The following is a 72089-nucleotide window of genomic DNA, read 5'->3' as shown; positions in this document are numbered from 1 at the left end:
CATGAGACGAGTTACAAAGTAGAGTCAGGGTATGTGAGATCAGATTTTTCAGAAGTAAGGATAACGAGGATGATAGGTGCCATTTTTATAGTTCTATAAGGTTTTCCAATGTTTTCCATACATTTTAGTATTTGATCATCCCAAAAGTTCACTTCACAAAAATTTATTTATAAAGTCTGCTTTAAAGACACGGTTTTTTTTTCCTGTTTGTTTCTTAATCTTTGCTGATACCTCCAGTTATAGTAGATTTAAAGTTAGTTTTAGGAAAAGCCACATGATATGTTGGACACCTGAAAGTGAGTGACAGCTAAAGAGAATAAGTAATAAATATAATAATCAACATCAAAATTTACAATGAGGCAGTTTGGTCAGGGGAAAGAGTGCTCTAATTGGAATCAGAGGACCTGAGGAAAAATGATGCCTCTCACTTTATGGATCACCCTGGAGAACTGTTAACCTTTTCTGGAACTCAGTTACTTAATCTAGAAAATAAAGTGTTTGGAGTAGATGATCTAAAGCTCTGAATCTATACTTCTCTATTACTGTGACTCTGAGTACATGTATACTAGGTTTAGGCTGAATAATTAGCTATACCCTACAGACTTTATCAAAAGAATAACAACAATTTTGCTGATAATCTGATTATTAAAGTCTAAGGTATGCAGAGACCCGGTACGTATAATTTTATCTTGGTTGATGTAGAAATATTTTGTTTTATCTTTTACTTTGTACATAGTCATTACGAACTAATTTATCAATATGGACAACAGAAGGCACTTAATCAGCCCCTTTCACTCCAAATCAGCAGTTTGGAAAGGGCTGCTGATTCCAGATTTACCGTGACTGGACCTGCCAACGATCAGGAAGGTAAGAGTGACAAATTAAAAAAAATAGCTAATTTTAAAAAATAATGAAAGAGCAATCTTTAATTTCATATATATTAAATATTTATGTATATAAATATATGTATATATGTTCTATTTCCATTTTATACTTTTAAAGGGTAGGAATTGGTCTATTTTTGGTTATTTACTTAATTATCCTTGTAGGTTGATTATCCTGAACAAAACAGCCTCAAGGTATTTTGTGTTATTAATGTCTGCTTTCTCCAAAAATTTCTTTAAGCAAGTTACAATAACAATTATCAGATTTCTCCATTGTTCTAAATGTAATTAATGAAATCATGTGAAAAATTTTGAACATATTTCACATGTATTATATGTAGTGATATTAGTTATTTTTGATGCTAAAACATGGGAAAAATAAGTACGTAAACGTCTCCTGTAACTGTAGCATGTTCACACACAGAGGCACACCAACACAGATGGGCTCATCTAATATTTGGACATATAAAGGCAGAACGGTAAAACAGCTGGAGAGCAAAGCCTTCTTCCTTTTTGGAAGTCTATGAAAATCACTTATCCAAGCTTTGGAAATGGATACATTTTAAACGTTTCCAACATTTCTAAATGTTCATAAAGCTTTCAGTTCAGAGATACCAAAGAGGATGCAAAAGACACAGAAGTTAGGGGGAACAGGGGACAAAGGTTTGAAAGGTAATACATATATGTTCCTAGATTTTTGGTAGATATTTGCACATGTGCCCACTTCCAACATCATCCTAGGAACACTTCCAATCTCCTGATTCAGGCCGTTAAACTTTCAAAGAGAAGAGATTTTTCTGAGTGGTTGCCTAATATTGAATCCTGCCAGCTGGGCCATTGGGAATCTCAATGACCTGGGCTTGCAATAATAACTTCATCCCGTATTTATGAGTTTTCTGTTTCAAATCAATTTACCCTTTACCTTGTGAGAAAAGCAGTGTGGGTATTCTGTTTACTTCCATTTGAATGGTGATGAAACTAAGGAGCAGTTAGCTTAGATGCCTTGCTCATGCCAACAGAGCTCAAAAGAAAGTGTGATCATGCGCATATTACACTACAGATCTGAAAGAGATGAGCTATGTAAATCGTTCCTTAAAAGAAATAAGAAATCACAATGGCACAAGAAACAGTATTTAATTTTAAGTATATCTAGTACAGTCTAAAATCACATCCTTTTCAGAAAACATTCCTTGCTTATAGCTTGTCAGGTGATGAATGAACTTCATTTTTCTTCGTTTTCTTCGTTTGTAAAATAGTATATCTCTAGCTACATACATGCAAATAGAATGAACTTTTAAGATTAAAAATGTCAAGTTGTATTCCTCAATTTCTATTATGTTATCTAGAGAAAGAAATTTAATCAAATTTTTTGAAATTCCAAATCAAATTGTAATAAAAATAATTGTACTTAGGAAACTCAATGAAGGTGGAATGTCTATGAATTTCATCAAACAAGAAAATTTATAGTCTACAAGACGGAAATAAATATAGGGAAAACTGAAAGGATTGTTACTGATAGAACTATTCATAAGTAGGTTTGTGACAGATATCTGAATGCAGACACTGACTTTATGAAATATATAATAACCAGAATCATTTTCTATAGAAACCCAAATCAGAGTGTAAGCGCAACCATAGTAAGGTTAGAATTTTAAAAGCTTCAAACAACTAGGGATAGGAATAGGAAGAAAAAAATTTCTTTTTTTAAATATATTTTTATTAAATATGTATGCTTTCCTTGAAATTCTGTACCATAAGACATTTATTTGTTCTATCTCATTTATGTTCATCCAAGAATTAGTAAAATTTGTTATCTGATACACGAGTGTGGCAGTACAGCATAGCTTCATGCAGCATTAGACAAAATTGGTGATGACTTTTTTGAACTTGAGGAGTCACTGAGCTGTGACCATGAACCTCAAATCTTCATTGTTTTGAGGGGAAGATGAGAGTAGTAATAAAGTGAGGACATATTTTCTTGAGTTTTATTAGTAGTGAACCCTTTGCGTACACATTTTCTTATAAATCATATTGGCAAAGGAAACCAGGCTCTTATCATGAAGTATGAGTGTGATAGAGTTCCGATCCTGGGGCCTGGTAGTCATTTTTCGTTCCCTGAAGCAACATCTTCCTTCCTTGTAATTATTTCTTGTTTTCTTTTGTTCACATTAATTGAGAATAAGCCCAAATTATTTGTCAGAGAAATTCGAAATTTTCTGGTTTTCTGGCATTTTGACAAATTATTGTATTCTGGGGTGGAGCATTCCCTAATCAGTAATTCTCATTTCTTTGATATTTTAATTCAGGGTTATGGTAGCAAAGTCACAAATTATCCCAAAACATTGCAATCCAAAAGTCTTTTTTCTCTCTCTCCCTGATGATTGATATTCAGTTTTGTTTTCATGAAGCCATTACTTTAATTGAGTAATGTCATCTTGTTGCACAACTCTTCATGGGTAATACAAATTGGAAATGCTGACAAGTAAAAGTTGTCCTTCCCAAGTCAGACAGTGCTGTAGTGTAGCTAGATAAGACAGGCAGGATTTAGGACTAAGTGATCTAGTCCTGGCTCTGCCAGGTATTGTGTTGAATTAAGAAATCCAGTGCTCTTGTTAATTACTTTTCTCTTCTTGTCCTTAGCTTTAGGAAACAATGAGATGAATTTCAGTTTAATGAGTGGGTTATATAAATGTCTGCCTCAGGATACAAGCCCATATCACACAATTCTTTTTGGTGATAAAGACAAGACTTGTATTTCCGTTGGCATGAATTATCTCCTTCTGCAAGTGCAGGTTAGCACCTTCTGTGAAACTTCGGGTGGCAGAGAATTGACTTGAGCACTGAAAGGTGAAGGGATATATTAATTTTCACGTAGGCAATATCACAATCAAAGGTGCAACAATAATCCTATATACAAAAACTTGCACAGTAGTACCTGTTTCTTGATGCATTTACCTTTGTGCTCCCCTCCAGAAGGGCTCTAGAGCACGGCCCCATATTTCAGCGTACCAGAGGACCTGACTTTGACTATACATACATACATATTTATGTATGTGTGTGTATCTATGTATACGTGTACATATACATATATATCAATAATTGAAAATTCCCAAAGTTAATAAAAAGTTTTGCATATGTTCATTGATGCAACCAATTCCTCTTGTCAAACTAATTGTAAATACTTAATAAACAAGAAACCCCTGCTAAAAAAAAGCTTTGAATTTAGTAATATATTGTGGACTGATGAATAGTAAAGGTAATTATATAGTTTTGTATATTAAACAACATCTTAAGACGTTTTTGGACTGATATATAGTAAAGTCATTTAATATTTCAAAATAGACAATGGCTGATGTAGGAATTTAAAGATGTAAAATTTCTTCCTCTAAGGACATGAACGAATTGGGCATGCAGGTGAAAAAGCCAGAACAAGAAAAAATTGAAAATCCCCAAGTAAATCCCCAATCAGAAAGACTGAAAACCAGAAGAGAGATTAATAAAATGGAAATTAAGAAAACTATTGAAGTCATAAATGAAACTCAAAGTTGGTTTTATGAAAAACCACAAAATTGAGAAACCTTTGAGCCATTTGATAAAAAAAAAAACAAAACCAAAGAAGAAAAGCAAATTACACTATCAAAGATGAAAAGGGTTGAAGTCACCTACAATGAGCCGGAAATTAAAACATTAACTAGAAATTACTTTGCCCAACTGTATGCCCATAAATTCGACAATCTAAAGGAGATGGATGACTATTTTAAAAAATGTGAATTGCCCAGATTAACAAAAGAGGAAGTTGAGTAGTTACATAACCCTGTCTCGGAAAAAAGAAATTGAACAAGCCATCCATGAACTCCCTAGGAAAAAATCTCCAAGGTTGGATGGATTAACAAGTGAATTCTATCACACATTTAAGGAACAGTTACTTCCAATATTATATCGAGTATTTGGGAAAATTGGCAAAGGAGTCCTCTCAAAGTCGTTTTATGATGCAAATATCGTTGTGATACCTAAACCAGGAAGGGCCAAAACAGAAAAAGGAAATCCTGGACCAATTTCTCTAATGAATATTGGTGCAAAAATTTTTAAAAAGATTTTAGCAAAAAAAAAAATACAGCAACTTACCTTGAAAAGAATGGTTCATTATTAGGAAAACTATTAACATTATTGATCATGTCAAAAACTAATGATTATCTCAAAAGATGCAGAAAATCCTTGGACAATATACAACACCCATTCCTATTGAAAAGACTGGAGAGCATAGGAGTAGATGGAACTTCCCATAAAATAATAAAACAATAAGTAGTATCTACCGAAAACCTTCAGCAAGCATCATATGCAAGGGAGATAAGCTAGATGTACTTGCAAGAAGACCAGGGGTGAAACAAGGATGTCCATTATCACCCATGTTATACAATATGGTACTAGAAATATTAGTGGTAGCAATAGGAGAAGAAAAAGAAAAGGATGGAATTAGAATAGGCAAAGAAGAAACTAAGCTATCTCACTTTGCAAATGATATGATGATATACTTAGAGAATGCCAGAGGCTCTAGTAAAAAACTACTTGAAATGATAAATCATAAACAACTTGGCAAAGTTTCAGGTTGCAAAATGAACAGATCTTCTGCATTTCTATATATTATTAACAAAGCTCAAGAGCAAGAGATAGAAAGAACAATTCCTTGTAAAGCTAGGTTAGACACTATAAAATATTTAGGAGTCTACCTGCCAAGAGAAATCCAGGGATTATCTGAATACAATTACAAAACCGTTTTTGCACAAATAAAGACAGGTCTAAGTAAGCGGAAAAACACTAGTTGCTCATGGCTAGGCCAAGCCAATGTTAAAAAAACATGACAATTCTACCTAAGTTAATTTACTTATTCAGTGCCATAACAATCAGATTATCAGATAATTATTTTCTATAGCTAGACAAAATAAGATCAAAATTCGTCGGGAAGAGAAAAAGGCCCAGAATATCAAGCGAACTAATGAAGAGAAATACCAGGGAAGGTGACCTTGATCTACCAGATCCCAAATTTCATTATAAAGCAACAATCATTAAAACCTCTTGATACGGGCCAAGAAACAGAAGGGCAGACCGGTCGTATAGCTTACGTCCTTCCGACGCAGTGGTCAAAGAATATAGCAATCTACACTTCGAGAAAGCCAAGGAACCCAGTTTCCTGGGATAAGGACTCACTACTGGACAATAATTGCTGTGACAACTGGATAACATTGTGGTGGAAACTAGGGTTAGAGCATTGCCCAAAACCGTACACAGGAATAAATTCCAAATGGATACATGCTATAGGAATAAAGATTGATACTATAAATAAATTAATGGAGCAAGGAATAGTCTATTTTTCAGATTTATGAAGAAGGGAAGAATTTTTGACTAAACAGGAGGTGGAAAGCATTATGAAATTCAAAATGGAAAATGTTGATTCCGTTAAACTGAAAAGCTTTCTACAACCAAACCCAATGCAACGAAGATTAGGAGGAAAGCAGAAACCTGGGAAACAATTTTTGCAATTAGCGTCTGTGATAAAGGCCTCATTTCTAAAATAGATGGAGAAGTGAGTCAAATGTACAAGAATAGAAGTCAATCCCCAGCCCATTACCGGTCAAAGGTTATGAATAGGCAGTTTTCAGAGGAAGAAATAAAAGCTGTCTAGAGTGATATAAAAAAAGCTCTCAAGAACTTTTGATTAGAGAGATGCAATTCAAACCAACTCTGAGATACCACATCACAGCCATCAGGTTGGGTAACATGACAAAATAGGAAGATGATGCATGTTGGAGAAGATGTGGGAGAGTTGGAACACTAATCTCTTGTGGGTGGAGCTGGGACCTGATCCAACCATTCTGGAGAACATTTTGGAACTATGTCCAGAGAGCTAAAAAATGTGCACAGCCCTTGACCTAGAACTACCGCTTCTAACACTGTATCCCCAAGAGATCACAAAAATGAGAAAGAGTCCCAAATGTACAAAAATATTTATAGCAGCTCTCCTTTGGGTGGCCAAAACCTGAAACTCTACGGGATGCATATCATTTAAGGAATAGCTGAATAAAGTGTGGCACAGGAATGTAATGGAATACTGTTTTGCTATAAGAAATGATGAACAGGAAGATTAATGAGAGGCCTGGAAATAGTAATGTGAAAAGATTGTGAGTGAAAGGAACAGAACCAGGAGACCTTTGTACACAGCAACAACCGCTATATGGGAGGAATTTTTCTGCTAGGCGTAGCACTTCATTGCAATGCAGGGATTTACATAATTTCCAGTGGTCTCTTAAGGCAAAATGCCTTCCACATGCAGGGAAAGAACTACGAAATTTCATCACGTAATGAAGCAGATAATTTTCTTTTATATTCTGTTTTGATTTGTTTTAGGATTTCTCTCATTCGTTTTAACTCTTCTATGTAACATGACCAAGGTGAAAATATATTGAATTGGAATGTAAGTGTAGAATCTATAACAAACGGTATGCTGTCTCAGCATGGACATGGGGAGATACGGGGTTACAGGGAGGGGGGAATCTAAGATATATGGAAATGACTGTTGAATACTGAAAACAAATGATATTTTAAAAGTATACAATAGTTTCAAAGCTTCAAATTTTGATTTCTGAGATATATCTCCAACATGTACATAGCTTTCTTTTTCATTAATGGTAAAATACATATGTGGAAAGGGTGTTTATATATTAATAACTTTGAATTACTAAAGGAGATGACTAAAACAATTTTTCTTTCTTGAAATAACTCTCCAAATGGCAAAAGTTTTTCCATCATGTCTTAAAAATATTTTATATACGTTCTTTCCTATATGGATAAACTAAACTTAAAAAGTAGCTTTTATATTTTTATAGTTTTGTCCATACACTTCCATTAATTTTACATTTTCTCCCCCTCCTTCCCTTTCCCCCTCCTCAAGACATTCTGCAATCAGATATAGGCTGTACATGTATTTTCCTATCAAACGTTTTTTCACATAAGTCATGTTATATGGAAGAACTGGAGTGAATGGGAAGAGCCATGACAAAGAAAATAAAACGAAAGGAAAATTGTCTGCTTGACTCTGAATTCACACTCCTTAGTACTTTCTCTGGCTGTGGACGGCACTTTCCGTCATGAGTAAAGAAAAACCTTTTAAGACTGATAAATTAATGGATACCAGAGGTGTAAAGATGCCAGTAGGCAGCACTGATAAGGAAAGAAATGAAACTGTATTATTAACTGTTATTCTACAAGTGTGCATCGAAGTGGATGTATTCAAAACATAATTCTAGCTCTTTATTTCTGAGATAAGAATATCATTTATACATTGTTTGAAAGTACCTTATTGTGACTGCTTACATATTACGCGAATTTCCAAATTATACAACTAATTAAGGAATCATCCACACTGGGGTCCCTTGTGATATAATTGCATCAATCACTGCCATTGTTTGGAAGATATGATGCTGTGTTGCAGCATCAACTTCATAAGAGCCCCCTGGGAATCTTGAGTATCCATCCCTTCAAAAGAATCACCTTTACATGTGTCACTGTGGAGCATGTTATGTACTGCTCCATATACAAATATGTAAAACCCTTGAAGTAGGGTCTATTTGAAATGTGCGTTGCATGTTGTGTTAACACTATATTCTTGTTTTATTTCAAGAACTGATAATTGATTCTAATTGCTGTGATGCAAACGCCATAACCGGAAGTACACCAAATTATGGCTTTCATTCTTTAATTCACATACTGGGATCCAACAAGCCTATTCGTTTTGTGGGAAGTTGTGATGGTATTATATTGCTGAAATACACTTGTTGATAAACCTTTCATTCTTTTTCTTTCAGATTCTCTTGAGAGACATCAAAATGTGAAGGTAATAAAAACGATACTGTTAATTTACATCTGATATTTATTCAAAGCTTTCAATATAACTATCTTCTTCTTATTGGTTTCATAGTCCATTCAACCCACTACAGAAACGCATGTTTATTACACGAATGATAACCTGGGAAATGGAGTTCAGGAAAAACGAAAGTCATGTAAGTGTCCTAATTCTATAATTTAGGAAGAAAGAAAGTATATTTTTAAAAACGTAAATATTCATATCCTTTTTTCCTTCCCTTTCTCCCTACTTATCTTACAGATTTAGTGGAAGAAAGGAACTTAGATGACTCAGATGATATTGACGGTATTGTCTCATTTTCCCCTTTTTTACAAGTAGGAGATTAAATGATTTTTATTTTCAAAAAATCACACCTAATAGGAGATGTGCCCTGCAGTTTTCAGGTTTTTGCTATTGTGTTATGAGTACCGTATTTCAAGTGGCATTTTTGTACTTGCTGCCTCCTTTCTACATTTCCCAAAGCCACATAAATTCAGTTATGTATGTATTATCGCAATTCAAGTTAGTATTTATTAAGGAACGATTATTTATCATGTGAATATCACATTCTTGCTGCTTTATTGGACGATGGAAAGATAAAAACAAACAGTTTTTTTGCCTCAAGAAATTTACTTTCTCTGAAGGGGTACAACGTACAAACTGTGTTAAAATGTCAGCAGTATGGAAGGTAAGGGAGAAGAATTACACTGCTCCAGGAAAATTGAGGGGTGAGAGATCAGGAGAAAGGGTATTGGTTGTGGAAGAAAGGTTTCATAGCCCCGAGAACTGCAGCAATAAGGTACCACAGAAGGATAGAGAGCAAGAGAATGGCCAGTTCAGGGTCTTAAAGAGATTACTTGATGACTTTGTGTAGAAGGAAGCAGAGAAGGTAGAATTCAGAAATATGAAGACTGCTTAGTAAGCTATGGCAAAAATCCAGGTAAAAGTTGAGGAGTTCGTGAAATGGGGGTTCTTTGATACTGATGAAAAGGGAGAGGATGACAGATGTGATGGAGGTAGAACCAACAGGGACTTAGCAGCTTTTGCATGTGTATGTTTCTTCATACACACACATACATATATGGATGAGAGGAGTATCAAAGATACGGGCCCATATTCCTGAGAAGATGGCATGCGTTTACCAAAGATAAAAAGTATTAAAGACTGTAGATTTAAGAGCTGGAATGGAGAGAAAAGAAAATGATGAGTTCAGACTTGTTCATGTTGAATTTGAAGCTCCAGGAGGACATACAGGCTGAGAGATCCAGGAGCCAGTCCCAAAAGATGGTGCCCAAAACACAGAACAGTATTTAGGTGTGGTCTGACGAAGGCAGGGGTCAGCTGGATTTATATCTCCCTTCCTCTGAACGTGATTTCTATTTTGATGAAATCTAAAATTGCTTTGTCTCTCACGGCTATTATATTGATTCAGAGAAAGCACATCATCCAAAAAACTCCCAAGAAATTCTGACAACCATTTCTATGTAATTCTCTATCCTGTTCTTGTACTTGCGTTTGTTATTCTGTCCAGAAAGATGACTTGTAGGAATTTGTCAAATGCTTTTCTGAAAGGGAGGCAAAGTATAATGACAATAATACCCTGTTCCGTCAGTCTAGTAAGATTGTCAAAATGTGAATATAGTCTGCTATGACGTGTTCTGACCCTATCTCAAGAAATCATGAGAGTTGCTAACAAATAGCATCAGAAGAGGTTATCCATGAAGCATAAAACTTGAACAGTATGTGATCAAGACCATGTAAGGTCAAGAAAGAGTAAGAACGAGGATAAAGGCTATCAGATTTAGCCTTTAGAGACCATTGCTAATCTTGGAATCAGCAGTTTCTGTAGAAGGTTAGATCCAGGGCAGACAAAAAGGTTTGACAAATGAATATAAATAACTCTACTACTTGGACAGTGAAAAGGAGGGCAGATATCAGATAATATATTCCCAACATTCCGTGAAGGCTAGCAAGCCTCTCTCCTGCTCTTTCATCATTGAGAAAAACAAGTAACCCAATGGATTGATTACTCCTGGCCTAACTACCAAAATGATCACACATGACCATTGTTCATTAGTTTACCTTTAATTTTCAAATTTTACAATTTCATCTGGAATGAATACATAAATCAATCCTCACAGCTTCCTGTGATTTGGTATAAAATGAACATCTCACAAGCTACTTAAAATGCAGCAGTTGATTGAGATTACAGAATAATTTGATGAATGCATGATTAGTGAAATCGAATTTTCTTATATTCATTCCTTTCTTGAAAAGAGAATACAATGGATAACTTATAGCTGTCCTGATTGCCACTGCTGATAAGAGGGGGAGGTTTCATTTCTATGAGAAAAATGCTTCTGAATAAAATCACCTGTTACTTAAACATTAATGCCCATTTAACCCAATAATTGGAATTTAAAGGATCATCAGAGGAAAGTCAAGAAAGTTTTGATAAAAGTGACCTGGAACAGGTATGTAATAATAATATTCCAATTTCTGATATTTTGTATTATGCAAAGTGCCTTTCATGCTAGTTTGCTTGCAAGACTTTCATAACTTGGTTTACTTTTCAATGCTTTTTGCAATAACTTTAGAAAATAATGCATGTTTCAGTGACAACGAATAGGAATAGTTAATCTGAAAATGAATAATTTTAGAAATTGTCTCCTAGTCAAATATGTCCATTGTGAATGCTAGAAATTTGATGATAAAGCTGGAATTTACTTCATTTCTCCCTATGTATTAAAGAAGAATGTTTATAATCAGGAAGACGTGATTATATATATTATACATATGATATAATAATATATGATTATATATCGTTATTTTATATACGTTATATGATATCATACATGATATCATATATATATATGATAATTTTCACAAGATTCCTAAATAATGTAGCTTCTAATTGGGTTAGGTGGCATACTAGGTAGGGTCAATAAGACCTAATTGTGAATCCATCCTTGGATTCCTAGCTAAGTCTATGATACTGGACAAGCCACCTTACATTTGTAAAATGATTATGAATATTGCTTGTCTCACAAAATGGTTGTGAGAATGCCACGAAGTTTTGTGAAAATCTGAAAGTGCGACAGAAATGTTAGCCATTGTTGTTCTTTAAATATTTGTTTTTTTAATTTTCCCCTGCTGTCATGTATTTTACAGGACACAGTACAGATGGATGCAAACAATTGTGATGACCTCACTCAGTCTTCTGACACAGCTACAGAGGGTGATGATTTACCTGCCTTAAACTATAAGAATGTTTTGTTAGTGATGGAACAACTTAGTGTTGGTTGTGATGGTACGAACGTTTTACAATTTCCTAAGAAAATAACAATGTTCAACAGAAACCAAAGATGTGTGTGTATGCAAGAAGATACCACTGAAGTCCTAACCCATTTTCTCATAGCAAAGTAGAGGTCAGCTTAATCTCTGGCAGGCCTTCACCAAAGAATCACTAAGTACCTATTGTGTGCTAAATATTCAAAGTTTAGATAAGTTTCCTCATTCAATGTGCAATCTAGTACGGAATATAGCCTACATAGATAACTCAAAAATTAATATGTATATTCATATATATATGTATATGTACATATACGTATATATGTACTATATATGTGTGCATATATATGCATATATATATACATGTATGTTTGAGAAGCACAGTCATATTGCTGTTTGAGGTTCAGTGGGGGAAAGACTATCAACATTACAAAATAAATAACCTGTGTGTGAAGGTAGCATTTGAGTTGACTTTTAAAGAATGAGTATGAATTCAGTAGGTAGAGATCATGGGAAAATAATGAGATGAAATGAACATTTTCAACCATGGAAACTCTGAGTAGAAAGGTAAAAAAGTGACACTGAAAAATCCAGTTTTTCTGGACAATATATACCTGTAAGAATTAAATATGGAAAGTTAGGATATTACACATTTGCACAGGGCCTTGATTTTGTCTGTAGTGCACACACTTAAACGTGGAACTTCAGTTTCATAACGTATAAAATGTCATACTTCACAGGATTGTTGTTGGAGGAGGTGTATTTTGTAAGCCTCTAAGTGCTATATTATATAATCTGTGTTAGTAATATTGGTTGGTAATAGGAGAACCATTGAAGAGACTGAACTGACTACGAGTATAAAGATCTCAAGGAGTGAACTCTTTCATGAAAAGAATAGTCAAAATATGATAATCTTTCATAAAATGGCCCCAAATATCAAACATCTTGTAAATATTCTGCCTAGTTTTTATAATTCTTCTCTCAGCATGGCATATAGGATAGTGCACTGGACACGATGCCGTGAATAGCTAGGTTCAGATTCTGCCTTTAACACGTTCCAGTTGTGCGAATCTTAACAAGTCTTTTAACTTCTCGGTGCCTCAGTACCTTCTTTTCTTTGAATCGGTGAGCTAACCAGTTCCCTCAGTGTCAGCTTCGCTTCTACTCCAGTATGTCTACATCCAGCAATTGGGTTCTCTCTTGTTGCCTCACTTCAGTTCAACAGTGAATGAATATATGAAGAATTGGAAGTTCCCAAGGAAAACCCAATAATCAAGTTCGTTGAAACTGTAACGACATAACGAACATTTCTAACTCTGGATTAGGTCTCAATTTGACTCCATATGTCTCTCAAGAATAAAGGGGCAGCTATTTTCTTTAGTGCTCAGAACCATTTTTGACCTTCCTCTGGTGTTTCAAGTTACCAGAGGTTTCGCCAATGAATAAATGAGGATGGATATTTCAATGTGTGAATATTACATACTTGTTGATATTATAAATCTCTAAAGAGGAAACAGTGTTTCCATACAATTATGTAAAGCAAAACATGTTTATATTTCTAAAATAATTCACTATATTTTCATTATGTAGATATTAAGTATATAATCCCTTGGATGAATCTTATTTGTCCCACCCAGAATACACCTCAAAATACTTCCTTTTCACAAATATTTTTCTTTCATTGTGAAGAATTCTGAGCTTTCAGATTTTTTTATATCAATTAATTTGTCACTTAGAGATTGTGTTTCATTGCCTACAGTGCACACATAGAAATAGGTTATTGTCATCTTCAATGTAAATTTTTGACAACGCATTATTTTGCAATATGTGAGGATTTATACGTGGATATGATTTTGTCATTGCCAGAGTATTTGAATTCTAAGTATACTGCTACGGTTCAGCGGATTTTAAAATACTCATGTTTTTATTGACTTGCGTTTTTCTCTGTACAGATTTTATTAAACTTGTGAAAAATGAAGATGCAATACTTAGATATGATCGATCAGTGGTACGTAAAAAAGGACATTGTCCATTACTCACCAGGAAAGTGAAGAGTTTAGAAAACAAGATTTGTGGACTGCGGGAAGAATTATCAAAAACAAGGCAAATGGTGTCTGACTTAGAGCAACAAAAAGCAGAATGGAAAAGAGAACTCCTTAGCACCAGGTATGGAACTCATGATTTTAAACAAATCCTTGGAAGCTTTTCTCTTACCGTTGAAGAAATGTGATAGAGGATTTGAGGTTAGGAAGGCCAAAATACCACCTCATTCAAACAGTATTATGAATGAGCCCTACTTACTCATTTTTACTCTGTGGATATCAGGTAGAGATGCATTTGTAGTGAATTTTGAAAACTGTAACACAAGTAGCTGTGTTTCATTTTTTTCAACATGAAGTAAAAAATCACTTCACTAATCAATAGTAATGGAAAAATGGATGTAATTTCATATGCATCCCCCTCTACACTTTTCACCGGCGAATTTGAAATGTATCAGAACTCGGGAATTTGGAAATAATCTTTTGTTCCAGCTCCATACAATTTATGGAATTTCTCTTCATTGAATACAAGAAACAAAAGCATCCAAGTGAATATATGATACAGTTTTGATAGAATTAAAATGCCCTGGAGCAGCCTGGATAAAAAAAATGGGTTCCCCTCTGATTTTGATGACAACTGGCAGAGGGGCAATAAGTGCCACGCAAAGACCAGAGTACCACGGGCAGGTCACCTGGAATGAATTCACAAACTCAAACATTTTTGACATCAAGGTAAAGCTTTCTGACACTTTTCAGCAGCAAGGGTTCTTAGGGAAACTGCAACCCTAGCTGGGTACAGGTAAAGTTTATATACGATAGTCTATAGGAAAACATGTGCCAAATATGCTAAGCAGATGACTCAAGGTGAGACTAGGCAATGGTTAAGCAGAGGTTATTTGTTAAAGGAACATGTAATTTTGGTATCTACCTGGCAGGTATTATACGCAGAGTTCACAGGGAAATAGCATAAGGAGGAGTGGCAACTGCATAGAGATGCGGTTTTAGGACTGAAACATCCCTAAGTCCACTAGTGGTCAGGACAGACTAACGGATGCCAGATTGGTCTCACGAATATCTTGTTGGACAAGAAAAATGTAAGGGAGTGTTCCTATATCTAAATCGAGGAAACATATGATGGGTCAATGAGTAGTCAATGTCGTTCTGGCCATGTTCACAGACTGTTCAGCCAGCACACAGCTGTTCAAACTTCTGAATTCTATGGTTGTAACTGGCTATTGTATCAGGTAAGGAGATAATAGTTGTTGCTGTGACAGGCTGTTTTCTTGCACTGGGGAGAAACTGCCTGAGATAATGTTTTGAGGCTAGGGAGAAATGCGATTTTGAAAGAGAAACGTGATTTTAGAATTGTGTCCAAGCACAGGCACCCAAGAACTCCATCAGTTTCTGACACATCCTGCTTTGTGAGCCTGTGCAAGTTACGTTTATTCTCAGTGTTATAGGGAACAGAAACAGGTCAACTCAAAAGTGTAGAGCACGGACCACTCTGCATGAACAGAGGGAGTTCCTTGACAGGGAGTTCTCTACATAGATCGAGTTCCCAATAAATTAATCTTCTTTTCCTTTAGAAATCCAGATGTGTATATTCAATGGTATTTCATCCTTATTTCTACTGCATTGTCATTGAAAAAGGACAATTTTCATCTAGGGTTCCCGGGAAGCAAGAAGAAATTGAGCAAGACGCTGAAGAAAAGCTAGTTCTAAAAATGAGTCACCAGTTCAGAAAAAAAGAACGACGTGGTGAAAACGTGGAGCTAAGACAGGAATTTCAATACCCTCTCAGAACTCTGGACCTGGAATTGAGAACAGAAACAAATCATTCGAAACAGGTAAATTGGAATTTTAAAGTCACTATTTCCATCTGTTCTTGTTAAGAAAACTTGTGGGTTCCCTGGGAGTGGGGAAGTGAACATCATACTCTTTTTAATCTTGAGAAAGGACTAGGATTTTTATGTCTAGTGTAAGTAAGTTGGGTCTAATCATTTGTAGATATGTACTCATGAATATAAAAAAATATATATCCCATGCAGTAGCATTAGAATGTAAAATTGCAGTCTAAAGAGCCATGAAAGAGTAAAGTGAAATTAGTACTTTTTAAAGTATGTCTCACAGTAGAGGATCACTATGGCGGAGTGAATAGAACTAACCTGATATCCAGAGAAACCTGGGTTCAAATGTTGCCACGGAGTTCATCTCACCTAACCCTGAGCCAAAGGTTTCAAAGTCCCCCAGATCTGTCCATAGAACTCAGTACTGGAGGATCTGTTTGACACCACTGCTCTATCCTCAACTTTGATAGCAACATAAGTTCCAGAGGATTCCTCTCCATTTTTAGAGAGAGTCTCCTTATCTGAAAATACTTTGGGCAATGCAAGTGCAAGTTCCTTCTCTTTTTCTCTTCCTTTCACTACACTTTAGCACACATCCTTCAGGCTTTCAGAAGAGTTTATTGGTCTCTAGGGTCTTTATGTTTTACTTATTTACGTGTTGATTTACTTAAAATTATTGCAGACTTTCTACATGGAGGAAATGCAAACTCTCAAGAAGTCAGAGTACTGGACTGAGCCTATTCATAACATGATATTTAGTGAGGATTACTGTCAAATTATACAATTAGTTACAAAATTAGGTTCATACATATGAGTTGGGGGAAATAGGTTTAGATAGCATTTTGCCTGAAAAGATATAAGAATCGTGGCCAGTTCTAAACTAAAGTTGATTTATTGATGTTATTTGAGAACCCAAAAGCTAGCGTAATTTTGCATCTTATTCAGAAAAGTATAGCTACCAAAATAGAGAAGGTGAAAAGCACTCTCTACTCCGAAGTGAATAAGTAGATAGGCTTATGTTGTTTAACTCATTTGTGGCTTCCTCAGAATTATGCTCGCTAATAAGCAGAATGGCAAACAGGATGAGGAATGCCCTTGGGGACCATGACTTGTGAGGATCTGTTCAAGAAAATAGAGCTATTGATCCTTTTATGTTCAAGTTTTTGAAGGAGAGTCATGTGGAAGAAGGACGAAGCTTGCTCTGCTTCAGTGTAAGGATAAGAGCTAAGAGCCATGGATAAGAGTTGCACAAATGTACATTTTTAAGATTAATGAGAAAAAACTTGCCAACAAAGAGAACCATCCACAAATCGAATGAGTTCACTTGAGATATGGTATCTATCCTCACCTGTGAAGACTTCAAGCTGAGGCTTGTAAGAGTTAAGGACTTAACCCTGGGTGTGGATCGCCCTGAGGAGTGATTGAGGTTCCTTTCCAACTTTGAAATGCTTTCCTTCTTGTTGCTTTTCCTTTTCAGTAGCCTGTTTTTCTTTGAGTTTTTAAAGTTAGTTTCCGTGCTTTGTCCGATTCTGTATTCCAGTTAAAGGTAAAATGTTGTTGCTGACTGTTGAAGGAAAATGGTGATAAAAATTTTATGAACTTCTTGTCCGCAGGACGAAGAAGAGCTAAAGGAAACTCAAGGACCACTTTTTCCGGGGCTAAATGTTATAGCTTTGCAAAGTGGGATTCTGAACAATCCTCTTTCGAAGCAGAAAGAAAACAAAACAACTGCTTCCAAAATCACTCAGACTTCTGAGATATTTACTTTGGTCATTTTCAAATCTAACTACATATTTTGAAAGTTCAGATTTCGGTTCTTCATTTTGGGACATCTTTGTTATCCTCAGTCCCGTCCATCTGTCTGCAACAGATAGTTCAGGACACAGGTAGTGACCAAAATCAGCACAATACTGTTTGTCTTGCTTGACCGTTTCTTTTTCTTTTAATTGAATGATCTCTCCCGAGACCCAACTTTACGTCTACTGAAAAAAGTTCCTGGTGCACAACAGTACCTCTTCCTTTCTGGACATAGGAAAGGGGCAGCACATCAGTGTCACTAACTCCTAGCTTAGAGAGAGAAAGGAATGCAACTAGGTAGAAGGTGACACCTCAAACACAAACCATTTTTCTTCCTTGATTAAGGGATATCATCTGCTTGTACTTTTGAGGGAAGAGAGTGAGGGTTCTGAAATATATGTTAATACATTGCTCTATTTCACCTTCTTGTCTCCCTCATCTTTCATTAAAGAAAAGGAATAAAAGTATTTGCCACAGAAATAAATTTCACTTAGGTTTCTGACATAAGGCTCTATCCGGGCCATGAATTCCTCCATTCGCTCACATTCATCATTGCTCAGCATGATAGAAACATAAGTTTCTCAAATGCCAAAATTAGAAATTTTCATTTTCTTCTGTTTTTCAACAGTTGTTTGAAGTAAATCATTTGGGTTGTTGGCCCTTAGTAGTCCTTTGGTGCTTGCACACTGGAGTGCTTCATTGAACTCACCTGTGACCAATTCATGCTCTCCTTCTGGCTTTTTAGAAAAGATATCATAGAATGCAGCTTCTAAGCTATTGGATAAAACGCTGTTCTCTGGTCCTGAACGGGATCCAACGCTTCTGGAGGAGTTTGGTTGTGATGGTAGTGCAATACTCATATTTTATTATTTGGCCCCAATAATTCTTTCATCATTTCTTTAACATGTCATGGTTAAGACTAGGTTACCATCAGTAGGGGACCACATTCTAGGCCTGACTTTTCCCTTCCCTAAAATGAGAGATTTCAACTTGATAACTTCTAAAAGTTTTAAATCAATGATGCTATGAAAATGCGACAGATCCATGAGAAAATCGATTATTCGTAAGACTTCTACTAAGAAACATAAGACTTATGAGTTCATTGTTCTGGAGTGAAGTTCATTGTACCAGGGCAAGGAGTCTCCATTTAGGACAAATTCTTAATATCAACTGCTGAAAGGAAATAAGCTATTGAAAAAAGTGTGCTAGATTTGGAGTATGAAGAGACCTGGATTGAGATATTGCTGCTGACACTTACTGAGTGTGATAATGGACAGGTTGTTCAATAATGTATCCTAACCTAAGTTCTAATCTGTAAAACGGGGAGAAGAATATCAATATTTCCCGCATCAGGGTGTGGCAAGGCTTAGGTGAGACAATGTATGGGAAGTACTTTGCTGAATACCACCAAAGGCAATGTGTCACGAAGACTTTAGAGAGGCCTGGAAGGACTTATGTGAACTGATGATGAGTGACAGGAGCAGCACCAGGAAAATATTGTATGCAGGAACAACCAGAGTGTGTGAGGAAATATTCTTGTAGATGTAGTACCTCGTTGCATTGCAAGGACTTAAAAAATTCCCTTTGGCTTCTTGAAGCAAAATGCCTTCCACATGCTGAGAAACAACTATGAAATTTGATCGCAGAATGTAGCAAAGCATTGTCTTTTCTGTTACATTTTGTTTTATGGTTTCCCCCGTTCATTTTAATTCTTCTAGGGAGTATAACTAAGGTAAAAATGCACTTAATAGGAATGTATGTATAGATACAAGATACTAGATAAGATATAAGACAAGATATTGATGCTCTATAAGATCGTACACCGTGTAAGGCAGTAAGTGGAGAGAGAAGAGGAAAGGAGGTGGGGGAAAGGGAAAAGAATCTAAGATATACAGAAGAGATTGCACAACACTGAAAATGAGTAAAATAACACAACATAGAAGAGGCAGTTTGAAAATATTAAGTATTTTAATTCTATTAACAATATGACTTATCAGCGTGGAATAGAATGGACAGAGCAAAGGAAATAAAATATAAGCTTTCTAGGCCTAAAAGTACACTCCATGTCTTTTGATTAATGAAGCACTTTTAAAATGTGTTCTTTGTGAAAACTGACTCCGAGAGAAATGTGAAATAGGGCAAACTCCCTCATTTTAATTGTGTTTTACTAAAGTATGCTTCTTGGTACCTTGGCGTTTATTTGGAATTGCTAGGGAATAATCAGCATCCATAACTTTATTTTGAGTAGCACTTTTTTTCTGTTTATTATGTTTAGATTCCTGACAGCCATGAGAAAGAAAAATATCTGTTCGACAAAAATCAAATCTTAGAGGATGAAAATGCCATGCTCAAACTCGAAGTAGATACACTAAAAATTAAGAATCGAGACAAAGAAAAGCATATAGAAATTTTAAAGGAAAAGAATGATTATCTTCAACAGAAATTACAGTTGAATGCAGAAATACTAACAGCAATCAGAGTACAGTACAGTGAAGAAGTAAATGTTGTGACAGCTGAGAATGCAGTGCTGAATTCTAAATTGGACACTGCAAAACAAAACACAGAGAGACTAGAGGGCGAAATTGAATCATACAGGTCTCGTCTGATGTCTGTTATTGACGATTATGAGCAAAGTGAGGCGTCCAAGCTAGCCCTTGAACATTCCTTTCAGGAAGCAAGAGATGAGTGGCTTCATGTACAGGACAAGTTATACAGTGACTTGTCTAGTTTAAGAGAGAACCATGCTTTCCTTTCTGAAGAACTCTCTCAGGCTGAAAGTGGAGCCAAGAGTTTAGAAAATGAGCTAGGCCATGTCCATGAATCCCTCAGAGAAAAGACATATATTGTAGAAAACACACAGAGAGAACTGAACCATGCTGAAAAGAAGGCAAAGGAACTTGAAGAAACAAATCGAGTGTTAAAGGAAAAACTCAACAGATGTAGTTTGGAAAATGAATCTCTGCAAGAAAGATTAGGGCAAATCCAGAGTGAAAATATGGTTCTTCAGCAAGCGCTTGAAGACACACAGAAGAAAGTCACGATGAAAGAAAAGCAACTGCGTGATGCCCAGGTACAGTTTATTGATCTCTTCAAAAAACTTTATGCTGATAGTGAAAAACAAGTTCTTCTAGTAGAGGAGAGCAAGAAAGTGTTAGTCAGTGAATGTAACCACTTTGGAGAAGAAATGTGTAAATATGAAATTGAGAAGGCTGAAAGAGGATTGGGTCATTAAATGTCATACTTGGACAAAGATAAAGCTTTTTGAAATGAAAGTCAAAGTAATTGTAATCAAAATAATTTAGGAATTTGAATTTTCAACAGGCTGGTGAGGTTATCAACTTTCATTGTGGAAATGCTGATATGTAAGAATTGAGAATGAGAATCCATAATATGATAAATAGAACAAGTAATATCATGATTTTGAAGATAATATGATTGCAATAATAAGTAAATATCCTGTAATAAAATATAAGTAATTAACTTAAATGAAAATAATGTGACATATAAAATAATAATTTAAAAACAAAATAAAACTAAAATTAGAAAATGCTTTTTTAGATAAGATGACTCATTTTGATTGAAGAAATTCTAGAGGCCATGACATTTTGGTTTCATAAATATTTGTAAGGGAAATCGCTAGTGTATAAACACAAATAATTTTTTATATTATTAATTTTCCTAATATCCTATTTGAATATTGAAATGGAATAAATTAATTCCAACGCTGAAGTTTAAGAGAAGTCTTACCAAAAAATGCTAGGAATAATGTAACAGTTGAAAGATAACATTTCTTTTGAGATACTCTGGAATATTCCCATTAGACATCTCATTAACATTTAAACATGCTCAACATTCTGACGAGTTTCAATTCAGATTCCTCTGAACTACTCTTTGCAACGCTAACGACAGGATGATAGTTGTAGTGAAAATCCAGAGTCTAGACACTCCTTTTCTTTTCAATTTAGGACGGTAATTCTATTCACAAAGAGGTTAATTTTGGGGTTACTAATATTATTTTTTATTGTGCTTCACTACCAATTTTTTTTAATCTCAGTACTTTTTATTGTTTTACTAATAATTCTTGCTCGGTGTGCAAAATTGCGAGTTCTGGTATCACTGCCTTTTAGTTGTTGAATAAGAACAGCTTTACACAGTCTAATAGCAGCTCTCATTTTCTGTGATTTGTCATATATACAATGAGCGTCCATTGTACCATATATTGTACTGGGTAATAATTTCATCTAAAAAATATGAAAATTTTTTCTTGTCATTCAATGGTAGAATTTAGTTAACACGTAAGAATTCAGTGAATTGCGCCCATTTTACTTTCTCAACTTTACATTGTCTTCTTTTAGCCTTACGTTTTCTTCAAAACAACTTACCAGACTTTAGTTAAATTTAGTTTCACAAAGTATTTCAACTTGTCTAATAGGAGAAAACATTTTGATTTCTTTTGATTTGGGGCTTCATTTGGTATTCATAATTTATGCAATAACTTGCCTGGCACTATGATGAAAGCAGAGATGAATTTCTGCAGTATAACAGTCCATAAACACACGACTTTGTATCTCTGTGTGTATATTTGCTTATACACATATGTGAATGAAGGAATACGTCTGCAGGTACAAAACTCTGATTTTGTAATGTGCTATATATGCATAAGCGGGAGAGCTAGCATGTTTTCCGCAGTTTCCTTTTTTTTTGCCGATGGACTGAAACCAGGCGTGTAATTCCTATCAGAACAGGAAAAGGAATTCTTTGAAGGCTTAGCAAAGACTCTTGAAGATGGGAACAGCAGCTAGTGACCATATGTGTTCTTCTCATTTTGGCTTTGAGCAAAGCACATCATTCATGTGAAGCGCTTTTACCTAGCCTGACATGCGTACCAGTACCTACGTTCCTTCCCCCGAGTTAAACAATGAGAGGAAGGAAAATTCAAACGTTTCTTGTAGATGTCCTCTTCTTTCTAAAGGTTGGTGCATAGAAATGAGGCAGTTAACTTTTCTGAAAAACGGAATGGGAAACCATTAATGTGGCTATCAAGTACAAAAAAGTATACATTCCTCCCCCCTCATTCCATTCCCTTCCATGTGAGTCTCACCTATAATATTTTAGTCCCTAGATAACTTTTGAGGTGATACAATTATGCTCAAAAAACAGGCAATGGGAAATCAGGCTGAATGTTTGAGCAAGTAGAAAGATCTCATTTGACCCATGCTAAATGAAGGTTGAGTAGAATAATCAAAAGAGCTTTCTCGTGTCAGGAGCCAAGTGTCAATCTTTGTCCCTAGAAACGACTAACGTTAGGAGCTTGGGTAACTCAACTAACCTCTTTGGAGTTTCGTTTTTCTCATGTGCGACATGCGGGAATTTTGTTAAATAACATCTAAGATATTAATAACGCAAATCTATGAAAATTATGAATATGTTGATGAAATTAAATTGCATGCAGAACTATAATGACTTTTGATGTGAATTTTGACATGATATTTATTTCACATGAGCTAATACTGCTTTCTGAAATCAGCAATAGAAATAATTTGGACATATATCTCTCAGGCCAGAGAAAGAAATCTTCAGCGAGAAGTTCCTGTTTCTGGCAACTACCAATCCATGAGAATAGTTTCGCAACAAGTTACATCATTTTATCGAAGGAATTATGAAGAGAAGGAAAAACTACCGAAGCAAGTAGATGAAACCAAAAGTAAAGTATGTATGCAAAAAGATCAATAATTTGTTCCTGATGAATGGAAATTGTGTGCAGTGTGACATTTCCCTTTTTCTCGTCAACAGTATAAATTTTCTGAACGCTCTGTCTGTCAATTAAGTCGAATTAAATTAGACCTACAAACTCCACAATGTGTGCACACGAATTTCAATACAAATATTCACTCATGATGTGCTTGACAATTTGGTTTATCTGTCTTTACAGAAAGAGTGAGGTGTTTTCCCAAGGACCCATAATGCCTAAATCATTTCTATGATTCCTTATGTTTAGAAAGACCTTTACCATTATTTTCTCTTTTAATCCCGAAGCAATACTGTGAAGTAGAAATTACTTGTTTACTTACGTTGAAACTTCTCCTTGAACAACAGGAAAAGGTTGTTTCTTCACAATTTGTAAATATGTAAATTGTACCTGCAAAATGCAATTGAGAATTCAAGTAATGAGATGGATGATTTCATTAATATCCTCTAACTTCATCGATCTGATCTCACCATGTAGATTTCTGGCTCCATACCTTCTTCACACTCTTCTTCTGGCTTACACACAGTTACACGTCCTCATCTGCACTACCCGTCAAAAACCTATCGACTCTTTACCTCCAGCATGCTTGTGCCTTCCAAAAGCATGATTCGTTTGCCATAAGGCCATTGGGACTTTTCACCCATATGGATTTCTGAATCTCCTGAAATCCACTTTTCATTTGATATGACCTCATTGGGTATTTATTGCTTTATGCTGTTCACATCTGTTAACAAACTATTACTTCCGTGTTCTACCTCTTGTTTGCCCAACTATCATAGATATCCTTGAGGACAGTGATCATTTAGACTTCGTTATTTTTGATAGAACGTTGTTTTCAAAGCATGCTGTCAAGAGAAGTAATTGTTATTATTTTTTCAGTACAAGTAGTACTAGTAGTAGTTCTAGTACTAGTAGTTCTAGTGATAGTAGTACTTGTAGTGGTAGCACTAGCAGTAGAAAAACAGGAACAAGGAAACTCAATGTTTTCTGTTGATTTTGCCAGGAGTTGCAAGTTTACCTAAAATTAAATTTGTTCTAAGGTAATGGTTGGGCTAGAGTACTTTGAGTTTCTCTAGTCTGATTTTATATAAAGTTTCAATTTCCCAGACGCCAAAAGTAGAAATTCAATACAAAAGTATTGTAGTTTCTGTGATCATTCTTCGAAATTATTAAAATGAAAGTGCAGTTAAGCGTACAATAGCATGACAGTTAAATTCTTCTAGCCCCTTCCCTTTAATACTATCAAATAGCTTTCTCCATTGTCAGTTGCTTTCCCACATTTCCATGTATTTCTGCATGCTATTCATCATGGTGGAAGGCACAACGTATAGTAAGGGAGATTTCTGAGATTCTTCCAACCGCAATTTCACCCTGGTAGTCACCATAACTTGAAAAGTAAGTAAGTAACTCTGCCAAAGCAGGTTAAAAAAGAACTTTGGATGATGAGATATTTCTCCACTTAGACGTATGTTGGCGGAATTAGCGATAGAAATTTGGGTCTGGGGTTAGAAAAATCTGACTTCAAATGTGTCCGGAGATTCTGTCTGTGTGATCCTAGGCAAGTCACTTAGTTTTTCTCAGTTTCCTCAGCCACAAAATGGGGATAATACTAGTACATACTTCTCAGGGTTGTTGTGAGAATCAAATGAGATCATTATTGTAAATCTCTTATGTTTATGGCCTTTATTGTTGGCACATATTGGACACTTAGGAAATGCTAGTTTCCCTGCTCCAAAAGCATAAAGACCAATGTCCACTATATATAAATAATACTGCCTCCCACATTTGGATAATCATCTCCTAATATTGCAAAAGAGTTTTCTTAACCTGGCCAATTTCAGTGTACTCAGCTTAGTTAAGAAACTATTATGAATTCCAATCTCATTCTTCTGAAAATGACTTTTCCTTTCAATGTCCATGCTTGAGAAATTTTTCAAGGTGTCAGAAATGAGCACTGGAATGAAAAAGTTCTGTTTCCCAATTAACGCCCCTATCACTTCTTGTCTTCATTTCTCTCAACTTCTTTCTGAAAGACTTGGATTAAAATATGAACCTTCATAAGCTTTTGGCTTCAGGTTGCAGTCAAGAAACGAGGTGTGAACTGACTCCTGGAAGGTATACCAAGCAAGCAGTAACTTAGAGTCCATCGTTGGCAGCAAGAAGTAGGTCATTTTATGGGCATTCTGGCCAAACTGGCACCATTTCTTGTGTAATTTCCCTGATCGTGTAAGTTTTCAGTATGTAAGAATTTAGTGAAATTACAGTTTCTTCCTTGTTCAAACGTTATTTCATCAACTAGTGAATACTGTCTATGTGAACAACACTGTGATAGATCCTGAGCAGGATAAAAGACTGTGTGTCAGACGTGCACTGTCTCCTTGAAGAATTTTCACTCTCTGTGGAAGTTAACACAAAATAGAGAAACTTCATTTATAACAAACGGTAGAATTTAAACAACTACGAAGTGAGCGATTTTCCAGTAAGCATTTACAAAAGGGAGATATCACTAAAGTTGCACGTTAGAGCAGATGGTAGTAATCCATTCATGTTTTTCCTAATGCAAACATTACTTGATGCAATTTGGTTGAGTTAGCAGCCCTACTGGAAGAACAATTGCTGAATACCTACCTATTGTATATCTATATCTATCTATCTATCTGTCTATTTGTCTGTCTGTCTATCTATCTATCTATCTATCTATCTATCATCTATCTATCTATCTATCATCTATCTATCTATCTATCTATCTATCATCTATCTATCTATCTATCTATCTTTATATCTATCTATCTATATTAACATGTACATTTATATTTATATATTTATTTATATTGATATATTTGTTCCTGTGTGCATGTGTATATGCACACACAAAAATATACATGTACACATACGTTGATACATGCACATATATGTGTGTGTTTTTACAAATATGTGTCTGAAGTTTGTTAAAACTCTGCATCTAAGGGTGACTTTTCCAAGATTTTGTGTTCTGCTTCAGTCATTGCCATCCAGTTGGCTTTCGACAAATGATTTTCTGTCTTTAGGCTTCTGGTTCTTGATTTGTAAAATGATGTACTAACTCATCAGTAGTGTCCATTATTGCTCGAACAATCTATAGTTTTACGTGCGTGAAGTGCACTTCTGTTACCCAATTAGCAATATGAAGGAATATAAATATTTCCCTCACAAGGGTGGTGCAAATTTTAGGTGAGATGATGTACTGAAAGTCCTTTCCAAAAACCTTGACATGTCTCAGATAGAATCATCAGTGTGAGACAGAATGTATGGAGAAAAGGAAACCAAATCTACTGAAAGACAGACAGCTTTGTGAGTTCAAAAATGGTGTCCAAATCTTCTGGTTGATGAAGCAGTTTTCAGCCGTATTCTTTCAGCAAATTGATAGAAATGGGAAAGAGGTGAAAGTCCCTCAGTTAACTTTTTCTTTAAATACACTATGCTTCTTGACCCCTTGGCGTTTCCTTTGAATTTTTAAGAAAATATCCGAATAAGTCATTTTATTTTGAATAACATTATCTTTTCTTTTCCTTATGTTTAGGTTCCTGTTAGGAATGTAAAGGAAAAATATTTGCAGGAGAAAAAGGACATCATACAGTATGAAGTTGCCATGCACAAAGTGGAATTAAAAACAGTAAAAATTAAGAATCAGCAAACCAGAAAGCACCACAGAGAAGAAACTGAAGCTTTGAAAGAGAAGAATGAGGAGCTTCAACAGGAATTACAGTGGAATAGAGAAGCATTAAGAAAAATCCGATTTCAATACAGTGGCCAAGTAAAGGTTCTGAAAGCTGAGAATGCAGCGCTGAACTCTCAATTGGAGAATGCAAAAGAAAACACAGAGAGACTAGAGAGCGAAATTGAATCATACAGGTCTCGTCTGATGTCTGTTATTGACGATTACGAGCAAAGTGAGGCGTCCAAACTAGCCCTTGAACATTCCTTTCAGGAAGCAAGAGATGAGTGGCTTCATGTACAGGACAAGTTAAACAGTGACTTGTCTAGTTTAAGAGAGAACCATGCTTTCCTTTCTGAAGAACTCTCTCAGGCTGAAAGTGGAGCCAAGAGTTTAGAAAATGAGCTAGACCATGTTCATGAATCCCTCAGAGAAAAGACATATATTGTAGAAAACACACAGAGAGAACTGAACCATGCTGAAGAGAAGGCAAAGGAACTTGAAGAAACAAATCGAGTGTTAAAGGAAAAACTCAACAGATGTAGTTTGGAAAATGAATCTCTCCAAGAAAGGTTACGTCAAATCCAGAGTGAAAATATGGTGCTTCAGCAAGCGCTTGAAGACACACAGAAGAAAGTCACGATGAAAGAAAAGCAACTGAGTGATGCTCAGGTACAGTTTATTGATCTCTTCAACAAACTTTATACTGATAGTGAAAAACAAGTTCTTCTAGTAGAAGACAGCAAGAAAGTGTTAGTCAGTGAATGTAACCACTTAGGAGAACAAATGTGTAAATATGAAATTGAGAAGGCTGAAAGAGGGTTCGGTCATTAAATGTCATACTTGGATAACGATATAGCTTTTTGAAATGAAAGTCAAAGTAATTTTAATCAAGATAATTTAGGAATTTGAATTCTCAACAGGCTGGTGAGGTTATCAACTTTCATTGGGGAAATGCTGATATGTAAGAATTGAGAATGAGAATCCATAATATGCTAAATAGAACAAGTAATGTCATGATTTTTAAGATAATATGAATGCAATAATAATTAAACATACTGTAATAAAAAGTAAGCAATGAAATTAAGAAATGAAAATAATGTGATACATAAAAATAATAACATAAAAACGAAATAAAAATAAAAATAAAAAAATGCTTTTTACCTTAAGAAGACTCAGAGTCCATGACATTTTGGTTTCATAAATATTTGTAGGGGAAATCGCTGCCTCATAAATGCAGATAATTTTTTCCATTTTAATAATTTTCCTAATATCCCATTTGAACTCTGAAATGGAATAAATTATTTCAAATGCTGAAGTTGAAGAGAGATCTTACACAAAAATGCTAGGAATTATATAACAGTTGAAAGATAAAATTTCTTGTTTGATTCTGTGGAATATTCCCATTAGACATCTCATTAGCATTTAAACATATTCCACAATATGACTAGTTTCAATTCAGACTCCTCTCAACTACCTTTTGATGCATTAACAACTGGATTATATTTGTAGTGAAATTCCGTAGTCTAGACACTATTTTTCTTTCCAAGTGAGGACAGCAATTCTATTCCGAAAGATCATTTTTCTGCATTAAACGTTAACTTTTTGGGTTAATAATCTTATTTTTTAATTGTGCTTCACTAGTAATATTTTAATGTCAGTATTTTTTTATTGTTTTACGAATAATTCTTGCTCGATGTGCAAAATTGCAAGTTCTGGAATCACGGCCGTTTAGTTGTTGAATAAGAATAACTTTACACAGTCTAATACCAGCTCTCATTTTCTGTGATTTTTCATATATACAATGAGTGTCCATTATACCATATATTGTACTGGGCAATAATTCATCTAAAAAAGTTGAAAATTTTATCTTATCCTTCCAAAGCAGAATTTAGTAACCTTATGGGAATTCAGTACATTGTGCCCATTTTACTGTCTCAACTTTACATTGTCTCCTTTTAGCCTTATGTTTTCTTCAAAATAGCTTCCCAGACTTTAGTTACAGTTAGTTTCACAAATTCCTTCATCGTGCCTAATTAGAGAAAAAATTTTGATCTCTTTTGATTTTTGGCTTCATTTGGTATTCATAACTTATGCAATAATTTGCGTTGCACTATGATGAAATTAGAGATGAATTTTTGCAGTGTATCAGTCTATACACACATGACTTTGCATCTTGCGTGTATATGTACACATACACATATGAGAATGGATGAATACGTCTGTATGTACAAAACGCTGAACTTGCAACGTGCTGTGTATAGATTAGTGGGAGAACTAGCATATTCTTTCATAGTTTCCTTTTTTTTGTCGATTGACTGAAACCAGGAGTGTAATTCCTATCTGAACAGGAACAGGAATTCTTTGAAGGCTTAGCAAAGACTCTTGAAGATGTGAACAGTGCCTAGTGACCATATTTGTTGTTTTCATTTTGGCTTTGAGCAAAACAAATCATTCATGTCAAACGCTTTTACCAAGCCTGACATGCGTACCGGTAACTACGTTCCTTCTCCCCAGTTAAACAATGAGAGGAAGGAAAATTCAAACGTTTCTTGTAGATGTCCTCCTCTTTCTAAATGTTGGTGCATAGAAATGAGGCAGTTAATTTCTCTGAAAAAAGGAATGGGAAACGATTAATGTGTCTATCAAGTACAAAAAAGTATACATTCCTCCCCCCTCATTCCAGTATTTTCCATGTGAATTTCACCTATAATATTTCAGTCCCTAGATAGCTTTTGAGGGGCTGTAATTATTCTCAAAAAGGAGTCAATGGAGACACCAGGCTGAATGTTCTGATATCTCAGGATTATACTGAGCAAGTGGAAAGTGCGCATTTGATCCATGCTAAATGAAGGTTGAGTAGAATAATCAAAAGAGCTTTCTTGTGTCAGGAGCCAAGTGTCAATCTTTTTCCCTAGAAACGACTAACGTTAGGACCTTGGGTAACTCAACTAACCTCTTTGGAGTTTCGTTTTTCTCATGTGCCACATGCGGGAATTTTGTTAAATACCATCTAAGATATTTATATCTCAAATCTATGAAAATTATGAATATGTTGATGAAATTAAATTGCATGCAGAACTATAATGACTTTTGATTTGAATTTTGAAACTATATTTATTTTATATGAGCTAATATTGCTTTCTGAAATCAGCAATAGAAATAATTTGAACACATATCTATCAGGCCAGAGAAAGACATCTTCAGCGAGAAGTTCCTGTTTCCGGCAACTATCAATCCATGAGAATGGTTTCACAACAAGTTACATCATTTTATCGAAGGAATTATGAAGAGAAGGAAAAACTACTGAAGCAAGTAGACGAAACCAAAAGTAAAGTATGTATGCAAAAAGATCAATAATTTGTTCCTGATGAATGGAAATTGTGTGCAGTGTGACATTTCCCTTTTGCTCGTCAACAGTATAAATTTTCTGAACGCTCTGTCTGTCATTTAAGTTGAATTAAAGTTAGACCTACAACCGCCACAATTTGTGCACATGAATTTCAATGCTAATATTCACTCATGATGTCGTTGACAATTTGGTTTATCTGTCCTTACACAAAGAATGAGTGTTTTTCCAAGGACCCATAAAGCCTAAATCATTTCTATGATTCTTTATGTTTAGAAAGACCTTTACCATCATTTTCTCATTTAATCCCCAAACAATGCTGTGAAGTAAAAATTATTTGTATACTTCCATTGAAACTTCTCCTTGAATAACAGGAAAAGGTTGTTTCTTCACAATTCCTAAATATGTAAATTGTACCTGCAAAATACAATTGAGAATTAAAGTAATGAGATGGATGATTTCATTAATATCTTCTAACTTCAGCAATCAGATCTCACCATGTGCATTTCTAGCTCCATACCTTCTTCACTTCTTGCTCAGTTACACGTTCTCATCTGCACTCCCCATCAAAAACCTATCTACTCTTCATCTCCAACAGGCTTGTGCATTCCAAACCCACGATATTTTTGCCATAATGCCATTGGGACTTTTCACCCCTAAGGATTTCTGAATCTCCTGAAATCCGCTTTTCATCTGATACCACCTAATTACCTAATACCGAATTGGGTATGTAAGTGAGCATTTATTGCTTTATGGTTTTCACATCTGTTGACAAACTATCACTTCCCTTTTCTAACTGTTTTTTGCCCAACTGTAATAAAGTTTCTTGAGGACAGAACAATGGATACTTCATTCTTTCTCGGTAGAACTTTGCTTTCAAAGCACACTGTCAGTAGAGGCAATTGTTATGATTGTTGTAGTACAAGTAGTACTAGTTGTAGTTCCAGTACTATTAGTTCTAGTGATAGGAGTACTTGTAGTAGTAGTCCTAGTAGTAGGAAAACAGGAACAAGGAAACTAAATGTTTATTTGTTGATTTTGCCAGCAGTTGAAAGTGGTTGGACTAAAATACTTGGAGATGTTCTAGTCTGATTTTTATAAATTTTGAATTCTCCAGACCACAAAGAGCAAAGTAGAAATTGAAAACAAAATTATTTTTCAGTTGCTCGTATTATTCTTAGAAATTTTTAAAATTAAGGTACAGTTAAGCGTACAATAGCACGACAGTCAAATTCTTCTAACCTGTTCCCTTTAATGCTAGCAAATACCTTTCTCCATTGTCAGTTGCTTTCCCACATTTCCAAGTATTTAGGTATGGATTCATCATTGTAGAAGGCACAATCTATAGTAAGAGGTATTTCGGATACTCTTCAAAACAAATTTCACCCTAGTCGTCATCATAAATTGCTTAGTAAGTACGTATCTCTTCCAAAGCAGGCAAAAAAAGAACTTTTGATGATGGGATATTTCTCCACTTAGACGTATGTTGGGGGAATTAGGGATAGAAATTTGCGTCTGGGGTTAGAAAGATTTGACTTCAAATGTGTCCACAGATTCTATCTGTGTGATCCTAGGCAAGTCACTTAATTCTTCTCCCTTTCCTTAGCCACAAAATGGGGATTATAATAGCACATACTTCTCAGTGTTGTTGGAAGAATCAAATGAGATAATGATTGTAAATCTCTTAAGGTTATGGCCTTTGTTCTTGGCACGTATTAGATACTTAAGAAATATTAGTTTCCCTGCTCCAAGGACATAAAGATCATTGTCCATTTTATACAAATAATACTACCTCCCAAATTTTGATAAGCATCTCCAAATATTGCAAAAGACTTTTCTTAACCTGTCTAATTTCAGTAGACTTGGCTTAGTTAAAAAACTATTATGAGTTCCAGTCTCATTCTTCTGAAAATTACTTTTCTTTTGAATTTGTATTCTTGAGAAATTTTTCAAGGTGTCAGAAATCAGCACTGGAATGAAATAAGTTTTGTTTCCCAAGTAGCTCCCCTATCACTCCTTGTCTTCCTTTCCCTCACCTTCTTTCTGGAAGACCTGGATTAAAATATTAACCGTCAAAAGCTTTTTGCATCAGGATGCAGTCAAGAAACTAGGTGTGAACTGACTCCTGGAAGTTACAGCAAGGAAGCAGTAATTTAGAATCCATCTTTGGTAGGAAGAGGTAGGTCAATTAATTGGCATTCTGGCCAAACTGGCACTATGTCTTGTGTAATTTCCCTGATCGCGCAAGTTTTCACTATGGAAGATTTCAGTGAAATTACAGTTTCTCCCTTGTTCAAATGTTATTTCATCAATTAGTGAATAATAATTATGTGAACAACACTGTGATAGACCCTGAGAAGTATACGAAGACTGTGTGTGAGACACGCACTGTCTTCTTGAAGAATTTTCACTCTCTCTGGGAAGTCAATACAAAAGAGAGAAAGTTCATTTGTAGCAAAAAGTAGAATTTAAACAACTACTAAGTGAACGATATTCCTGTAAGTATTTATGAAAGAAGATATCAGTACAGGTGGAAATTAGAGCAGATGGTATTAATCCATTCATGTTTTTATTAATGAGAACATTACTCGATGCAAATTGGATGAGTTAGCAGCCCTAGTGGAAGAACAATTGCTGAATACCTACGTATTATACATATATATGTATATATATATATATGTATATATATTTATACATATATATGTACATTTATATATTTATTTATATTGATATATCTGTTCCTGTGTGGATGTGTATATGTACACACAAAATTATACATGTGCACATATGGAATTACACACACATGTGTGTGTTCATATAATTATATGTCTGAAATCTGGTAAAACTGTCAATCTAAGGGGGACTTTTCCAAGATTTTGTGTTCTGCTTCAGTCCATTGCCATCCACACGACTTTCAGCAAATGGTTTTCTGTCGTTAGGCTTCTGGTTCTTGAATTATAAAATGATGTACTAACTCATCAGTAGTGTCCCCTTTTGCTCTAATAATCTATAGTTTCAAATGCGTGAACTGCACTTCTGTTCCACACTTAGCAATATAAATAAATATAAGTATTTCCCTCATAAAGGTTGTGCAAATTGTAGGTGAGATCATGTATTGAAAGTACTTTCCAGAGACCTTGAAATGTCTGAAATAGAATCAGCAGTGTGAGATAAAATGTATGGAGAAAAGGAAATCAAATATACTGAAAGACAGACAGCTTTGTCGATCCAAAAACGCGTTCCAAATCTTTGATTTATGATGCAGTTTTAAGTCCTGTTCTTTGCGCAAATTAACAGAATGGGAAATAGGTGAAACTCCCTCAGTTAACTTTTCCTCTGAAGACACTATGCTTCTTGGACCTTTGGCGTTTATTTTGAATTTTTATGGAAATATCAGAATTTATAATTTTATTTTGAATAACATTTTTTTTCTTTTTCTTATCTTTAGGTTCCTCTTAGGAACGAAAAGGAAAAATACCTGCAGAAAAAAAAGGAAATCATACAGTATGAAGTTGCCATGCACCAAATGGAATTACACACAGTAAAAATTAAGGATAAGCGCACCAGAAAGCACCACACAGAAGAAACTGAAGCGTTGAAAGAAAAGATTGAGGAGCTTCAACAGAAATTACAATTAAATAAAGAAGCGTTAAGAAAAATCGGATTTCAGTGCCGTCGACGAATAATCGTTCTGAAAGCTCAGAATGCCATGCTGAACTCTAAACTGCAGAATGCAGAACAAAACATTGAGAAACTAGAGGACGATGGGGCATCATACGCGTCCAGGTTGATTAAAATCGTTGGCAAATATGAGTTATCAAAATTAGCCATTGAGGATTCCTTTGAGGGTAAAAGAGATGAGTGGCTTCATTTAAAGGACAAACTAAACCATGACTTGTGTAGTCTAAGAGAGGATAACGGTGTCCTTTCTGAAAAACTCTCTAAGACTGCAAGTAGAGCCAAGAGTTTAGAAAATGAGTTAGACCTTGTCCATGAATCCCTCAGAGAGAAGACATACATTTTAGAAAACACACAGAGAGAACTGAAGCATGCTGAATAGAAGGCAGAGAAACTTGAAGAACCAAATCAAGTGTTAAAGGAAAAAATCAAGAGATATAGTTTGGAAAATGAATCTCTCCAAGAAAGATTAGGCCAAATCCAGAGTGAAAATATGGTGCTGCAGCAAGAGCTTGAAGACACACAGAAGAAAATCATAATTCAAGAAAAGCAAATGAGTGATGCCCAGGTGCAATTTATTGATCTCTTCAATAAAGTTTATGCTGATATTGATAAACAAGCTCTTATAGTAGAAGAGAGCAATAAAGTATTAGTTAATGCGTGAATGGAACCACTTCAGAGAGCAAACGTGGAAATATGAAAATGAGAAGGCCGCAAGAGGGTTCGCTCTTGAAGTATTTTGCTTGGATAAGTTTTAGTCGTTTTGAAATGAAATTCAATTTAATTTTTATCAAGATATCTTAGGAATTTGAATATTCGACAGGCTGGTGATGCTATTATCTTTCATTGTATAAATTCTGATATATAAGAATTGAGAGTGAGAATCCATGATATGATAAATAGAACAAGTAATATAATAATTTTTAAGATCAAATGAATATAAAAATGAAAATAAAATGTACTGTAATACAATATAAGTAATAAAGCAAACAATCGAAAGCAATTTTAAACATAAAAATAATAATATAAAAGATAAAAGTATAAAAATAATTTACAAATTCTTCTTTTAGGTAACGACACATTTTGCTTCAAGAAATCATGCAGTCCATGACATTTGGCTTAATAAATATTTGTATAGGAAATCTCTAGTATCCAAATAAAGATAAATTTTTATTTCATTAATTTTTCTATTATTCCATTTGAATACTGAAATATCACAAATTTTTTCAAATGCTGCAATTTAAGAAAAGTCTTCCAACATAATGCTAGGAACAATATTACAGTTGAAGTATAAAATCTCTTTTGAGATAACTGTGCAATATGCCCTTTACGAGTTTCATTAAAATTTAAACATACTCATCTGTCTAACTAGTTTCAATTTAGACACTTTTGAACTCATTTTTGAAACATTAACGATTGGATTCTATTTGTAATGAAATTCCATAGTCTAGCCACTACTTTTCTTTGAAATTTAGGACAGTGCTTCTATTCAGAAACATTATGATTCTTCATTAAGCGTTAATTTTTCAGTTACTAATCTTATTTTTTAATTGTACTCCACTATTTTTTCATCTCTTTTTTTATTTTTTTTTTGTGGTTGGACTAACAAGTCTTGCTCAGTTTCCAAAGTTGCCGGTTCTGGAATCACTCCTTTTAGTTCCTTAATATGAATAATTTATACAGTCTAATAGCAGATCTCATTATCTGTGATTTTTCATATATGCAGTGAGGGTCGATTCTACCACATATTGTCCTGGGTAATGATTTCATCTAAAAAATTTAAAATTTTATCTAGTCATTCCATAATAGAGTACAGTTTACTTGTAGAAATTCAGTGAATTGAGCCAATTTTACTTTCTGAACTTTACATTGTCTTCTCTTAGCCTTATGTTTTCTTCAAAAAATTTGGCGTGACTCTACTAAAATTGACTTTTACAAAGTACTTCATCTTGTCTAATTAGAAAAAACATTTGGCTTCTTTTGATTTTTGGCTTCATTTGGTTTTCATAATTTATGCAATAATTCCCCTTGCTCTGTAGTGAAAGAGGAGAAGAATTGTTGCAGTATATCATTCTATACACATACAGTTATGTTTTTCTGTGTGGATATCTCCATATACATATATGTGAACGGATGAATACGTCTGTATGTCCAAAACTCTGTACTTCTAACATGCTATGTACACATAGCGTGTAGAACTAGCATATTTTCCATAGTTTCCTGTTTCTTCTCCATTGACTGAAACCAGGAGTGTAACTCTTATCTGAACAGAGAAAGCAACTTCCTTGAAGGCTTAGCAAAGACTGTTGAAGATGTGAATAATACCTAGCGCCCATATTTGTTGTTGACATTTTGACTTTGGGCATGTTAAGTGCTTTTACCAAGCCTGACAAGCATATCAGTGCCGATGTTCATTCTCCAGCGTAAACCATGAGAGGAAAGAAAGCACAACCTTTTCTTGTAGATGTCTTTCTTCTACGGACTGGCACACAGAAATAAGGTAGTCAACTTTTCCGAAAAATGGAATGGGAAACCTTTACATTTTCTACCAAGCATAAGAAAGTGTACGTTCTTCCCTCCTCTTTCCTTTACTTTGCGTGGGAATTTCACGTAAAATGTTTTAGTGCCTAGATAGCTTTGGAGGTGGTCTCATTCTTGTCAATTAAGATGTAATGGGGAAAGCAGGCTGACTGTACTGATTTCTGAGGAGTATTCTGAGGGAGTAGAAAGATCTCATTTGCTCCATGCTAAATGGAAGTTGAGTGGTATAATCTAAACAACTTTGCTGTCTCAGGAGCCAAGTTTCAATCTTTTTCTTTCTAAACGTCTACCTTTAGGACCTTGGTTACTCATTTAACCTCTTTGGAGTTTAGTTTTTCTCACCTGCAAAATGAGGTTGTTTTCTTAATCCCTAATAGATTTCTGTCTTTCAATCTTTGATAATTATGAACATACTGAAGAAATTAAGTTGTATGCAAAATTATATAGACTTTTGATTTGAATTTTAAAATTATATTTATTTTATACGAGCTAATGTTGCTTTATGAAATCTGTAATATTAGTAATTTGGACATATTTCTATCAGGCTAGAGTAAGAAATCTTCAGCGAGAGCCACCTGTTTCCTGCAATTATCAGTCCCTGACAGGAGTTTCACAACAAGTCACATCATTTAATGAAATTGATTATGAAGATAAGGAAAAACTACAGAAGGAAGTAGATGAAACCAAAAGTCAAGTACGTATGCAAAAAGATCAGTAATTTGTTCTGGAAACAAAGGAGTGGAAAGTATATTCAGTGTGACATTTCACATTTTTAAGCAATATATTTAGTTTTAATATTCTCCAATCACTACGACAAAACTTAGATTTTTTTCCCTCCCCAAGAGCCATACAATTCTATATAGAATCTACATATACATTCCTACTGAGTACATTTTCACTGTAGTCATGCTGTGTAGAGGAACTAAAATAAATGGGAGAAATCATATAACAAACCAAAATATAACACACACACACACACACACACACACTCACACACACACAGAAATGATCTGTTAAATTCTGCGATTGAATTCCATAGTTCTTTCCCTGCATGTGGAAAGCATTTTGCCTTAGGGCACCATTGGGAATTTTTTTTTTTTTCTATGAATATCGAAGTCTACCAGAAAAAGCTCTTGCACACTTTGGTGGTTGCTGTGCACAAAGTTCTCCTGGTGCTGCTCCTCTTGCTCAGCATCAAACCATGTAAATATTTTCAGGCTTCTCTGAAGTCATCTTGCTCATCATTTCTTATAGCGCAATAGTATTCCATTACATTCATATACCATAATGTCTTCAGCCATTCCTCAATTGATGGGCATCCCCTTGATTTCCAGTTTTTGGCCACTACAAAGAGTGATGCTGTAAATATTTTTGTACATGTGGGGTCCTTTCTCATTTTTATTATCTCTTGGGGATACAGTCATATTGCTGTATATTGCTGGGTGAAGGGGTATGCACATTTTTGTAGCCCTTTCGGCACAGTTCCAAAGCGCTGTCCAGAACGGTTGGATGAACTCACAGCTCCACAAACAATGAATTAGTGTTCCAACTCTCCCACATCCTCTCCAACATTTATTATTTTCCTGTTCTGTCATGTTTGCCAATCTAATAGGTGTGTTGTGGTACCTCAGAGTTGTTTTGATTTGCATCTCTAATCAAAAGTGGTTGAGAGCATTTCTTCTATGATTATAGGTATCTTTAATTTTTTCCTCTGAAAATTGTTTGTTCATATCCTTTTACCATTTATTAATTGTGGAATGACTTGTATTCTGGTACATTTGACTCAGTTCTCTATATACTCTAGAAATGAGGCCTTTGTCCCCAACATTAACTGTCAAAATTCTTTCCCAATGTACTACATCCCTCTGAATCCTGATTGCATTGGGTCTAGTTGTGCAAAAACTTTTCAGTTTAGTGCAATCACAATTATTCACCTTTCCCTTCATAATGCTTACTGTCTTTCCTTTAGTCAAAAACTCTTCCCTTCTCCATAAATCTGATAAATACACTATTCCTTCCTCCTTCACTTTGTCCATGATATCAATCTATATCCCTAGATCATGTACCCATTCATTCTTGTGCATGGTGTCATGAATTGGTCTATGCTTAGTTTCCACCACATTGTTATCCAGTTTTCCCCGCAATTTTCTCGAACAGTGAGTTCTTATCCCAGAAGGTAGGGGTCCTTGAGTTTATCAACCCAGAGACTGCTATATTCATTGCCTGCTATCTCTTGAGTACCTAGCCCATTCCAATTCTCTACCCTTCTCTTTCTTAGCTACTACCAAGTGGTTTGGGGAATTGCTGCTTTCTCATTTTACCAGTTTTGTCAATTTTCTGAACACTGTGTCTGTAATTTCCGTTGACTTAGAATTACTCCTCCAACTTCCACAATCTGTACACGTAAATTTTAATACTTATATTCACTCTTTCTGTGGTTGACCATTTGGTTTATCTGTCCTTATGCAAAGAGTGAGGTGTTTGTCCCAGGACCAATAATAGCTCAATCATTTCTATCATACTCGATTTTTAGAAACACCTTGACCTTCATTTTCTCATTTAATCCCCCAAACAGCACTGTCAAGTACAAATTCTTTGTTTCTTTCTGTTCAAACTCCTCCTTGAATAACAAGAAAATGTTATTTCTTCACATTTTGTACATATAGAAATTGTACATGGAAAGGATAAATTGGAGTTGAAGTAATTAGATGGATGCTTTCATTAATATTCCCTAACTTAATCAATCTGATCTCACCCTGTGGATTTCCACCTCCATACCTCCATCTTGTTTAGTTACTCTTCTTGTTTAGTTTCACTTCCTCATCTGTGCTACCTATTCAAAACCTTTCTACTCTTCACATTCAAGATGTTTTTGAATTACAAAAGTATGATTCTTTTCTCATAATGCTTTTTGGGCTTTTCACCCCTGTTGATTCCTGAATCTCCTCAAATCCACTTTTCATCTGATACCACAAAATCTGGTATTTAATTACAGATAGATTGTCCTATGGTGATCGCATTTCTTATCAAACTATCAATTGCTTTATCTCATTGTTTTTTACCCAATTATAATGGAGTTCCTTGAGGACAGGGAGTATTCATGCTTCCTTATTTTCCATAGAAATTCCTTTTCCCAGGATGTTGGCAGTAGAGTAATTGTTATTATTGTAGTAGCAAAAGTAGTAGTAGTAGTTGTAATAGATTTGGTAGTAGTACTTCTAGTAGAAGTAGTAGTGGTACTGGTAATAATAGTAGTATTACTAGTGGAAAAACAAGAAGGACAAAACTCTATATTCATTTCTTGGCTTTGCCTAGGTTGAAAATGGAGTTAAAATGAAAATTGGCTCAAGGTGATATTTGGACGAAAGCACCTTGAGTTTGTCTATTCTGGTTTTTTATATATTTTCGGTTTCCCAGAGCCTCCAATGGCCGCATATAAATTCAGTAAAAAAAATATTGTTGTTATTATTATTAGAAATTATTAAAATGAAGGGGAGGTTACGCATAGAATACCAACACAATCAAATTCCCCTAACGGGTTTCCATTATTAGGTCAAGTGCCTTTCTCCTTTTTCATTTGCTTTCCCATATTTATATCTAGTTGTGTGTGCTATTCATCATTATGCCTGCCAAAAAGTATAGAAGTGGATATTTCTGACATTCCTCAAACATATTTTCAAATTAGTACCCATCATAAGTGGTAAAGCAAGGGAAATCTAAGCCAAAGTGATCAAAAAGAGAATTTTGTATGATGAGATGTTTCTCAACTTGAAGGGGATTGGCAGCAATTATGGATAAAATCTTGAGCCTGGGCTGAGAAAGATCTGATTACAGATATAGCCTCAGATGCTCTTGGTGTGATCTTAGGCAAGTCACTTAATCTTTTCAGTATTCTCAAACATGAAATGGGGTTGATAATAGCACCTACCTCCCAGGGTTGTTGTGAGAATCAAATGAGATGATAATTGCAAATCACTCAACTTTATGGCCTTTGTTCCTTGCACACGTTAGACACTGACTAAATGCTAGTTTCTCTACACTGAAAACAAAAGACCATTGTCATTTTCATACAAATAACCACTGCCTCCCCAATTTTCATATCTACCTCCTAATTTTTCAAAAGCCTTATTTTGAACTCGTTAATTTCCGTATACTTCCCTTAGCTATGACATTATTACAAGGTCCAATCTCATTCTTAGAATAACTTCTTTACTCTGGCATTTGACCCTTGAGACATTTTTCTAGGTTTCAGAACGCAGTACGAGAGTGAAACAACTTTTTTTTTCCCAATTAACTCCCCTATCCCTCATTGTCTTCATTTCGCTCACATTGTTTGTGGAACACATCGATTGAAATATTACCCTTCCAAACCTTTTAGTTTCAGGCTGCAGTCCAGAAACTAGGTGTGGACTGAGACCTTGAAGGTAAAGTAAGGAAGAAAAAAGTCAGAGTCCCTCTTTGTCAGTACGAATTACCTCATGTAATTGGTATTCAGTGCAAACTAGCACCCATTTCTAATCTAATTTCCCAGATCATCCAAGTTTTCGCTCTGTAAAAATTAGTCAAATTACAATTTCTTCCTTGTTCAAAATTTACCTCATCAACTAGTGAAAATCCATATGTGAATTCCACTATGAGAGGTTCTGAGCAGGTAGCAAAAGCTATGTGTAAGACATGCACTCTCTCCTTGAAGAATTTTCAGTCTCTCTAGCATTCCAATGCCAAATAGAGGAATTTCATGTTTAATACAATGTAGCATATAAACAACTACTAAGTGCATGGTAAACATGTAAGCATTTATGAAAAGGAGAGATCACTATAGGTGGAGGTTAGAGCAGATGGTATTATCCAGTCCTGTTCTCAGTACAAGAAGTTCCCAGAGCAAATTTGCTGAGGTAGCAACTCTAGTGGAAGAAAAATTGCCGAATATCTGAATTTTATATATGCGTACACACATCTATACATCTGCACATATGTATATTAATTATTGATAGCATATATAGGAGGGTGAACTTTAAAAATTTTGCGTCCTGGCTCAGCCTCTTGGCATACAACTTGTTTTTATGAATGTTTTTCTCTCTCAAACCTTGGATTCTTCATTTATAAAAAAATCTGTACTAACTCATGACTTGTCCATTTTTGCTCTGCTTATAGTTCTAAATGAGTATAGTGCAGTTGAATTCCTGCTAGGTCCCTATACAATGTGTCACCAGTAGACACTGAAATAATAAAGAACTAAAATGACAGGTGATTCTCAATGTAGGCATTAACCCGAATAGCATACTCACTGAATGCTGCAGACAAAAATCTCAAAGAATGTAGTGAAGGCAAGGTTCATTGAAGCAAAATAGTAAGGAAAGCATTGAAGAAAAGTGAGAACTTTGAGTTGCCTTCGAGATTTGGGAAGGGATCAGCAGTACAGGAGAGCAATGGAGTCCAATAGGCTAAGAAAGTGATGGATTAGTAGGATAGGGAGCGATAGGAAAATACGAAAAGCATAGGAGTGTGAGGAGGGGAGCCGTAAAGCAATTAGAATTAAAAGTTGGAAAAATGTGAAGTGAGATATAAGAGAAAAGAAGACGGAGAATTTAAGCCTCAATCTGATAGCCCATAGAAGTTCCTGTACATGGCAGTAACATGATCTCAACGATGTTTGATAGTACTTGGCTTAGCATTTTGTAGGAAAGATTGGTGTGCGGGCAAAATTAGAACAGAAAGACTCTGTAGCCCTTTTGTTTTTAATTAAACTGTATGCAACTGATTTAACACCAGTGTGATTGCTTCCTCTTTTGTAAAATGAGAAGGTGGGATTAAATGCTCACCTCCCTCACTCTTTGATCCTCGGCTTGAAGTCATGATCCAGGACCAAAGGGGTCTCCATGAGATAGAAGAGGAAAGAGAAACAGGGTGAAAGGATAATTTATAGGGAAAATAAATTACCAATCACAGAAGAGAAAGAGGATCTATGTTTCAGTGAAGTCAGAGACTAAGAAGAAAAGTTTTTGGATACCAGTATGACTTCTACCTCTTGAGAATGCAGTTGTAGTAGACTAGTAAGGAGGGAATAACTGATTTTATGGCAATGAAGAAAGGCACTATGTTTTAGGAATAGAGATCTTGCCTCAGACGTAAGCATAGGTTGAAATCCCAATGTTGACACAAATGGCTTCATGATCCTGGGCCAGTTTTGCATAATTTTGGTGCCCTAAGTTATTCAGTAAAACTCTGAGAGTTGCAGATTCTGAGACGTCGGTTGAGGGCAGGACCTATTTGTACTGATACGTTATAAACGTTATGACTGGGAATTTCCTATACCAATTAAGTCACAGATAAATAGAAAATAAATAAGGGAAGAGTTACAGATAAATAGATGAATGAAATGGAAATAGGAAGTGAAGAAATTGCAGCTGTGGTAATCATTCATTGGAGAAATGTGGAAGCAAAGAGGAGAAATAGGAGTGAGTCTACAATACAATCATGCAGTATTCACCACAATGAGCAGGCTTCTGTCTTCCTTTGCAAGAGAGTAAAGAGCACCTGGCTCATAATCGGGAACAACAGATAACCACTCAAGGAGAAAAAGAAAACGTCAATTTACTCACGTTGCATCTCTCTTATTTCAGTACAAAGAGATTAGCAGAACTGTTTTACACCCTTACTTACAAAGACATACATTGTCATTTCAACATAGGAATGTGTGGAACATGGGTCAGGTGTGCCAACGCAAAGGGGAAGTGGAGCTGAACGGATAATTATCATGGGCTCTAGAGAAATAGGAAAGGCCAATGTTCCTCCAAGGTGTGGTGTGTTGGGAAACTTGGCCCACTTTCTATTCATTCCTATTCATTTCAATCATTTCTAAATTTATGAATATTGTCAGTAAAAGTAATACCTATATTGAATCAAATCAGAACTTTCATTGATTTAAATTTCAAAAGAAAAGAAATAGTTTGTAGTGAAATCACAGGAAAGGTATGTCATGTCAAGGAAGATCAATCATTTTCAAATCTTTCCATATTTGTTTTGGTTTAACAATCTATGCTTAAATTGATATTTACAGTTGGAGCTAGAGTTAATGAAGAGAATCCCTTTGAGAAATGCCAGTTCAATTGTGATATTTTTCATTGTAAAATTTTTTTAAAGCTTCGTATTGAAAGGGAAAAATTCACGAGACTCAATGAGTGGAAGCAATGTCTGGAAGATTCTCTAGAACGACAAATGAAGAGAAATGATGAATTAGAGGAAGATTTAAATCGGTAAGACCCCTTTTGGCAGGCCTTTCAAAGGAAACATTACGTAAGCAAGGATTTCACTCTTTTGTTAAATACTGAGTACAAATTCATTTTGTATATTAACACTTAAAGAATTCCACCATGGATGATTCTAAGTGAACAAAGGGTTTTTTTTTTTTTATTTTCATTTTCTTCACTAACTTACCGCTGACAAATATACCTTGTGTCCTGCATCTCTGAAGCTATAGTAAAATGCTGCATAGCACCTGTACCTTAAAGTATGTTTGGTGGAATGATACTATACAGCATTTGACACTCGCTTGTTCTGTATACTATTTCTGGACACAAATGCTTCTCTAAGGTAAATTTCTATGTTTTCCGTCCTAATTTATTTCCTTCATTATTTATCTAATTTGTTCAATTGTCATTCAGTCAAAAAGTATTATCAAACATCGATTCTATATAAAATACTGTGCTGGTCCTGGAGTGACAGTGGTCCATTACTAATGTGCAGTCCCTGCTTTGACAGTGAGTGATTGGAGGCTATTCAAAGAGGTAATGTAGGGACCCAAATAAGCTGTGCAAATGAGAATGTATTAAGTGCTTTAGAATGGTCGAAATGAAATGCAGTCAGAGACTGAAGGAGTAAAAGGCATCTTCTAATTTTGTGGGATCAGCCAAACTAAGTTAAGTATATGACTTTTGAGCTAGACCCCACAGCATTTCTTGACCTGGGATATAAGGCTCTTCACGATGTGCCAGCAGCGTGCCTTTTCTCTCTTCAATTATATTATTCTGTCTTCTATACTTTACACTCCTGTTCAACTGGACTATTCTCTGTGCTTCAAAACATGCCTTGGGCTTTCCCAAATCTGTCCTGTGTCTGTGATATTTACCCATGGTATCTACACTCATCCTCACCCAAATGCAGTTCCTCACTGAGGCCTACTCTGATCTCTGTTTTTGGTAGTGAATGACCTTCCCCATCAGAGTTGACATTGAAATTTCGATTACACTCCCCTAAAGCTCTTACACGTGGTTGTATATTGTCATTATCTGCACATTTATTTCATATCCCACTTGGATGAGAGCATCGACCATAGTCTGTCTAAATTCTGTATTCTGTCACACTTTTGAAAGGTAAGCATTTAATGCTTTCAAATTGCATTGTAACTGAATTCCAGTGGATGACTTTTAATTGAATGTGGCAAGAAGTTATCACCGCTGAGGTATCAGATCTTCTTACCACAGGAGAGAGGTTGCCGTATTAGTGGGAGAGGAGAATCTCCAAATGGTCCTGCATTTTCCAGGACTTTAATTTAGCAGTGTTATGATAGAATTAGTTTTTGCGGGGTTTTTATTGAACTGCTTTTAAGAGTACTACCTCTGAGTGGGAGGAAGAAATGCCTCCCCTGTTCCACAAAGTCAGTTTGCAAAGGAGCGTTTGAGATCCAACTGATTTTTCAAGTTAGAGACTACCTGTAATTCCATCCACTAAAGCAACATTTTAAATGCAACTTGGTATTCCAATAGCATTAAATGAGATCATTTGTGTTTTGTAGCCTAGGACCTTTAAACACTTCCCCAGCCAATTTACATGGATCGACAATTAAAATAACGAAGACACATCACAGCACTGTAAAACTTTTTTTATTCAAAATGAATTTCCTTATCCTTTAATTGTTGTATTATATTATTTGGAAGGCATCCTTCGTTCTACAAATATGACAGCATAACGAGAAATCATGTGGGCAGTGTTCTAAAATGAAGTGACATTAATGTAGAGCTGATGACGAATATATATCTTTTGAAAGAGAGATGAAATCATTGGTGAGGCTACTGTTTCTCTGGTTTTATTTCCCAAAATATCGTCAGATGTGTTGAGTAATGACAAGAACTCTTTTTATATTTATTTTCTTCTCTATGATTGAGGATAATTTAAGGTAGTGGTTCAAAAATTACCCTTTTGAAATGTATAATATGTAAGCTATGAAGACATTGACTTAATTATTCTGTTCATTGTCACAGATGTTTCAACGCGTTGCAAACAGCCATGACGGCATTAAAAGAATATGAAAATGGAGATCTTGTTGACCAGGGTGGGAGTGAAGTGAACTCATTCTGAAATGGATAGAGAAATTAATGCTTTAAAAAATCAGGTAATTCTGAATATTGAATTGTGTCAAATGACTTCCCTTGATATACCTTTTGAAATAGTTACAATATGCACCAGGCCATTGGACACCAATGTCCTTGAGATTTACATCTTCCCCATGCTAGGAAGACAACAATTACTATTTCAGGCCTAGTTTCTTCTTGCTGTTCTTAGCAACTCAGTAAACAAGCTTGGGACTTGATAATCTCCCTGAAAATTCTGGGCTCTACTAACTTTCTTTCTAGATTTATATGCTAGAAGCTTTTCTTCTTCTGCCGTCTTGGAACTTATATCAAATAGAATGTATTTAAATATATTGTGTTAATGGTACTTCTCAAGGATTAAAAAGCTTTCTCAGGTGAGAGAAATATTAGACTTGTTCTACTCATCAATGGAAGTGTGCAAAGACACAAATTTAGACTGGACCTCAAGAAAAACTTTCCAGCAATCAGAGTGCTACCAGAGGGAAATAAGCTATTTGAAGAAACACATGATAGAAAGTCTTTTAGGGGCACTGATTGCAGGATCTCTTAGAACTTCTGAACTTCTTCTGACACTTCTTCTGGATTTCTAAAGATCCAAATCATATCCCCCCCAAAAAGATGACTACTAAGCAGAAACAATTTGAAAAGCACTCGCTCTTTAAGAGCTTTTAAAATGGCAAAATCACCCCCCCCCAAAAAAAAAACAACAACGAAAGAAATTTGATTGCAAGGTGATTACCACTGATTAAGAACCTTCATAATACAAGGTAATTGAGTTAAAAGAGTTAAAAGTGAAAACAGGACTTGAGTTGTTTTAAGAGGAGAAAGGAGTGGAATACTTAGGAGATTTTCATATCATTCCACCAGGAAGTGGGTGAAACCGACTTCATTGCAGTATGGCCTATACATTGCTCTTCTGTTTTAGGGAAGCAAAGATTTTCTCGAACTTGAGGAATAATAAGTTGAGTAATTCATCTTGAACTATTTCTTAATTTGTAAGGATTCTAGTATTTGGTAATATTGAGCCATTTCTCCCAGCAGGAGTTGGGGGAAATTCCTAGCAAGGTTTTGAAAAACAAGTGTTCAAATGTGATCCCACTGATAATGCTTAAAGTTCTATTTAAATGCTAACTAATAGTAATACTCTTTTTTTCTATGTCAAGTGACTCCTTAGAAACATTTTATCTTAACTCTCATTAATGTTCGTAGATGATATCTCTTGTCTTACAGTTCTCATCAATATTTATCATAAAGAATTAACTTCTTAACATTTATTGAGGATTGGTCCTCTGGAAGGCAGTGGTAGCATATGTTTTATTGATCACTTATTTCAGTCTGTCCTCTAACCCCTGGGTCTGAAGGAATAACGATCGAGTCTTGTTTAGCGTGTTGGTTTATTCCCTTAAAGCACTTGGGGAGCAGGAAGAGGGCCCTTTCACAACAGACGCTCTGAGAAACAATGTGATGTCCCTGGGTACTGTCACCTGAGTTTTGAGAAAGACCTCTCTGGTTTTCTCTGGCTCTGTAACCCAAAATCCTACCATGTCGCCTTCAAATGGCTATAAATGTATTTGATTTCTCAGTGAAGTTTATCAACATAGAATCAGTGTTCTCATTAGAATGAGAAAGGAAATTTCATGTCTTTCCAAATTCCTTTTGAGATGTCTTGATGCCTTAGGCCTGGCATAAGTGAAGAATTTATTGATCTCCTTCGAGTATGAATTTTATTGATATCTGTGCACTGTATTAAGAGCTGGAAAAAAGATGCATGAGAAAATTAGAGATCACAGAAGAAAATATGGGATGAAATATGAAATGTGGATTACACTGAGTATCAGAGCTAATCAAAGAAATTCTTGGTTTATCATTTCAGTCTTAATTTTGTTTTTGATTTGTCACTTTACCTGAGTAATCATTTCAGGAAATACAATTTGTAGCTGTAATATGTAGAGAATGATGCATTTAATTACAACTGAATTCAAAATAATTTAATGTTATCAGTTTAAAATTAGTCTTTAGTTTGAAAGACCTAAATTGAATTGGTGTAACTTGATAATGTTCTTTTATACAGATTAAATACCTTACACAGCAATTGGAAGCAGCATTTTCATTTTATAAACACTTGGGATCAATTGATCAAAATCTTCAAGAAGAGGTTTTTTTTCAGGAAAATCTTGCAAAAGAAATGTGACCAGTTGGAAGCAGACAGCAAACACCTGGAAGAAGAAGTTGTTGCTATTAGACATCATCTGGAAATTCCTAAGCTAAAATGCAGCTAAATGGCACAGAATAGAAACATGATCTTGATGAACGAGCATGGCTGGAAACTGATGAAAAACCAAAGGAACTCCATACATTCCTCCAGGTAACTTCATTTACCACGACTACGATTGTAAAATATTTCAATGTAAATGAAATTTTAGGATATTTTTCCCGGTTCTACACCCAAAGTAAGCATTCCCAGAGATTCTGGAGTTGAAGACAACTTTTGGAATTATACATGTTTTTTGTAATGATCCTAATACTAGCACCAGAGTAAGTACCAGAGTGCAAACTAATGACTAACTTCCTGTAGAAATAGGGCTGTTGTTGCTTTTAGTTAAAATTTAATTCAGATGAACTTTATGATCAATACTTTCAAAGTTCGAATCTATTTTTAGAAATTCAGAATCGGTCTCTGAATCCCTGACTGAAATTAAAGTGAAAGCTAAGAAGTAGACATCTGTTAATTTCCACGATAAAACTGGGCAGTTTCTCATTAATTTCATTCTTTGTTTTCCGTTTGGTTTAGACTCAGCAGAGACAGACAAGTTAGAACAATGAAGAGAAAATAAATTAGAAATATTTATAATTACAAATTAGAAAATAAGAATGCTGATCTAAGGAACCAAATGGAGCAACCAATAAGAGATCTGGAATCCCAACTCTCAAGAATGACAAACTCATATCAAGACGGTACTGAGGGAGAGAGAGACAGAAATATGCCCAGCTTTCTTTTGAAGATTTAAAAATGAGACAATTATTGTCAAACAAATTATACAGGTAAGCCGAGGCAGAGACACTAAGGAAATAATACTTGAACTTATCAGACTGCTCTTGAACTTTTCGATGATGATTTTTAACAAATCCTTAATTCACAAATCCATGACTCCATTGGGAACTCGGTATCAAGAGTAGACATTATATTCATTAATAAAAATGAGTAAACCAGTTTTTTTTCCAATGTTAACTAGGTAGACAGGAATGAAGTGTGGTCCATTGGAGAAACGTTGCCTTGGCTGTAGAAGCAGAGGACCTGAATTCAAATTTTGCCTGTGATGCTTACTCCCTGGTCGCTCTCATTCCCTGATCCTGAAACCTCTGGTTATTTATTTGCTGTGTCTATCAGATAAAACACAAATTGAAGAAAATGAGTAATAACCTTCATCTTTAAAAAACAATCTTATGTATCTGCTTTCGAAAGGCTGTTAATGTTCACACTCTTGACAGCAAACAGTGACTGAAGAAAAATGTAGGCAATAGGAAGTCAGAAATATAGATAGTAGGAAATGAGTTCATTGGAATCAGGAAGAAAAAGAAACAAAGAATTCTCTTACTTTCATAAAGTTTGAGGGAGGGTATGAAGGCCTCAGTCTATACTGGGAGTTCTTATTACTGACTTTTACCCAGACATATGTTTTCCCTCCCTAAATTCATTTATTCAAGAATAGGTTATGCTTTTTGCTCTCACCCTTCTTTGCACCTTTTGCCTCCTTTTCTTGGCGTGTTGCTATCTTGATATGTAGTCTAAGGATATTCAAATGTGGTGGGCATAGGGTAATGTACAAAGTCAAAAAAAATATTTCCAATACCCAGCAGAAAAACACACCTTCCAGCAAATGTTCAGGAGATGAAGGAGCGCTGCCTTCTAGGACCCTTGACAGTAGGAGTCTGACCAGTCTTAATTCATCCTGCTCGTCTTCACTCTCATTTTTCAGCCAAACTGCTCTACCACTTACTCTGTATTTTGTCCTGCTCTGTATGCATTCGGGCTATCTGTTGAAATCTCTCTCTTCCTTCAGAAACTTTCACAGGTGTAAATTCCAGGAAGCTTTCCTGGATTTTGCTCATCTCCCTGATAATCATTTCCCAATAAATTGATTTATTTGTTTCTTTTAAAGGCATACTAAATAAAAACTCTATCAATTAATGTAACAGAGTACCTACTACTACATGCATGATAATGTAATCCATCCCAAAGTTTGCCAAACTTTGACCTAACAGCCATTTTTTTTTCTGAACTATTCATAAAGGGAAATAGTGGACAAATATTAAATAGAAATGGCAATGATTATATGTAAGTGTTCAATTATCCCACGATCCCTGAATTCATAGGTCTAGACTCTAGCCCAGATTCCCTAAAACTGATACAGATTGAACCCGAGAACTTTTCTCCATCTGGTCTGAGTTACCTAGAGACTTTTTTATTCACTTCTCAGCAAAAACAATCAGCACCTTATTGCCAGGATTTGATTGATCCCCACAAGAATGTACATATAGGGACCAACTTTGATCACATCCAGTAGCATAAGCTATCCCTCTCTCCTGGAAATTAAACCCGTCTTCCAGTTGCCAATAACAATTCCACTGTATCCTTCCTCAACCTGAAAATGCTTCCAGTATGTATGACCTCTGTTCTCAAAGCAGACCAAAATAACATCATTGTGCTTGAGTCCAGATTCAGTGTGTCTGACTGTGGCTGATGATACCAGTTCCGACTAGCAATGGTCTACCTCACTTTAGGCAGAAATGGTCCTTGTGAGTATTTGTGAACAAATTTGGGTATCCTGTGTTTCCTTTGAGCTATCTCAATTCAGATTTGTTCACAGAGCACAACACCTTTTGTGATGTGGTCACCCCATGATGAGCAGTCCTGTGCCAGTGTCTCCGATGTCACATAATGAATTCCAAAGTTCTTAAGAGAGACCATGAGAGTGTCCTTGCATTGCTTCTTCTAACCACCGTGTGAACGCTTGTTCTTTGTGAGTCCTTCAAAAAAGAGTCTTTTTTGCAAGCGTAAGTTTTTCATTCAAACCATGTGACCAGCCCATCAGATTTGTAGAGTTTGAAGGCCTGAACATTCAATATCTAGAAAAGAACTTAGTCTGGTACCTTGTCCTTCTAGATAATCTTCAGAATCTTCCTAATACCATTCAAATGAAAGAGATTCCGTTTCCCGTCATGGACCTGCTATAGTGTCCAGGTTTCACAGGCATACAACAGTATAATACAGTTTCTCTTCCATAATATTCTTTGGACCCTCCCAAACACTGAGTTAGGTCAGTCAGTGCCTGTGTCAGCCTCATTACCAAGGCTGTGATGCTAGGTAAGGTGATGAAAGAAAAAGACTTCAAAAAGTGTGATCAGATTTAGCAGTGAAGATACCATTGGCAACCTTGGAGGAAGCAGTTTGAGTAGAGTTTTAGGGTCACAGTCAGATAAATGGGTTTGAGGAGTGACTGTAAATAACTCTAATATTTAGACAGGGAAAAGGAGGGGAGACACTACATAAAAATAACCTGAAGGGATGCCAAATTCAATGAAGATAGGAGAAATTTTAAAAACCCAGAAATTAAACATATATTGGATAGTGTGGTGTTTATATCACCTTTCATACATCATTGTCCTTAATTTGCACTTTTTGAGCCTAGTATAAAGGTCATGTTATAATATCTGAAATGAGAATACATAAACTCTATAAACTGTTATTTGCCTTTTAGATTTGTAATGCATATTGAAAGTTAAAAGGTTAATCATGAAGAATTTAGAGTAAACTTTGAACTACCTTATATTCTACTCACATTAAAATCCGTCCTTGGGATCCTAGCTAACTCTGTGGTGCTGGACAAGCCACCTAACATCTGTGAAATGAGTTTGAGTAATGCTTGTCTCACAAAATGGTTGTGAGGATGCCACAAGATGATGTATATAAAGTGTTGTGAAAACCCTCATGTGTGAGAGAAATGTTAGCCACCGTTATTATTTTAAAGATTTCTGATTTTTTTTTGAATTTTCCCCTACTGTTACTTATTTTACAGGACAAAGTGGTGTGCAAATGATTGGGAGGACGTCACTTAGTCCTCTGAGACAAATAAAGAGGATGACGATTTATCTCCCTTAAACTGTAAGAATATTTTGTTATTGGTTGAACAGCTCAGTAGTGATTGCAAAGGTAAGTACAGTTTAAAATTTCGAAACATAATAACTGTTAAACAGAAATCGAGGACGTGCATGTATACAAGAAGAGACCATTGCAACCTTATGCCATTCATTCACAACAAAATAGAGGAAAGTCAATCACTGACAGGCCTTGGCCAAGGGGAAAGGGATTGTGTTGATTGCAGGGTCATAAATTTTTCAGCCATCTTCTACTTGTGTCAGTTCAAAAACAATTACTAAGTACCTATTTTGTGCTGAATACACAAAGTTTGTATAAGTTATCTCATTGAGTGTGCAATCTAATAGGGGATATACCCTACCTAGGTAACTCGAATACTGATATGTATATTCATATAAATATAAGTGCATGTGTACCTAAGTAGATATATGTGTACACATGTGCTATATATGTATTTATATATATAAATATTCATACAAATGCATATTTGTATATATACGCATATGTATGAAATGCACCGTCATAATGCTCTGTGAGCTTCAGTGGGGGAAAGAACACTAACTTTCAAGAAAAAATAACCTGTGTGTGAAGGTAGCATGTGAGTTGAGTTTTAAAGGATAGGTATGAATTCAGTAGCTATAGATCATGGGATTATAGGGAGGTGAAATGAACCTTTAAACGATGGAAACTGAGTAAAAAGGCAGAAAAGTGACAGCGAAAAATCGAGTTTTTCTGGACAGTATTTAGCAGTGAGAATTAAATATGGAAACTTAGGGGATTACAAATTTGCCGAGGGCCGAGATTTTTTCTGTTGCCAAGTCACTTAAACTTGGAGCTTCAGTTTCTTAATCAAGAAAATACCATAGTTCACAGGATTTTTTGGGGGGTGGAATGTATCTTGTAAGCCTCTAAGTGCTATATTATATAATGTGTGTTATTAATACTTCATGGTAGGATAAGGTGCATTAATTTTATTTGCTTGGTTGGTGAAAGGAGAACCATTGAAGAGATTGACTTGACTTCAAGTATCAAGAGATCAGGCAGTGATCTCTTTCATGAAAAGAATGGTTAAATTACTAAAATCTTCCATAAAACGGCACAAAATGTCAACAATCTTGTCAGTGTTCTGCCTAATTTTTGTAATTCTTCTGTCAACATGACATATAGTACAGTGTACTGGACACCGTACCAGAAATGGCTAGGTTCAGATTCTGCCTTATACACATACCAATTGTGTGAGTATTAACATGCCTTTTGACTTCTCTGTGCCACAGCTTCTTCCTTTGCTTTGAATGTTTCAGCTTATCATTTCTCTTACCGTCAGCTTCACTTCCTGCTACAATCAGTGTGGCTCCATCTAGCAAGCGAGTTTTGTCTTGTTGCCTCAGTTTTGCTAAACACTGAAATATACGAAGAATTGAAAGTTACCAAGGGAAACCCAATACTCAAATCTGTTGAATCTGTAACTTGACATAACACACGTTACTACCTCTGGGTTAGGTAACAATTTGGCTCCATACCTCTCTGAAGAGTAAAGGGGCAGCTATTTTGCTTAATACTATAAAGAATTTTTCACTTTCCTCTGCTGTTTCAGCTATATTTGTTTCAAGTTACTAGAAGTCTGGCCAATGAATAAACGAAGATTGATATTACCATGTGAATCTTGAACGGTTTTTGCTATTATAAATCTCTAAAGGAGAAGCCGTGTTTCCACACAACTTTGTAAAATAAAACGCATTTATGATACTTATAAAATCATTCAGTATATTTGAAATATATAGATATTAGGCATAGCATCCATTATATTAATCTTATTTGTCCCATCGCAGAGTACACATCAAAATATTTACTTTCCACATATATTTTTCTCATACTGTGAAGAATTCTGAGCTTTCATATATATTTTTTCTATTAAGTAATTTATCCCTTAGTGATCTTTTATCATTTTCTTCAATGCTCACAGAAAAATAGGTTATTCTGATACACAATGTGAAGTTTTTGACCAAGTAATATTTTGTTATATTCTCCGGATTTATGCTTTCATATTATTTTGCCATTGCAAGAGCATTTCAGTTCTGGGAATATTGCTACTGTCTTGCAGATTTTAAAATACTCATATTTTTATTTTGTGTTTTTGTCTGTATACATCTTATTAAACTTGTGAAACCTGAGGATGCTGTTCCTGGATAGGACTGATCACTACAACGTGAAAAAAGGCATTGCCCACTACTCACCAGAAAAGTTAAGAGTTTACAAAGCAAGATTCGTGGACTACAGGAAGGATGGCCAGAAACAGGACAAAGGATATGTGAGTTCGTACACCAAAAAGCAGAATGGAACAGAGAACTCCATGGCCTTAGGTATGAAACTCGCGATTTTAAAGAAAGTCTTGGAAGCATTATTCTTACTGTTGAAGAAATGTGACAGGGGATTTAAGATTAGAAAGGCAAAAGGACTACGTCATTAAAACAGTATTATTGTTGAGCCTTACTTATTCATTTGCACTCTAGGGATGTAAGGAAGAGATGTATTTTGAGCGAAATTTGAAAATGGTAGCACAATTATTTGTGTTTTATTTTTCAAAATGAAGTAAAAAAGTCAACTCTGAATAATCAATAGTGATGGGAAAATGGATAGAATTTTATGTACATGCCCTTCTACACATTTCTCCAGAGTCATCCCAATGCATCAAAACTCAGGAATAATGAAAAAAGTCTGTTGTTCTAGCTATATAGAATTTATGGAATTCCTTTTCATTGAATACAAAAAAGAAGTTGTACACAAATAAGAATATGACCCATTTTTCATAGAACTATAATGCCCTAAAGTAGCCTGGATAAAAAATGGGTTCCTCACTGATTTTGATGAAGGCTAGAAGGGGGGCAGTGAGACCCTTGCCAAGATCATAGTACAAGGGGCAGTTCACTTCGAATGAATGCAAAGACTCAAGCATTTCTGAACTCAAAGTAAAGATTTACCTTTTTCAGCGGACAAGGGTCCTTAGGGCACCTGCAACCTTATCTGTGTACAGGTAATGTTTCTAGAGCATTTTCTATAGTAAAACATGTGTCAAATAGGCTAACTAGATGATTCAAGGTGGGATTATGGAATGGTTAGTTCTTAAAGGAACATGTAGTTTTGCTACTGGGGAAGTATTTTACCCAACATTCGTCTGGAAACGAATAAGGGCCACTCCATGGAGGTACAATTTTAGGCCTGAAACCTCACGAAGTCAACTAGTGGTCAGGACTGACCACTGGCCACAGGACTGACTAAGGAATACCGTCCTGATCTCATGAATATCTTGTTGGAGGAGATAAATGAAAGGGAGTGTACTTATATCGAAGTCTAAGATACATATGATTGGTCAGTGAGTAGTGAATGTCATTATGATCAAGTACACAAACAGGTCAGCCAGCATACAGCTGTTTAAACTCATGAATTCTCTAGTTGGAACTTGTTACTGTATCAGTAAATGAGAAAATAGTGGTTGCTGGGGCAGGCTGTGTGCTTGGACTGGGGAGAAACTGCCTGAGATAGGGTTTTGAGGCTAAGAACAAATGTTATCTTTGAAGAGAAATGTGATTTTAGAATAGGAGTCCAATCACATGCACCCAAGCACCCCATCAATTTCTAACATGTCCTGACTTTGTGGGCCTGTGCAGGCCAACAAATTCTCAGTGCCACAGGTAATACGAAAAGGTAAGCTTCAAAGGATAGAGCACGGACCACTCTGCATCAATAGAGGGAGTTTCTTGACAATGAGTTCCCTACATGGATTTAGTTCAGCTGAAATGAACATTCTTTTTCTTTTAGACATCCAGATGAGTATATTCAAATGGCATTTATTACTTCCTTCCACTGAACTGTCATTGAAAAAAGGCAATTTTCACCTAGGTTTACTCTGAAACAAGAGGAAGTGAAGCAAGTGACTGCAGAAATGCTATTTGAAAATATTAGACATCAGTTAAGGAAAAAAGAATGATGATGTAAAAAAGTGGAGCTCAACAGAAACTTCAATGCTTTCTCAGAATTCTGGACCTTGAACTGAGAACAGTAGCAAATCATTTGAATCAGGGAAAATGAAATTTAAAAGACACTATTTCCATCTCTTTTTGTTAAGAATATGTATGGGTTTCCTGGAATAGGGAGGTGAGTATTATAGTCTTTTTAATCTTAAGAAAGGGCTATGATTTTTATATCACATAAATATAAATTGGTCCCAGGTCATAGAAGAGCTCAGAAAGGATTTTGAAAATCACATAAGAGAAATAGAGGGAAATTTGGAAGAGAAAAGAGAGTAAGGGGAAAAAAATCATAGGCAAAATAGGAGTCAACAAGTTCATAAACGAGACCAAAAATATCTTGAAGGAAATAACGTGTTAAAAAAGTGGACTAGACCAAAGGGCAAAAGAGGTGGAAAAAATCAATGAGGAGAAGAATGCCTTAAAAAGCAGAATCATCCAAATTTTAAAGGAAACTCGAAAGTTCGTTGAGTAAGTGAGTCCTTAAAATTAGAATGGAGCAAACAGAAGATAAAGAGTGTATCAGAAATGAAGAAATGACGAAGCAAAACCAAAAGAATATAAAACACAAAATAATCTGAAATATCTAACCGAAAAACATCTGACCTGGAAAATAGATGCAGGAGGGATAATTGAAAAAATCTTCGACTACTTCAAAGACATGATATAACAAGAGTCTCTACATCATATTTCTAAAAGTTCTAAAGGAGAACTGATATTCTAGATATTCTAGAAACAGAGAATAAAATAGAAATTGAAAGCAGGCACCTATCATCTCCCGGAAGAGATACGAAAAGGAAAACTCCCAGAATGTCATAGCCAAGTTCCAGAGTTCCCAGGTCAAGGATAAAATATTGGAAGCAGCCAGAAAGAAATCATCCAAATATTGTGGAACAACAATCCCGATAACATAAGAATTGGGCGCCTGGGTATTAACAAAAGTCAGAGAAGTTGGAATATATTCTAGAGTCAAAGTAGCAAGGATTAAAACTGAGACTTACTTACCTATCAAAACTGAGTGGGGAAAAATTATATTCAATGATGCAGAGGAATTTAATACATATTTGAGTAAAACAGAGCTCAACAGAAAAAGAATCTTACAAATACAAGACTTAAGAAAAGCATGGAAAGGAAAGTAGGAAAGAGATATCATAAATAACTTATTAAAATGAAACTGTTAATATTCCTATATGGAAAAAAAATTTGTAACTCATGAGACTTTTCTCATTATGATAGTTGGCGGGCACTGGGTGAGTTGAATATCAAAGGATGGTATTGAAAAGTAATATAAAAGTTGAAAGAGGAATGTACCGGGAGGAGGAGAAATGGACAAGGGACAGGTGGAAGGGAGTAATTTATCTCACACAAAAGTGGTAAGAGAACGCTTTTACAGTGGACGGGAAGAGGAGGGAGGTGAGAGTGAGAGAGTCAACCTTACCATCATCAGAATTAGCTTAAGGAAGGAATAACATCCACACTCTCTTGGGTATGGACATCTATCTTACCGTACAGGAAAGTAAGGGGAAGGGCATAAGAGGGGGGGATTGACAGAAGGGAAGAAGTTTGGGGGAGGGGGTAATCCAAAGCAAACACTTTGAAGGAGGGACAGGGTGAAATGAGAGACGAGAATAAATGGGAAGTGTGATTGGATGGAGGCAAATATAGTTATTCTTTCACAATATGATTATTTTGGAAGTATTTAGTATGACTTCAAATGTATAACATATTGAATTGCTTGAATTCTCAATAAAGGTGGGTGGGGAGGGAGGAAGGGAGAGAACTTGGAACTCAAAGTTTTGAAAACAAATGTTATAAAATTGTTTTTACATGGAAATGGGAAATACAACAGGCAATGCAGTTTACCAAGCTACTTCATCCTAAACAAGACATAAAATAAATAATGTCTTAAATAAATAAGTTATGTTCAATCATTTGTAAATAAGTACACATAAATATAAAACAAACAAAAAAATTCCCGTATAGTATCATTTGAATGTAAAATTACAGTCTAAAAGGCCATGGAAAAGTACAATGGAATTGGTACTTTGTGAAGTATTTCTCCCAATACAGAATCAGCATGATGTAATGAATACAATAAGCCTCAAGTCCAGAAAGACCTGGTTTCAAATGTTGACACAGAGTTCATCTTACCTGACTCTGAGCCAGAGGTCTGAAATTGCCCCAAATTTCTTCACAAAACTCAGTCCTGGGGGCATCTATTTGACACCACTGATCTCTCCTCACCTTCCATAAGAATATAAGTTCCAGAGAAATCCTCTCTTTTTGCAGAGAGTATTTCCTTACCTGAAAATTCTTGGCGAATGAAATTTCAAGTTCATTCCCTTTTGCTCTTCCTTACATTACACTTTAGTATACAGTGATTTCAGAATAGTTCGTTGCTCTCTAGGATCTTTATCTTTTACTTATTTTCTTATTAATTTACGTAAAATTATTCAAGTCTTTCTACATGGAGGAAAGACAAAGTCTTCATAAGTCAGAGCACTGGATGGAACCTGTTAATCACATGAAATTCAGTAAGAATGAATACAAAATTATATAATTAAATACAAAATAGTTTCATAAGTATAAGTTGGAGGAAATAGAATTGGACAGCATTTTGTCTGAGAAGATGTTAATCTTAGTCAGTTCTAAACTGAAGCTGAGTTGGTACTGTTATCTGAGAACCCAAAAGCTAGTGTAATTTTGCATCCTATTCAGAGAAGCATAGCTTTCAAAACAGACAAGGTGAAAATCCCTGTGTACTCTGAAGTGAATAGATTGGCTTATCCTGATTAATTCATTTGTGGCTCTCACAGAATTATGACAAGTAGTAAGCACGATGCCTAACAGGAAGACCCTGGGGGTCCATGACTTGTGAGGATCTGTTAAAGGAACTAAAGATATTGATTCTTATGTCTTCAGGATTTTGAAGGACAGTCATTTTGAAGAAAGATGAAGCATTCTGTGCTTCAGACTGAGGATCAGAGCTCGGAGCAATGGATCAGAGTTTCCAAAATGTACATTTTTAGGGTGAATGTCAGGAAAAAATTGTTAACCAACAGAAACATCCTGAAACAGAATGCGCTCACTTGAGACGTGGTGGCCACCCCCACCTGTGAAGCCTTCAAGTTGAGGCTTGTAAGAGTTAGGTCCCTAAGAATTGATCAGGCTTGCCTTGGGTAGTGACTGAGGTTGCTTTCCATCTTTGAAATGCTATTATATTTTGGCTTTTCATTTTCAGTAGCCTGCATTTCTTTGAATCTATAAAGCTATTTTCCTTGCTTTTTCACATTCTATATTCCAGTTGAAGGTCAAGTGTTGTTGCTGACTTTGGAAGGAAAAAAGATGATTTAAAATTTTCTGAAATTGTTGTCCCCAGGACGAAGAAGAGCTCATCTCAAAGAGACTTTTTTCTGGAGCTAAAAGCCAGAGTTGAACAAGGTGGAATTGTGAATAATCCTCTTGGAAGCAGAAAGAAAAAGAAGTAGCTTCTTCCCAAATCACTGAGATTTCTGAGGTATTCACTTTGATCACTTTCCAACCTAAGTCCATATTTTAAAAATCAGGACTGTGCTTCTTCATTTTGCTACATATTTGTCATCCTCAGTCCGGTACATCTGTCTACAGCACACAAGTCGGGACATGGCTGGTTATCAAAATCCGCATATGCTGTTTGTTATGCTTGGTTGTTCCTTTTTCCTTTTTCATTCAATGGCCATTCTTGAGACCCAACTCTACTTCAACTCAAAAAATCCCTGGATTTCAGTAATGCCTTTGCCTTTTCTGGTCAGAGAAAAGGGGGAGCTCATCAGTGTCATTCACCCCTAAATTAGTGGGAGAAAGGAATGCAAAGAGGTAGAAAGTGACACCTCCAAAACAAACCATTTTTATTCCTTGATTAAGCGATTCATCTCTTTGTACTTTTCACGAGAGAGATTAAGGGTTACTATATATATATATATATATACAGAGAGAGCAAATATATAAAAATAGAGCAAATTAATAATATATAATAATACATATATAATTATATATAATATAATAATATATAATATATATACATACATATATATGTATATATATATACACACACACATATGTATATATTAATAATTTGCTCTATTTCACTTTGTGGTCTCATTCATGTCCCATGAAAGAGAAGTAAAAAATATTTGCCACAGAAAAACTTTTCTTAGATTTCTGACCTCTGGCTTTATCTGTGACCTGAATTCCTACATTCATTCTAATTCAACATTGCTCACCATGATAGAAATATATATTCATCAAATTCTAAATTTACAGTTTTGCATTTTCATATTTTCTTCAAAAGTTGTTTGAAGGAAATCATTTGTGTTGGTGGCCCCCAGTAATCCTTGGTTAATGGTGCCCTGGGGTGCTCCTTTTAACTCAGCTGAAACCTCCTCATACCCTCCTGCTACACTTCCAGAAAGGATGTCACAGCATGGAGCTTATAAGCTTTTTGATGTAACTCTTTCCACCAGTCCTGAATGGGGAACAATGCTCCTGGACCAGTTTTACTATGATACGAGTGCAATATGCACTTTTTACACTTTGGCCTCAGTAATGCTTTCATCATTCTTTTAAAATATGATGGTGAAGGGTAGGTTACCATCACTAGGAGAACACACTGCAGGTCTCACTTTTTCCATCCCGAAAATGAGAGGTTTTGACTTAACAACTTCTAAAAGATTTAAATCAGTGTTGCTGTGAAAACGCTACAGCTATCAGCAAAGAGAATTTTCTGAGGACTTCCACTAAGAAATTTATGACTTATCACTTCATTGTTCTGGAGATAATATAATTGTACCAAGACAATGATTCTAAACGTAGGACAAATGCTTGTCTTCAGCTCCTAAGAGGAATTAGCTATTGCAACAGCATGTTTGATTTGGAGTTTGAAGAGACGTGGTTTGAAACACTGCTACTACTACGTACTGAGTGTGACAATGGGCAGGTTATTCAGTAATATCTCCTACCGTAAGTCCTGATGTGTAAAATGGGGAGAATAATCTAAATATTTCCTTCTTAAGTGTGTTGCAAATTTTAGCCGTGATAATATATTGGAAGAACTTTCTAAAATACCTTAAAAGGCAACGTGGCATGAAGACTTCACACAGACCTGAAAGGATTTATTAGAAGTGATGATTAGTGATAGGAGCAGAACCAGGAAAACTCTTTACACAGCAAAAACCGCAGTGTGCAACGAATTTTTCTGGTACACTTAGTAATTCATTGCCATGCAAGTACCTAAAAGATTCTGAATGGCCTCTGGAGGCAAACCGCCTTGCACATCCTGAGACAGAAATACTGAACTGGATAACAGAATGAAGCAGACCATTTTCCTTTGGATTATGTTTTGTTTTATGGTTTCTCCCATTCATTTTAATTGTTCTCTGCAACGTGAAAAACAGGAAAATGTGTTTAATAGGAATGTACGTGTAGAACCTATATAAGATTGTACACAGAATCAGGGAGGGTGTGTGTAGAGAGAGGTGATGGAGGAGAAGGAAAGGGAAAACATCTAAGCTATATGGAAGTGATTCTAGAACACGGAAAACAAAAAAATAATTTAATATAAAAAGGCAATGTGTAAATATTAAGTATTTTTATTTTTATTGTAGCGCTTTGACTATCCAGTTTGGAATAGAATGGATAGAGCAAAGGAAATAAAATATGCTGAAAGGCACCTTCGTGAGACTAGAAGTTTACTTCATATCTTCAGATTGATGAAGCACTTTTAAGACCTGTTCTTTTTGAAAACTGAGTTGGACAGAAATGTGAAATAGGTGAAACTCCCTTAATTTAATTTTTTCTGAGGAAGCTCTGCTTCTTGGCACCTTGGCATTTATTTTGAATTACTAAGGAAAATCAGAATACATAATTTTGTTTTGAGTAACATTTTTTTTCTGTTTGTTATATTTAGATTCCTAACGGCAATGAGAAAGAAAAATGTCTGTTGAATAAAAATCTAATCCTACACGACGAAGTTGCCAAGCTCAAACTCGAACTAGACACAGTAATAATTAAGGATGAAGAAAAAGAATGTCATTGTATGGAAGATATAAAAGTTTGAAAAGAAAAGATTGAGGAGCTTCAAAAGAATTACAACTGAATGAAGAAGTCTTAAGAAAAATTACATTCCAGTGCAGTGGAAAAGTACATGATCTGACGACTGAAAATGCAGTTCTGAACTTTAAATTGAACAATGCAAAACAGAGACAGAGTAGAGAGAGTAATTGCATCATGAAGTTCCCATGCGATTTCTGCTGTTCTCGATCATGAGGAAAGTGAGTCATCAAACTAGCCCATGAACATTCCTTTCAGGGAGAATGAGATGAGTGGCTTTGTTTACAACACAAGCTATCATGACACCCCTAGCTTAAGAGAGAACAATGGTGTCCTTCCTCATGAGCTGTCTAAAGCTGAAAGAAAAACCAATAGTTTAGAGAATTAGCTGTCTGGTGCACGATTGCCTCAGGGAAAAGACACCCATTTAAAAAGCATACAGAGAGAATTAAACCTTGCCCAACAGAAGAAAAGGAACTTCAACACACAAATCAACTGAAAAAGGGGAAAGTGAACAAGTTACATTATCAAATGGGAATCTATCCAAGAAAGATTAGCACAAATTCAGAGTGAAAATATGTTGTTTCAGCAACAGCTTGAAGACACCCAAAAGAAAACCATGACTAAAGAAAAGTTCTTGACTGAATCCCAGGTACTGTTCATTGATCTCTTGAATATAGTTTGTGCTGACACTGAAAAACAAGTTCTTACGGTAGAATAGAGAAGTAAAGTGTTGACCAGTGAATGTATGTACTTAAGAGAGCAAATGTGTATATATGAAAATGTGAAGGCTGAAAGAGAGGTAGGGTTTTAAAAATTCTGCTTGGGTAAACATGTAACTTTTTGAAATGAAAGTCAAAATTGATTTGATGAAGATAATTTAAGCATTGAATTTTCAGCAGGCACGCAATATTATTAACTTTTACTGTCAAAATTTTGAAATGTAAGAAAGAAGAATGAGAAGCAATAGTATGATAAAATAATACAATAAAAATGCATAAGTAAGTGTGAATTTAATAATAGTAATGAAATGTAATACAGTAAAATACAGGTAATTAAGTTCATAAAAGTAAATACTTAATATATCAAATTAAAATTTTTATGAAATAGAAATAAATTTTCATAAAGAATATATTTATGTAGAAATAAATAAAAATAAATACATAAAAGTATAAAAATAAAATAAAAAAAATAAAGTGTCAGTATCATCTTTTAGGTAAGATGACTCACTTTGCTTAAAGAAATTGTATAGTCAATGAAATTTTTTTTTCATTAGCATAGATAGTGTTATCTCTTGGGCATAGATATTGATTAATTTATTATTCTCATTCCTTTCCAAATATTCCATTTTCTTAATGAAATACAATAAATTATTTGAAATGCTAAAACTTCTGAAGAATCCTACAAAATTTTGCTAGGAATAATGTAGCAATTAAAATCATATATCTCCCTTGAGATACTCGTGAGTATTACCGTTACCCTTTTCATAAGATTTTTAAAATATTCATCAGTCTGACGAGTTTTTATTCATACTCCTTTGAACTAGTTTTAGAAACATTGAAGAGTGAATCATATTTTTAGTGGAATTCCAATGACTAGTCTCTAATTTTCTTTAAAATTTAGGACAGTATTTCTATTAAAAGGAATATAATTATGCACTAAGCATTAATATTTTTTGTGTTAATAAACTTATTTTTTTTTTTTTGCAGCTACAAAGTCAACCAGTACATATTTACTTTTTTTTTTTGGATTTTTTAAAAATTTATTTATTTAGCTTTTAACATTCATTTTCACAAAATTTTGGGTTCCAAATTTTCTCCCCATTTCTCCCCTCCCCCCGCCCCAATTCACTGAGCACTCTAATTGCCCCTATTACCGATCGACCCTCTCTTCGAACATCCCTTCCTTCCCTTGTCCCGATCTTCTCTTTTGAACTGTAGGGCCAGATAACTTGTTATACCCCATTACCAGTATTTCTTATTTCCTAATAGCAAGAACAATACTTGAGAGTTGTTCCTAAAACTTTGACTTCCAACTGTTCTTCATCCCTCTCTCCTCACCCATTCCCTTTGGGAAACAAGCAATTCAATATAGGCCATGTCTGTGTAAGTTTGCAAATGACTTCCATAATGGTCGTGTTGTGTAAGACTAACTATATTTCCCTCCATCCTATCCTGTCCCCCCATTGCTTCTATTCTCTCTTTGGATGCTGTTGCTCCCCAAGAGTGATGACTTCAAATTGCTCCCTCCTCCCAATGCTCTCCCTTCCATCATCCCCCCCACCCTGCTTATCTCCTTCTCCCCCACTTTCCTGTATTGAAGATCAGTATTCATACCAAAATGAGTGTGCATTTTATTCCTTCCTTTAGTCGAATTGATGAGAGTAAGCTTCATGTTTTTCTCTCACCTCCCCTCTTTTTCCCTCCACTGAAAAGTCTTTTGCTTTCCTCTTTTATGACAGATAATTTTCCCCATTCCATTTCCCCCTTTCTCCTCCCAATGTATTTCTCTCTCACCACTTAATTCCATTTTTTTTAAAGATATGATCCCATCCTCTTCAATTCACTCTGTGCTGTGTGTGTGTGTGTGTGTGTGTCTGTGGGTGTGTAATCTTACCAACTACTCAGATACTGAAAAGTTTGCAGAGTTACAAATATTATCTTTCCATGTAGGAATGTAAACATTTCAATTTTAGTAAGTCCCATATGACTTCTCTTTGCTGTTTACCTTTTCATGCTTCTCTTCGTTCTTCTGTTTGAAACTCAAATTTTCTTTTCAGCTCTGGTCTTTTCATCAAGAGTACTTGAAAGTCCTCTATTTCATAGAAAGAGCATTTTTTCCCCTGGACTAATATACTCAGTTTTGCTGGGTAGGTGATTCTTGGTTTTAATCCTAGTTTCTTTGACTTCTGGATAATCACATTCCATGACCTTCGATCCCTTAATGTGGAAGGTGCTAGATCTTTTGTTATCCTGATTTTATTTCCCCAGTACTTGAATTGTTTCTTTCTAGCTGCTTGCAAGATTTTCTCCTTGACCTGGGAACTCTGAAATTTGGCCACAATGTTCCTAGGAGTTTCTCTTTTTGGATCTCTTTCAGGTGGTGATCCGTGGATTCTTTCAATATTTATTTTGCTCTCTGGTTCTAGAATCTCAGGGCAGTTTTCCGTGAAAATTTCATGAGAGATGATGTCTAGGCTCTTTTTATGATCATGGCTTTCAGGTAATCCCAAAATTTTTAAATTGTCTCCCCTGGATCTATTTTCCAGGTCAGTTGTTTTTCCCCATGAGATATTTCACATTATCTTCCATATTTTCATTCTTTTGGTTTTGTTTTGAGATTCCTTGTTTTCTTATAAAGTCATTAGCCTCCATCTGTTCCATTCTAATTTTTAAAGGACTATTTTCTTCAGTGAGCTTTTGGACCTCCTTTTTCATTTAGCTAATTCTACTTTTTAAAGCATTCTTCACCTCATTGACGTTTTGAAACTCTTTTGCCAATTGAGTCAGCCTATTTTTGAAGGTGTTATTTTGTTCAGCATTTTTTTGGGTCTCCTTTAACAAGGTGTTGGCCTGCTTTTCATGCTTTTCTTGCATCTCTCTCATCTCTCTTCCCAGGTTTTCCTCCACCCCTTTAACTTGATTTTCAAATTCCTTTTTGAGCTCTTCCATGTCCTGAGACCATTGAATATTTATTTTGGTTGTTTGGGATACGGAAGCCTTGACTTTTATGTCTTTCCCTGAGGGTAAGCATTGCTTTTCCTCATCCAAATGTATGGGAGGAGACATCTGCTCACCAAGAAAGTGACCTTCTACAGTCTTATATTTTTTCCCTTTTTTGGGCGTTTTCCCAACCAGTTACTTGACTTTTGGGTCCTTTGTCAAGAGTAGGGTATTCTCCGGGAATCTGTGAGATTTCACTTCCTCCAAAGTGGCACAATCAAGCGTGTCCTGGTCTGGATGCAGAGAGGGATTTCTATGCCAAGAATCTTAGCAGATACCTCTCCACTGGCACTTGGCCTCGAGTTCCCAAGTCAGCACTTGGGGCTGATTTTCAGATAGGCTGGATGGCAGGGCCACCATTCAGTGTGAAGCAAAGAGCAGCTAGCCCAGGGCCTCCACCCAGGGCAGAGGCAAGACTCAGCTCTTCAATGGCCCCAGGGGTTTTTACGCTCCAACAAGGGAGCTTCCATAGGGGCTGCTGTGCAAGATCTGTGGCCACTGCCTGCTGCCAGAGCTATGGGGAAGCCATCTCCCTTCCTGGTCTGCTGATTGAACCCCATCACTGGCCTTTGGTGCCTGTGGGCCAAGGGGTCTGAGGCCTCACTGTTGCAACTGCAGATTCAGCCCCTGAGGTGTCCTCACTAATCTTATTTTTTAATTGTTTGGGCGTCCCTACTAATTTTTTTTAATCTCAGTATTTTTTATTGTTTTAATAATTATCCTTGCTCAGTGGCCAAAATTGCAGTTTCTAGAATCATTGCCTTTTATTTGTTGAATATGCATTGCCCCTTACAATCTACTAGCAGTTCTCATTCTCTCTGATTCATCATCAATTCAATGGGGAAACACGTCACAAAAAAATTTTTAAATTTTATTTTTAGTATATATGGTCATGAATTTGAATCCAGTCCTTCCATACTACAATTCAGTTTACTTGTATGTATTTAGTTAATTAGGTCAGTTTTATTTTCACAAGTTTTTATTGCCATCTTTCTGCTTTCTGCTTCCTTCAAAAATTTACTAGATGTTATTTAAATTTAGTGTTTCAAGGCACTTAATATTATCTAATAAGAGAAAAAAAAGCTTTAGTTCCTTTTATTTTTTGGTTTCATTTTCTCTTACTCATTGGTGCATTCACATACTTTGCTGTATGGTGAAGTGAAGATGATATTTTGTAGCATATCTCTCTTTGCATTTGTGACTGTGTATTTCTGTGCATATTTGGACATATGGATATGTGCATATGGATGAATATATTTATGTATGTAGAAACACTGACCTTGCAATACACTGTGTATACATAAGTGGGAAAACTACCCTATTTTTATTGTTTTCATTTTCTCTGTCCATTGGCTACAGCCAGACGTGTAATTCCTATTCTAATGGATAAGTGAATTGCTTTGAAGCCTTGGCAAAGAGAGTTGAACATGTGAAAGGTAGTTAACAAGGATATATGTTGCAGTTTTGGCTGCGAGCAAACTAAAACATACTTGTCAAGTGCTTTTACTAAGCCTGATAAGGATATCAGCGCCTATGTTCATTCTCCAGGGGAAACTATGAGAGGAACGAAAATGCATCCCTTTCTTATGCATGTCTTCCTCATTGTAAAGGCAGGGGCAGAGAAAGAAAGTAGTTCACGTTTCTGAAAAAGGGAAGGGGAAACCCCTAATGTTTCTATCAAATATAAAAACTATTGATTATTCCCACTCCATTACATCACCTTCCATGTCAATTTCAGATAAAAGAGTTTAGTCCCTAGGTAACTTTGGAGGTCTTTTAATTTTTCTCTGAAAGAGGTGATGGGGAAATCAGGTTGAATGCATTGCTTAATGGGGAGTACACTGAGCAAGAAGAAGACAGCATTTGATCCATGCTGAGTGGAGGTGAAGTTGTATAGTTAATTGAGGTTTGTAGTCTCAGGAGACAAGTTCCAATCCTTTTCTCTCTCAATGACTGCCTTTAGGACCGTGAGTAATTCATTTAACTTCGTTGGGCTTCAGTTTTCATGTTGGCAAAATGAGGTGCTTGTATTAAATAGTCCTTAAGATATCTCTAGCTGTAAATCTATGGTAATTATGAATATATAAATGAAGTTAAGTTGAAAGAGAAAATATTAATTTCTGTTCATTTTAAAAGTGTGTTCGTTTTTTTATGAGCTAATATCATGTCATGGAATCATGAACAGAAATAATTTGGAAATATTTCACTCAGGTTACAGTAAGAAAGCTTCAACAAGAACTTGCTGATTCTTTGTGATATCATTCCATGACAGTAGTTTCACAAGTTGCATCATTTTATCGAACTGATTTTGAAAATAAGAAAAAACTACAGAAGAAATTAGATGAAAGGAAAAGTAATGTATGTATGCATAAAATCTATAATTTCTCACTGGTTAAAGGAAAGTGTGTTGAGTGTGCTATTTCCTTTATTTCATCAATATTATAAATTTTCTGAACACTATGCCTGTCATTTACACTCACATAAAGCCAGACATAAAAACTCCACCAACTGTACACTTGAATTTTAATATATTAAATTAAATTATATTTAATAATTTTTTTAATTTTTCATTTGTAACATATTTCATATCACATAAAACAATTCCCACCTTTGGTCGGGTGATATCTCTTTTAAAGTGTTCACAATGTAGACCACAATGTAATTTTTTTTGGCAGTATCCAACTGAGATACTAATGATAACTATGTATGCTAACTTCATAAGCCCTTGTCCTAATTGTCTCCACATTCCTACTAAGAAGTAGACGACCTTAGCTTACTGTTGTTGTTCTAAACTCCTAAGCCTAATAGCTTAATTTTAGACTTGACCTTGGATGTTCCCCTACCAACAAGCTATAATTTAATTGATCTCGTATTAGGCTTACCACCCTTTTGACTAGAGGAAATTGCCACTAAGTGTTAGGACATTGCAGCGAAAAACAAATCTCCCCAAATTCCTGTCAGTTTCAGGCAGGAATAGATTGTCAACTTGCATTCACTGAGGCTTCGAGTCTGCCAGCTATCAGTGGGGAAATTGAGTCAGGAGAATCCTACCTCAGCCCAGGCTGTACGGCCGCTCTCCCACCCTTCCCATGAGATCACCTTTTTCAATTCCTATACAGGCTTAATGGCATCATGGATTGGAGGCTCAGATTACTATTTTGCTATCCATATATGGAGTTAGATTCAGAATAACAGTCACTTAGTAGTCTCATAGCATCTTCAAATAGCAAGTTGCAATGACCACGATTTCAGTTATGACTATAATTTCACATTGGCTAAGGCACATCTTTTGAGAGAAGTCTTAAGTGACTTCCATGCCGTTCTATACCTGTTTTAGTTCCCACTTAAATAACGATCATAAAAACAAATTTACCAATCAAACCTTAACCTTTCCATCAATGCCCATTTTACCCCAGGTTACCTGACTCTAGGAGGTTTAGAATAAAATGCATTTCCCCAATCTAACCATGTCTCTGGTGTAGTCTCAGTAATTAATTCTGTCAATTGTTTTAATGTTAAGTGCTTTAACATCACTTTGTAACATGTCCAATTATTCTCCCTATCTCTCCCGTCCCCCCACCCACTAATTCCCTGCATTCTGATTACCCCTTCACTCAATGAGCCCTCCCTTCCATCACACCACACCCTTCCCTTTTCCCCATCTTCTGTCTTATCTTGTAGGGCAAGATAAATTTCTGTACCTCACTACCTGTGTTACCTGTTTATGGGTTATATGCAATAATAATTATCAGCATTCCTTTCTACTGCTTTGAATTCAACCTTCTTTCCATCCCTCTCTCCTTCTCTCCCTCCCTCCCTCCCTACTCATCCCCCAGAGAAGGCAAATAATTTAATACAGAGTAAATACAGGCCGCTTTAAAGAAGACTTCTATAATAATCATGTTTTCTAATACTAACTATATTTCCCAGTATCCTGTTCCATTCCCCGGTATGTTTTATTCCTTCATTTAACCTTCTTCCTTCCCAAAAGTGTTTATTTCTAGTTATTCCCTTCTTCCATTTGCCCTCCCTTCTATCATTCCCCTCACCCCTCTTGTTGCCTCCTGTGCTCCATTCCTCTAGCATAACAGAGATTTTTATACCAATTTGAGTGAGCATTTAATTTCCCTCCTTTAGACGAATGTAGTGAGAGTAGCATCACTTACCCCCTGTCCTCTTCTCCCTTTTCTCCTCCATGGAACTAGATTTTTCTTTATCTCTTTATGAGTTATAGCCCATCCCATTGCATTTCTCCCTTTCTCCTCCCAGTATGTTACTCCCTCACACTTCAGGTTTTTTCTATATATTATTTTTGTAGATATCCTCTCTTCTGATTCAACACAGCCTGTACTCTTTGTCAATGCGTGTGTGTGTGTGCATGTGTGCATGTGTATACAATCCTTCCACCTACCCAAACACTGAGAATAGTCTCAAGAGTTACAAATAATTTCCTTCCAAGTAGGAAGATAAACACTTCAGATTTAGAGAGTTTTTTTATGACTTTTCTTTCCTGTTTATCTTTTGAAGCTTCTCCTGATTTTTGTGTTTGAAAGTCAAATTTTCTGTACAAGTCAGGTCTTTTAAACATGAATGCTGCAAAGTCCTCTATATCACTGAATGACCATTTGTTCTCCTGAAGTATTATACTCAGTTTTGCTGGGTAGCTCATTCCTGGTTTTAATCGCAGTTCCTTTGACTTCTAGAATATGCTTTTCCTAGCCCTTCAATCCCTTAATGATGAAGCTAACACATCTTGTGTTATCCTGATTGTATTTCCACAACACTCGAATTCTTTCTTTCTAGCTGATTGCTGAATTTCCTACATGACCTTGGAACTCTGAAATTTGCCATGATCTTCCTAGGAGTTTCTCTTTTCGGGTGTTTTTCTGGAGGTGGTAGGTGGATTCTTTCAATGTTTATTTAGTCCTCTCGTTCTAGAATATCAGCACTGTTTTCCTCAATAATTTCATGGAAGATAATGTCTAGGCTCCTTTTTTGATCATGGCTTTCAGGTAGTCCAATAATTTTTATATTGTCCTCCCAGGATCTATTTTCCAGGTCATTTGTGTTTCCATTGAGGTGTTTCACATTACCTTGTATTTTTTCAAACTCTTTTTTGTTTGTTTTCCAACTTCTCGGTTTATCTTACACTCATTCATTTCCCTGAACTCAGTTCTCCGTTTCAGAGAACTGTTTTGCTCACTGAGCTTTTGAACCTTCTCCTTCTTTTGCCTAATTCAACTTTTTATTGCCTCCTTCTCCTCCCTGGCTTTTTGGACCTCTTTTCCCAATCGAGTCAGTCTCTTTATAAAGGTTTTATTTTCCTCAGCATTTTTGTGGTTGTCCTTGAACCAGGTGCTACCTTGCTTTTCGAGTTTTTCCATTGCCTGAGTCTACTTTAAGTTCAGTTTGGAGGCCCTGGAGGCAGAGGTCTTAACTTCCTGTGACAGTAAGTCTTGTTCTTTCTTGTCTGAAACGATGGGAGGAGACAGCTGGTCACCAAGAATGTAACCTTTGATGGTCTTACATTTGTTCCCTTTTTGGGGCACTTTCACAGCCATTTACTCTCACTCAGGGATGACGTTTAGATCAGCTGCTCCCTACTGCCAGAGGCTTTCAGTTGAGCTTCTTGAACAATGGACCCAGGTTACTTCCCACCCTCTGTGGCTTCCCGTGTCTGCTCCTGGCCTCTGCCATCACTTTGGGCTATTGCTGAAGAAATCCCTTTACCTCTCCCCAGCTGGGAAATCCCTCCCCCATTGACTTTGGGTGATTTCTGTGTTGCTTGTGGGTTGAAGTAAGTGGGATCCTCCCTGTTAGGAGCTCTTCCCAGAGGTCTGTTCAGGTCCTCTTCCTCCCAGTGCCGCGTGGCCAGGGTTGAGCTCTGCTCTGCTCAGCGTCCTGTGAGATAGACCTTTCCTGTAAGCCTGCAGGTTGCCTTTGACTGGAAACCTCTTTTGC

General features: G+C 35.6%; 1 protein-coding gene across 1 annotated transcript; it reads left to right on the top strand.

The window, feature by feature from the left end:
- The first annotated feature begins 27016 nt into the window (after nucleotides 1–27016).
- Nucleotides 27017–37444, top strand: LOC140524348 (uncharacterized). The gene is made up of 4 exons (XM_072638742.1): nucleotides 27017–27870; nucleotides 30385–30534; nucleotides 33996–34793; nucleotides 37311–37444. The coding sequence occupies exons 1-3, from the start codon at nucleotides 27133–27135 to the stop codon at nucleotides 34605–34607; spliced, it is 1500 nt and encodes a 499-aa protein (XP_072494843.1). The 5' UTR covers nucleotides 27017–27132; the 3' UTR covers nucleotides 34608–34793; nucleotides 37311–37444.
- The last annotated feature ends 34645 nt before the right edge of the window (nucleotides 37445–72089 follow it).

This window comes from Notamacropus eugenii, chromosome 2 (assembly GCF_028372415.1).
Source record: "Notamacropus eugenii isolate mMacEug1 chromosome 2, mMacEug1.pri_v2, whole genome shotgun sequence".
Classification (NCBI taxonomy): Eukaryota; Metazoa; Chordata; class Mammalia; order Diprotodontia; family Macropodidae; genus Notamacropus; species Notamacropus eugenii.
The sequence above is the reverse complement of the archived record's forward strand: the minus strand, read 5'-3'. Positions and strand labels throughout refer to the sequence as shown.

Excerpts from the sequence above, each read along its gene's own strand:
- LOC140524348 (XM_072638742.1), top strand. The coding sequence starts at position 27,133 with ATGCACAAAGTGGAATTAAAAACAGTAAAAATTAAGAATCAGCAAACC. Across the intron at positions 27,871-30,384 it reads AGCAACTGAGTGATGCTCAG|GCCAGAGAAAGACATCTTCA; the intron begins GTACAGTTTATT and ends CATATCTATCAG. Across the intron at positions 30,535-33,995 it reads TAGACGAAACCAAAAGTAAA|GTTCCTCTTAGGAACGAAAA; the intron begins GTATGTATGCAA and ends TCTTATCTTTAG.